The 72,089-nt window shown below is 35.4% G+C and overlaps 1 protein-coding gene across 2 annotated transcripts; it reads left to right on the top strand.

Annotated features, from left to right (window-relative positions):
• The first annotated feature begins 36,769 nt into the window (after positions 1 to 36,769).
• Positions 36,770 to 70,897, top strand: LOC149791574 (angiotensin-converting enzyme-like). Of its 2 annotated transcripts, none has more exons than XM_089970121.1 (12): positions 36,770 to 37,073; positions 40,626 to 40,787; positions 42,330 to 42,417; positions 43,653 to 43,796; positions 48,015 to 48,209; positions 49,271 to 49,538; positions 58,964 to 59,088; positions 60,817 to 60,915; positions 62,056 to 62,206; positions 63,277 to 63,375; positions 67,059 to 67,181; positions 67,969 to 70,897. In XM_089970121.1, the coding sequence occupies exons 1-12, from the start codon at positions 36,879 to 36,881 to the stop codon at positions 68,273 to 68,275; spliced, it is 1,956 nt and encodes a 651-aa protein (XP_089826247.1). In that variant the 5' UTR covers positions 36,770 to 36,878; the 3' UTR covers positions 68,276 to 70,897. The 2 variants fall into 2 exon arrangements, with proteins under 2 accessions (XP_089826247.1, XP_089826248.1); XM_089970122.1 differs by lacking the exon at positions 58,964 to 59,088 and adding an exon at positions 54,866 to 54,990.
• Positions 70,898 to 72,089: the final 1,192 nt, after the last annotated feature.

Raw genomic sequence — 72,089 nt, 5'->3', positions numbered from 1 at the left:
CTTTCCTTATGCATAAAAATATATGAAATTTTACAGATTTCTTTTGCGTGAAGCTGCAGAAAGACAAGTTCCAAATCTGAGCGAACTGCAAGCAGTAGTTACTGAGACGTATTAGCCTAAGGTTACTGTATTTTTCCTCCAATTTGTTGCAACATTTAGAACCGCCAACCCAGTCACCACCCTTAGTGACTTTATACATTTTTGTAACAGAGTTGTATACTTCTAGTGACCATCTCCAATTATATCCCAATGTTTGGAGTCTTTAAATCGAATGCTATGAAAGGAATTGTGTGATATTTTCCACGCACGCATGCAGGGACGCACATACAGACGGCATGGTAACATACTCTTCTTTACTTCAACTGCTCCGGTTAGAGCTTCCGCCTCGGATACGGGAGGTCGAAGATTCTAACTCCAGCCGAGTCATACTAAAGACTTATAAAAATGGTACTAGCAGCTGCCTCGCTTTGGCGCTCAGCATTAAGAAGTTAGTGTTAGGACTGGTCGACCTGATGTCAGGATAATATGACAGGTTGGAACATCATGATGCGCCAGTACTAGACATCACTATAAACTATCACAATGCAGACATCGTAGCGATATGACTGATTTTTTTTTATAAAGCTACGTTAAAAATCCAAATCACACACACACACACACACACACACACACTCTCCTTTACTTGTTAAGTATATGATAAAATAATACAGATTTAGTAATAGCACTATGCTGATTTGTTTCACCAGTGAATCCTACCAGTGCATTCTTACTATCGATAACGATGGTCCTGTTTATGGAAACCACGACGATATTTTTGGACGACTCATGAAGAAAAGAAAATGAATTGCAAAAAATGGAAATTTGTTTATGATTTAATTCGTTATATGGACCAAACAAAACTTTCGTGGACAACCATATTAGTTCTTTTCTGTATCATAATTGTTATCATATCTATTACGATATCGGTGCCTTCTCATGTGTATTTGTTTTCATTGCTGCCTTAAATATTGTTAGTGTGTTTGAAAGAAGTTGTCAACATGCATTAATTGCTTAAGTATTTTGAGCGCAATAAAGTTTTACCTTCATAGTTGGCGTTTCAGAAGTTGAACAAAATTAATGTAAATATCACTGAATGCCATGACCGAGACAACCACGTATGTATGTTAGCATAACATTTCCTATACAAATTAAAAGTTTTCTTTTTTATTTAATTATCCTGAATATTCAACGCTTATTGAGAGAGCAGTTTTAACAATATAGTGAATATTTCCCAGAAATCAGATTAAAAAGGATATAGTTACGTTATAGAGCGACCATCAGTAAAACATGTTTCCGCAGAGTAAGAAGAACATAGCAACCGAGATGTTATTACGAAATGTTTCACACGTAGCCAAGCTTAAGAATGGACAGCGATTTATTAGAATTTCTTATAAACAACAAATACCTGACAATTGTTTGGAGATGGGAGGAGATTGCATTATATATGTCAGCGAATTATGTGTGTATATATGTACTTTCATGTGTGTGTGTGTGAGAGAGAGAGAGAAAGAGAGAGAGATTCCCAAATTACACACAGTACTTAACATTTTACAACACTACTTATAAAGTTCCAGTAACTACCTTTAAACGATGACAATGAGGCTATAAATTTATGACCGTAGAAATATGCCAGGTCATATGGTCCTATCTCACCGTACCAAACCACGTGCAAAGACCGTGATATTTTTTTTTTTTTTATTAAATTAAGTTGAAAGTATTTTGAAAAGGAAATTATCTCAGATATATTAAAGTTTTAAATGCAAGGAAATATTGCCACAAACAAGAACAGAAAATTCAAAAATAACTGAACAAAAGTAGAATTTAGAAAATAAAATAAAACAAAACAGAAATAAAGTGTTTTAGTCCAAATAGGCTAATAGTAATAAAACAATATTCACAAAATTGCTGCCCGAGAAAAAGTCGATGCCATGAACTTTCAATACTTGGATCTTTGTCTTTGTCTGACAAAATTTTCAGGGTGAAAAAAATTCGATTGAATGAGCTCTGAACGGGTCCAAGAAGTCTAATGTTCCAACATACATAGTCTTAGCAAATAATCAACTGATTCAGCTGCTGCCAACAGAGATAGAGAGGGGGAGGGAAGGAGGGAGAAAGATAGAGAATTCGTGGGAATGATGGTATAGCCATATAACAGTGTAAGTGATTTTATTGGTTTTATGTCCCCTCTTTACCTAAAAAGAAGCATTCAAAATTCCAGTTTTGAACCTAGCGAACGATTTATAGCCATAAATTTGCCAGTCTTAGCTATAGCGTCAGACGTTTATGTAATTACAATCAATCTTGACCTCATCCCAATAAATTGTATTTATTATTGAAGAGATTTATGATGTAATATATCATCGATATTGAAATTAAACAAAACTAATAAAAACAACTTTCAGTATATATAGATAGATAGAGAGAGAGAGACACACACACACACACACAGAGACAGAGAGACAGACAGACATACATTGTAAAATTAAAACAGCTGTAGTCGTTAATGTCTGATTTACAAAAAAGGCTAGAAAATCTTCATAATGCCGACGACGAAGAAGATGACAATGATAATATGATTGATGATGACGGCTACAAAATAGTCATAAACTAATTACTAGAGACACTTGATGTACATAAGTGAAGACACTGTTTCAGAAAGACTGTACAATGTTTATTGACAAAACATCTGCAATCCAATTGCCGCATTGTTAATTTCATCGAAGAATAATCATTAATCAGCAATTACAGTAGGAAATAGTTTTAATTTCCTCTTGTCAACGTCTTGTTAGCATGTATTAATTATTTATCAATAAAATTGCTATTGCTAGCAAGTGAGTCTGTGTAACGTGGGGAGTCTGGCAGGTGCTTGGTGGGGATAATCTAATTGATATGGGACCTTGTTTTCAATGGCTGATAATACAATACTGGCACGAAATGTAGAGACCATGAACACAAGGAAAACTTGGAATAGATTTTCCACCGCTTTACACGACATCTGGTTAAAATCCATATCTTCTTGGATGGTAACTTCACAGATTGTGTGAAATAGGATTAAAAACAAGTACATTTTTATTTAACATCAACTCTTTATCTAGCTCAAAAAAAAGCAATGGAAACAGTACGGCTTAAGCTATAACGTCCAAGAGGTTGATGTGGTTTCCTTCATGTGGAAAAAAATCGGAAAATTCGAAGAAAAGCACCGATTTTCGATGCGGGACAGCTGATTGTTGCACATAATGGAACCAGGATTGAACCCTAGATTTCCACAGCGCTAACGTGTACTGTGCTATAGCTAATGAAAGTACTCTTATGGAGTTATGTATCTGTATCGATGGACCAACCATAGTGACTTAACCTGACCATGCACTTTACATTATAAGGCTACAAACCAGTGTTCTATCTAAACCACTTCCCCACTTAAATAAACCTGTGATAGTTAAATTATTCGGAAAATGAAATACACAACTGGTATATATTTTGGTCATAAACGAAGCGCGAACAAGGGCCTAAGAATGATTAAAATAATAGTATATATAAATAGCCAGAGATATGTCCATATGACACGGATCTCACTGTTAACTGAAGAATGATTGTTTCAGTGTGTGTGTTGAAGTTCGAAGTCAAAAAGGGTCTTTTCACCGTCAAATGCACTCCGAATGATTTGGAAATCGAATTGACCATACTCTTTAAATCTTGAAAACAACTTTTGTCTCCAAAATACTTCAAAAGTAATTAAACTGATATAGTGTACCGTACTTAAGTGTTGATTTGCATTTAGAATGATAACACGAGTTAAATAACATTTTATGGTACGAACAGCTTACAGCAAGTGACATTTTATTATTTTCAGTGAGATTCATATAGTTTCTGTCTTATGAATGCGAGTTTAATATTCTACGTATCACATAACGTTAGGAACTTTTTATTACACCATGGCGTTGCTTCTTCACGTTGATAAATGTTACGCCACGGTGTGGCGTAAGAGTTTTATGACATGACGTCATTACGCATATAAAGGTAAGCACAACAGGATTATCTAATATTTTCTAGGTGTACACATTACCTTACCATTTGGACATTATTTACTTTGCGAGTGATAAGGTCGAATTGACATTTCGTTAAATATCCAACCATGATCATAATTCCGATTGTCTCCTTTGTGTTGTCCAATCAGAGGATTCCATGAGTGGTATCTTTTGGTGCAGGAAGTACCTACAATTACAGCGTTTGATATTTTAATAGGATATTTTGTCCTGGGTTACACAATGTGATCTCAGGTTACGAGGGTCGGGTGGAGTGGGGTGTTTCTTGCTAATGTGATGTTGTAAGGTGGCTAAGCTTGATTGAAAGGCACTAGAAAAATTTGGAAACCGAAATCAGTCCCCATAATTGACTGATGTTTAAAATATTCCAGATCAGCATCACGCGATGTTTACAGCCAATTACGTGCCAGCTAACTCAGTCGTTTCGTAACATCTGAAATCATAATTTGACAAACTAAATTGTGCAGTGGACGAGACTGGACGCGACTTGATGGGACTGACATACCTGATGAATGATGTTATATATTTCCTCTTAGAATTGCCACATAGTCTTTAGTACTGGCTCGATCTGTTATCAAATGAAACAATACATACCAATCTCAATATGCGGAAGAATAGCAACGCAGTGACATATATTCACGTAACACAAGAATAATAAATATAAGACAGGGGTTCTGATATTGCAAAATGTAATTATACGATATGCGGGTAAAACTATTATACCGAAATTATACTGTTTCTGACTGATGTACCAAGTATTATTTTAAATAAAGAAATATGTGTATTCTAGAGAAAATATAAAGACAACGCCATAAGTGAAATCGACATCTGATGTATGATTAAATAAGATATTTGAAATAATTTTTAAAAAATCTTCTGCTGCAGATTTTTTTTTCTCCATTAGTTTCAGCAGAACCATTGGTGTCTTATGAATGCAATGTAAAGGCTGGTTACAGATCTTATGAATGCAAGGGAAAGACTGGTTCCAGTTCCTTCATCTTTTTCATGCACAAATGAGGGATAACAGTTTCAAGAGTTACGTGAACGTTACAGGTTTTGTGGGTACTGCAAAGGAAGGTGGGGTAGCCGTAAATGACGTCGGTACCAAACAAGGTCCGCAGAAACTGGAATATGATATCGGGATTGGCAGAGCTCCTGGTACTCCACAGCAACTCATCACTCTAAAAATAAAATAATATATATATATATATATATATATATATATATATATATATATATATATATATATATATATATATATATATATATATATATATATATATATATATTTGAGAGAGAGAGAGAGGTATCTTAAGTTGGGAACAACTCGGTGAGTAATAATATTCGGTCTCGGCGTCAGGTTTAGTTTGTTTTTAATTTAATCCTTCATATATTAATGGAAGGTATACTCACCCCAATAGTTCAATATATTTGTACGAATCGAAAATTATGATTTCTGCACATTTGCCCTTTAAATGTGGCTTGCTATGTCAGGTCGAACAGCTCCGTCTGAGTTTCCTTTCGTCACACAATTGAAATTGAGTAATAAATTGTCTATTGCGCATTTTGTTTCTTAAAAGTGAAACATTTACAACTAAATTACAGGAAGGTACTGACACATTTACAAGGCTTAACTGAGTCAAGAGTCGATAAATCCCTTACTGTGAGATAAATATATAGTGTCAGGGTTAGGGCCAAACATATTGGTCAGGTTACACCCTGTATTATCATTTTGTTTTTAAAAAAGTTGGAACGACTGAAGAAATAGTTTTCAAAATAAATTTTTAAAAACTGTATTTTTTTAACGCAGATAAAGACATGGTTTTTTTTGCGATTCGATGAAATACTAGCGACGGTCCAGATCTAGACATCAGATGGTCCAAACAATAATTTTGATGAATCTGAGAACCCCTGGGAAACCACTAGTTTTGGACAAATAGCATCAACCACAGCATGTATAGGGTTCGGGATCGAACGTATAGCGGCAGAAATGCAAAGTAAGTGTATCACAACGGTAGCACATAGGCCCTTTCTCTGGCTAATGGTAATAATTGACGAATCCCAAACTACACATATCTATCACCAGATTTCTCTCAATTTTTGTTTATCCAAAATTCCAAGCGGCCGTTAGCCGAGCTTGCTGTGCCATGCTTGTCTAAGACGACGCGTACCACCCTAATGGTTAGACATCTAGACAGTTTCCACCATACGATATATACATTAAGCTGGTATTACTTAGTAGTTTTTCATCGAAATCAAGCAAAAAATACTTTTACCATCAATTGAAAATGTCTGATAAAGTGTCACAATTTTCAAAAGAAATAAACCGTTTTTCAGTAAATGAACACTAATCAGTCGGTATGGTTATCTCGGTGCTTCGAATCGTCCATTGGTTGAAATGGTTGTTTTGTACTGGTGCTAGCACCACTGACAATTGGTCTATAGCTGTGGCTTTCAGATAAAATACTGTCAGATGTGTTCTGTTTTGTGGTGATTGTCACTACAGAGCTAACTGACTATTTATTTTACAACACCATTTTTTTAAATTACAGGCCAAAATTTAGGAAGGAGATATTAAGCTGAGAGGTTTATGAAAGGTAGTACTGTAAAGTCAAGTCATAATTCACACCGGGAAAGGGAGGAGAAACTATTTACTTAGCATCCGATTTATAATCTTCTTTTCGGCAGAAAATGATTTTTCTGCATCCTAATTATATGGTCCTTTCTTAGTATTTTATACCATATCACTATCTTAACTTTTTAGCAGACTGCTATTCATAAAACAAAAAAGAAAATCCCACAGAATAGAAAAATATTGCAAAGCTGTTTTAGGCGTGCATTTATGAATAAAGTTAGAAGATGGTACTTTATGGATAAACACCAAGTGCGGCATTATCTGTCTGCAAATGATAAATATTACAATGTTAAACTTTCACTTTATTTTGTTTTGTGTCAATACATACAAGTACCATGAGCATGTTTAAAAATAATCGAGGTAGGAAACAATGCTTACGTAACTTTTCTTGGCGACATTTTGCCGAAATGCCTTTGGTAAGAAAGATCAATGGAGGATCTTACAATACCCACTGCATCAAACTTCCTGTGCTCGTGAGACCGTGAATAACTATCAATCGTCACCTGTGACGAAGTACACAAATTTCGTTCTCTTTTTACTCATTATGCAGCACGCTGATGAGAAACAACCAATCAATTGGGGATTTTCCTAAACTAATCGTTATGGGAATAACGTCGCTGTTGTGTGAATTACGTTTGTGACTAACCTTTCTCGAGAAAGAGTTACTAGTCACCAGCCTATGCATGTATGTATGTATGTATGTGCATTTAACGACACATCAATACCAATCCTATTTATATGGTAGCAATTGAAATTAAAGTAGTAAATATGTAAAAACGTAAAGAATTGCAACAAATAAACAAACTTAAGCAAACAAAAATCCAAATGAATGTAAACATGAACGAGTGTAAAATAAAATATAAAAGATAAATATGTTAAAATCTGTTAACTCTATATAAAGTAATGATTGTAGGCAAAATGTAAAATCCTTAAAATATAGGGGGTCTGTGATTATGGTTTGCCAATTTGGATGTATATCTATGCATCAATCATGCATTTTATTCACCAGAAATTTCGCTGCAAAGAAAGAATCGTCCTTATTGGGCTATTCCCATGACTGGATTGCTTATATGATTGAGGGAGATGTGCTGAACTACAGAAAATTGTTCGACGCTTCGCAAATGTTTGGTTCATTATAGTTTCAAAAATAACAGAGGTAGTCCGAATGGCCCGGTCCACTCGGCATACATTAGAGTAATCGGAACATCCATCTTTTCCGCCAACCAAGGAAAGATTCCTTGGATATAATTCGCTGCCATTGAGAGAACTATATTCTGAACCAATTGTGTTCATGTGGTACAATATAGCGGTGTAGGAGACAAAATCACAATCCGAACATTCTCGGCATTTTCTGTCGAATGCCAGATCAGCATTGTAAAATTAAAACGGGCATGTAAAAAATATCGCATTGAAAATGCAGGGTACTGATGTAGAGTACTTATAATTACCGTAGTTGCTGGTCCATTTGCGCCTTTTCAATTCGTTTATCCTTGGCTCTTCTGTTCTGGAACCATATTTTGATCTGATTTTCGGAGAGATCGAGTAATTCGGCCAATTCAAACCTCCGCGGTCTAGGGATGTATTCTGCCCTGTTATATTCCATCTCCAGCTTCATCGTCTGCTCGCTAGTGAAAGTAGTCCGCTGTCGTCTGGGGCGTGTCTCTCGCCTCTTCCGCCTCTGAACTGAAACAGGGAGAAAGACAGATTATAATAATTAACTAAATAACTAAGGAACGAGAAATAAATAAATAAAAAAAATAAATAAAATGCCGCATGGATCTGCGACAGTATACCGTCCCGGCATTATATATTTTTCTTTCATCATTTAATAATTTTAACCTTATTGTCGCGGGTGGGGGGGTTGGGGGGTTGGTTAGTTCTAACGCTGTTATCCATCTTTTTTTTGGATGTGGTAATTTTGACGTATACTGCTATCTGCAACAGGTGATTGGTTTTTAAACAAAAATGATAGCCGCGCCTGAAGGGTTAAATAGACCTTATACCCTCTTACAGCAGTTCCCGAGTTTTGAACTACGTGCGCCTTACAGCTTTGGGATTTCTTGCTCTCATGTAGTAAATAATTTGTATAAATTGATGTGCTATGAATTAAAAGAACTCTTTTATCAGACAGGCCAAGCACATGTTGAAATGCATCTGGTACGAGTGTAAGAGTTAGTGAAAACGAACTATAAGCAAATACGTATATACAAGAGATATGTACCAGACTAAATCGTGTGAAATATGGCAATATGTTCCAGCCTGCATTGAGACCGCTCCGGTGGCCTAGTGGTTAGAGCGTCCGCCTCGGATGGGGGAGGTCGTGGGTTCGATCCCAGGCCGAGTCATACCAAAGACTTACAAAAATAGTACTAACAGCTACCTCGCTTGGCGCTCAGCATTAAGAGGTTAGTGTTAGGACTGGTCGGCCTGGTGTCAGGATAATGTGACTGGGTGGGACATCGTGCTACATGTCTGCGGCATGATGCCTCAGTGCTGGACATCACTATAAACTGCCACGCTGCAGACATCGTAGAAATATGACTGAAAAATTGTTAAAGCTACGTTAAAAATCCAAATCACACACACACACACACACACACACACACACTCCAGCTTGCATCGTTTGAAATAAGAAAAAAATATTTTAAAGCTTGCATCGTATGAAGATTAAAGAAAATATGTACCAGCTTGCATCAACTATGATACGAAAAAATATGTATTATGCGTCGTGTGAAATGTGACCAATACGTACCATCTTGCATCGTATGAAAAATGAAGAAAAAAATATTCCGTAACTCAGTGAACATACAACATTTCATTGAATACTGTTTATGTGTTTAGATTTTTTTTCGAAATTACATCAAAACTAAAACCATTCAAGATATTGGTGCGCTAATAAATATGCTACAACCAAGAGTTTATCATCCATGTAAGCGCTATATAAGAAAATATTAAAATGCAAATAATGGTCTTTTCATGGTAAAGTTTTGTACGAATAGTTTCCATAATCAGATACTATTAATAACTTTAAGTAAATACGAATAATTCTTTTTAATTAAGTGTCCTTTTTAAGTATTTACCCAATGTATCCGCTGTACCTTGATTATTGCAGGCAAGCTGGACTCTTTGTTTCATATTATTTCATGCCTTCCGGTCCTGTTTTATTGAAAAGAGATGATTCATGACAAACAAGAAAAACCCCAAGAAGCAAAAATAAATATAAAAACAACAACAAAGCAAATTATACAAACAACAAACAAAAACAAAACAAGCAAAAACAAAAATAAATCAAACGAAACAAATCAACAAAAACAATAATGCAATGGTTAAACTATCATAATGTGATATTCTACTTTCGAAAGACATTTACCTGTTCCCCTTTTCCTCCTCCTATTGGCAATATTGATACTACTTCCACTACTATCTTGGCTGATGTTAGTGTTGCAATTGGTGTTGCTTTTGATGTGCATACTACTACCTATTTCAAAAATTGCAACGAAAAAATATTAAAAAATATTAAAAATATAAACATCTATGTTTTAAACGGTCTATTGCCAAGTTTATGTTTACTACTTACATATCTGCGCAAAAGCAGGTGGGATTGGAAACGTTGGCGGAAAATCGGGTCGAGCGCCGAATCTAAGTTCTGGAATTTCACCAGTGCTACTACGTGCCAAAAATGGCACATCATTCGGGACAAAATTTCTTGAAGCTTCCTTTGAAATTCCGAATTTTAAATCCAGATTTCCGAATTGTGAAAATGCAGAGAAAGGACCACCAATTGACAGTCTTGAAGAAAAATCAAAAGGAACTTCATCTAGCTTTCTTCCAAGGAATACACTTTCCGGTGCAATGCTTGATGTTTTAAAAACATTTTCTTCTGACTTTTTCAAGGTCATTGTCGAATCTTCGGAACCAAAGTTTTTGTACAATCTTTCATTCTTGGATTCACTAACAACATAAATATCATTTGTATCTTCCATTGATTCACTGCTCATTTTTGCAACAAATTAAAGAAACACATGTTTGTTTTAAAAATTGCGGTAGTGAAGTTTTTATAACATTTGCGATCAGAAAAACAACACCTGACTATCTTTCAAAGCGACTTCACACACTGCAACACAAACATGTTATCGGACTGTATCAATTTTACGAGGTTAATTGGTTAAAACTGTATCTTCGTCTCCAATAAATATGCATATGTCTAATAGAAGCAACTACAAAAAATTAAATTCTTACTGTTGATAGAGACGCATAGTTTATAAATAAAGTGCTACACTTTCTTCCTTGGACAATAATTTAAAAGAGGAGGAGCTAAACCATCTGCAGCTTTCGTCACTCAAACCACGTTTGTCTAAACGATTAAACTCCAGCGATTCTTTTATTATAAAGATAGCATGGGAATTCAGCAAGTGTTTTTCTTTGAGGGTTTTCCCAGGAAAGGAAAGATGTAATGGCAGTGTCAATTAACTGTTTCCGGTCTGTCAGCGGCATTATTGGACAATTTCCTACTTAATCTTTATCGCAGAAAAAAAAAATCCTTTTCGCTCTCGCATCATCTCATGTAATATTAATTTCATTTCAATCAGCATTGGCAACGAACAATGCACGAGGATGTCATATTGCTAACTATAGTAAACGAGGGTTGCCGACCTTTTATTGTGATTAGATCAATTAAAACTAAACCGTCTTTTAATGACTATCCGCAAAAATCACACGTGCAGTTATAAAAAAAATCGAGGCACCCGAGGGAAAATTGTCAATTTAATTTGTATTGATTAAATACATAATTGCAACGATTCTCAAAAAGCAGTATGTCAAAAATGAGGCATCCACGGGAGAACTATCAACAGATTTATTCAAAGGAAAGTAATACCCCAGTAAATCAATATATTTTGTGAATTAGATAATTTCATCAGAATTAAGTAACAGCATACACCAGCAACCAATCAAAACAAATATAAAACGTTCTGATTAAGCAAACGTTAAGGTAGCACATTTTTCGTTCAAGTATTGCCGTTGCTATGAGCAAATTAATTTTGTGTACTGTCAGAAGTGATATCATGCCTTTTTCATCCTCAAATTCTTCTCTGTGTATGATGCTTAAAGTATGATAAAAACACTACCATTATTTGATTTTGTGATTTCAGTATGTTCATTGATATTTAAAAAGAAAGCTTGACGGACGATACAAGTATCTATAGAATTTTAAACAAATACATTGTCAAGGAAAATACCAGCTTGAAGTTTTGTCCTTCTTGTTGTGCATGTAAAACTGCATCTTATTAAGTAAGACTGAAAGAAATTCAAGATAAAATATAAAAGAAGTTCCATTAGACGACCAATTCTTTCTCGTCCTCAGGTTACGATGTTTTGCGCAAAAAAAAATAATGTCGTCAAATTTAAGAAGAAACGCAGACCCTTGGGTCTATCTTTCACCTCTTTCGTGTAGGTTTTTTTTTTTTACGGTATTACTTTTTCCGTGCAAATGACTTGAACCCATTTTTGGTATCGTGGACATATAAAATTACTCAACAATGGGATCGATAAAGTAACCAGCTGTACCGATGTAGAATGATAAATTCAATTTTGCATGGATTTGTCATGGACACAATATTTTCTTTAATTTTGATTAATGTCGGTCATAAAAGGCACACGAAAGTGTCTAAATAGGGGAATGCAAGAACGATAGCAGTAATATCCGCATCTAATTTCAGTCTTTAGAAGTAATTGTAAGCTCTAAATGTTGATACTAATGAAAACAATAATTATAGTCGAGATTATTATTATTATTATTACCGGTAAATTATTTTTCTCGTCGGCTTCCTCAGTGTGACCGTGGGAAAGGCACTATCCTCCCATTTTCTCGGCACGATGAAGATTTATATGTTGAAACTACCGTTATAAACCAACCAAACCAATTTTTTTCTTCTTCACATTGCTGCTGCTGCTGCTGCTGAAGATGATGATGATTATGATTATTATTATTATTATTATTATTGCTGTTGTTATTATTATTATTATTATTATTATTATTATTATTATTATTTAGCAGCAGCAGTAGCAGTAGTAGTAGAGACAGTCATGCGCAAACATACATTTCCTGTCCATTTACCAATATCTTTTTCTTTTCTTTCCTTTTCTACATTACTCTTCATATCTCTTGCCTATTTCCTTTGAAATCTCATTTTCTAAACCTTTTTCTCTAATTTCTTGTCTTCATAGCTGTACAAAATTTATAACATTTGTTCCTTCTAGGCAAGCAGGGCCGGCGCCAGACCCGGCCAGACTATCTGGCGCCCTAGGTTAGATTCTGGCGCCCCACCCCCCGGAAAATATCAATTTCAAAATTTATAAACAATAAAAAAAAATTAAAATGCGCCCCCTGAAATCAGCGCCCTAGGCGGCTGCCTAGTTTGCCTATATGGTAGCGCCGGTCCTGTAGGCAAGGGATGTATTCTATTATATGTACTGAAATTGTATAGTATCCATGACGCACTGATTGATAGTTCATGAGCTCCGGAAGGGTTTGGTTTTGATAATCAATCGTCGATACTAATACAAAATAGGAGCTGTTAAGACTTCAACTACTTTAATTCCTTCAACTGCAAATAAATCAGATTGAAAAGGTTTCTAGGATTGCAGAGGTAAAATTCGGGTTGTGTGTTAAATTTTGTAATGAAATATCAAGAGATTATATAAAATGTATGGGATTGTTTATCCTAGCAAATGTTGGGTTGGCATCTAAGTTAAATATTAAATTGTAGTTTAGCCTTCTTTATCGTATTTTTAATTTGATTTCTTAACATTTTAATTTTTTTCAATCGTTTAAGTTGCGAATGCTAGTCCGAATAGACTTACCACCCGATCTATTCCGTTTTCTACTCGTCGTCCTCGAGCCATACCAAATTTTATCATCTTGTCCTAACACACGCCTTTTTGGTCCTGTCACAATCCTTTTGGAAAAAAACAATCTTTGAGGACTTTTACCAATGAAGTTTTCAAACTATTATCATAATAATTAATATCCGAGAGGTGATATAATAACTGATCCCAATTAAAGCCATCGATTTAACATTACGTTTATTAAAGTCCGCATCATTATAATTGTTGGGGTATGGCAGGAGTGCATCTTGGAGAATTTGTATTGTATGTAAAATATTACAGAAGGAAGATGCAATAAGGGAAATAAGCAGGGAAGTATCAACCCAATTAGGTAAAACCAGCAACTTGAACTTAGGAGAATTAGTTCTAAATCTGAAAACTATTGTGCAGGTGTCAGAGGAAGGAATAACGACAACACTACAGGCATATAAGCCATTGATAAATGACATAATTTTGTTACGCTTCGAGGAAAGAAGAGACAAATGGCAACTTTCAGAAGAAGAAAAAAGAACGCGACAAAAACTTCTACACGGAAATGAAGAAGAGTGCCGGAATAGACGAGCGGAAATGGTTCGACGAAAAATGCACTGAAAACGAGAACTACATCTGGTAGACAAAAAGGAAAGAAGCACGCTAGACCATCACGAAACTGGACTGTAAATTTTAAATCAATAATAAGAATGATAATTAACAAAAGAAGCAAAACAATAATGCATAACAGGCAGATAAAAGGATGATGGACGGAATGCATAACGCATCTTTTCACAGACAAGAACGAGTATGGACGATGCGTTCTGAAGAAAACCAGTGATTAAAAGAGTAGGTAAGTGGAAAATGATGGAATCATGTTAGAAGAAGTGAAAAGGTGATCAGAAAGCTTTGAGAAAAAAAGAGCACTGGACTGGTTTACATTCATGTGAAGATGATTAAAGCAGGAGACCAGGGTTAAATCCATAGAATATACAGTAAAATATGGAAACAGGCATACGGCCCCGATATTGGTGTAAATCTATCCAGATGATGTTTTTGAAGAAGGTACCCTAAAGGATAAGACCAAATGGGTGGCAGTGGGAAGAACGGAACAAGTGGAAATCCAGATAAGCAACGAAGGGTTAAAATGTGTGGAACAGCTTATATATTTCCGAAGTATAATAAATGAAGTAAAAAGAAGATATGGAATAACACGACGGGTGTTAGGTACACAGAATGAGATCTGGAAAAAAAGGCAAGCTATCGATAACAACAAAAATGAGAACTGAGAATTCTGACGCATGGGTGTTCTAAACCCTAATTTATTATTATAAGACACGAACCTTAAAGAAAAGAGAAAGGCTGGCAAAAACTATACTATAAGAAAAGACCTAAACAGACTCGAGTGAAGGACATAGTCAGAGATAGGAGGATCCGACACTTTAGGCTTATATGCAGAATAGCACCGCTTGGATTAACGGGGAAAAAGCGCTAACGGTGAAAGCAGGCAAGTAGATTAGTTGGTGACATAAAAGAGAGTTGCAAAACGAACATTCACGAAGCAGAATGGATGGCACAAGAGAGAAGAAGATTTTGAAATCTGTGAAGAGAGAGTTAGAAAACCTCAACATTTGCCTCGACGGAACCTTGAAAGACTGTTGTGGGCGATTAAATGATTGATGCAAAATACATCGATTCCACACAGAGAGAATGTTTATTAAGCTACGCAGGAATTAATACACTGTATATAACATCTTTCACCTCATACAAATACACATACACCAATACATATACTTAAACACACACACACACACATATACATACATGCACACACACACACACACACACACACACACATATATATATATATATATATATATATATATATATATATATATATATATATATATATATATATATATATATATATATATATATATATATATATATATATGTATGTATGTATGTATGTATCATACTAGTTTTGGAATTTTTAATTCTTACTCGATGGAGATTCGAACCAAGGTCCGAGGGGAAACGGCACCCGTCGCCCTTAAAAGATATTAAACTTTTTAATATAGTCTGATCATAACTAATTTACTTTTCCAAAAGAAAAATAAAAATATAGATACTTTAAATAGTTTGATTCAGTGATGTACTCCATGTTTTTTGTCATTGTTTTAGCACCTTTGTCACCATAGTTGTGTCCAACATTGTCTTCAATAATGTCGTTCGTCGATGTCGTCTTCCTTATTTGCAACCAAGGAAACTGCAGCTTTGAATACAATATATTCAACGTTTTCGTTGTCTTTCGGGTATTCTTGCCATCGACCGTCCAAAAGGCTTCAGTAGGCTTTTTGAAGTTCATTTGTTGTACCAAGCCTTGTTATGGTCTGGATTGGTCCTTGATGGTCTTGCCATCAACCGTCCAGGGAGCTTCAGTAGGCTTCGAAGTTCATTTGTTTTACCAAGTCTTGTTATGGTCTGGTTTGGTTCTCAATCATTACACTGTCAAAACCATTACTTGTCATACTCTTCTTTTGGGAAAACAGATTTGCTTTAGTTTTGTAGAATTAAAATTTCACAACTATTTCCCTTTTTGTTGATATTTTCACGTGGAATGCACCGTTCATTATCATTTCCACAGACATTTACCATACTGCTAAAACTATCCACCTCACAACTCTGATCACACAATTACGACGGATAGAGGGTCTACGACCATGTTGTTAAAGAAAATCAAAACTATAGTCAAGTTTTCCCACTTTTAATTTAAGATTGTTTATTATTATTTTTATTATTGTTATTATTATTATTATTATTATTATTATTATTATTATTATCGTACCCTTTGCTTCAGGCACAATGCGCTGTTTGGCATTTGCTTTTTCTATTGGTCTCGAAACCGTATCATGAGTTTGCTAAATGGCCAAATTCATCTCGGTTTTACAGCTTCTTTGGTTGGTTTCTGAATCAGTGGGTACAATGCATTTGTTAAGACTGGAGTAATATCTGGTTCTCTCAAGGATTTTGGGACAGGTTCTGGCAGGATGGCTGTACGTTTATCCAGTTTAGCACTTTCGATCGTTGGTGAAGGCGGAGAGTGGTGGATATTCAATGCAAAAGTAGTTAGTTCAAGTAGAAAGCCTCAATTTCTCAAGTCAACCGTAATCGCCTCCTCTGCATTTCGTTTCTTACCTTTATTAACCACTGTAATAACACAGCGATTGAAATTATCAAATGATTGTTTCAAGTTTCAAATGTTTTGCTTGGAAAATAAAGTACATTAACAGTGACTTATATTGAAAAGCCAAAAGTCCAAACAAATCAACACATGCGTATTGGTGCGTAGAAACAGTACTCACATGATCCAGTTCTTCAAAATAATTAAAACAGTCCATAGAAACAACATTTTCCTCACAAAAATCTCGCATCTAGAGCGAATAATAAAACCATTATATATCTAATTATTTTATTGTGAAATAACCCTGACAATTGCCTGTTGTCACAGCATGTGATGCACGTTTGCCCACATCATTAAACATTGGTGGAGCCGCAGTGGTTCAGTGGTTGGCACGCTAAACTTATATCCTAAAGGGTGCGGGTTCGAATCCTATCATTGGACCATGCTTGGAGAAGTAGTCTTGTCGTTTATTTTTCGAGATTCGTTATTATTTATATAACTTTTGTAATTATATTAGATGAACATAATATTTTACTGGATTCATTAAGTAAAACAACTTGAAAAGATTCTCATTCCAACTTCGGACTCTGACATGATGCATAATGGCCACTGTAATTGAAATTAGCACAGCGTAAATTAAACATCGCAATTAATTCTAACTGTTTATAATGCTTGGATTACATTATGGTAATCCTTAATAAATAAAAATATTTTATAAACTGACACTAGAATATACAATTTATTTGTGCTTGTTTCTAAAACTTCATTATAAATGAAAAAATTCCAGTCACTGATAGGTGTCGCTCATTTGTTTTTCTTATTTTCTTCATTCTCCAGAACGCACCTTACATAAGTAAAAGTCATTAGTACTATTTGAGCATAATCGATATGTGTAGCCATATTTCTGACATACAAATATGTACATTTATCTAAGTTTTTTTTATGAAGACAAAGCTGATATTCAGTCTGTATTTTTAACAGATTTTTTGACAAGGATCGTTTTGAGTGATAGATCGTTTGTACATATCAGGGTCTTGTATGGGAAGATCTCACGAAAACACGCGAGAGGTCTTGTTGAACGAGACTTCGCACCATATTGGTCATGTATTCAAACTGTAGTAGTCGCTATCGAATATTTTGTATTTGGTAAAGGTTTAGAGTAATTTAAAGAAGCTAACGAATTTTATATCATTTATTATAGTGACAGCTGAATACATATTTTATAAATTGGTAATTACTTTAATGCAATCTATAGATACGGCTAGGAGTTATCGCTATTGACAACTACTGTTTTCTTGTGCTCATTTGAAGCAATTTGACCAAGTAATGGTGTCAGGACCAAAGTGAAAACACAAATCAATAACTTTCATTGGACATCATTACTTTCATCGTACATACGAGTAAATAAGATCTCTTCAGGTCCATTATTATTATTATTATTAGTGGTCTAAAGCGCTCACCGTTACGGATCACTACCATCTCACCTCTGTCTGCTTGGGTTCGAGTCTCGGATTCGGCCAATGTGGGTATGTGAGAAATCTTGCCAGTAGCTTCTCGTGGGTCTCTAGTTCTTTCCGGAGTTCTTCCTCCACAATTTATATTGGCCGCCTTGCATAGCCTTCTTGTGCTGAAAAATGGCGTTAAACCCTACAACAATTATTATTATTATTATTATTATTATTATTCCAGCGTACGAAAAAAGTATTGACTCTTTGCCGAGACAAAGGGAGTAAAGTACCGTACCCAGAGTGACACTACTACAGTCATAACAGGATAATCAGGGTAGGATTCTAAACAGAAACCCACATATTATGAATCCTGCAACAATACTTGAATCTTGAAGATTATGATTATATACTAAAACAAAACGTGAATTTTGAAGATTACATTACATCGCTACCGAAAACGGTATGCATTCCTGACATAGGCTGCGTTAGGAGTACGAGGGGCCTAGGGCCGACCATGACCGCACGGGGCCAGAGTATCGGTGTCTCGATTGGTATGCTACTGCTTGACAAACTCGTAAGGACAACCTTAGGCCTGAAGCGAGAGCCCCCCTCAAGAGCGGGGCCTGGGGCCCTCACTTGCCACCCCCAAACGTCGTTTATGATTCCTGTTTTGAAATTTAGGATTTGTAATGAAGAATTACATACTGAGAAAACAAAATTATACAACAGAAAGACAAAATACATAGCGTGTGTTGAAGGACAGAAGTGGGACATAAATGTTAATAACTGTGTCCCATTTTACACTGGATGAAGTCACCAACTAGGACGACTATTTTTATGTTTGCAAAGCTTCTAGATAAACTCTGCAGGTTAAATAAATCAAATCATAAAAATATATGAGTGTCTTTGTATAACAAATGTATCATGAATGTATTTATATGTCTGATCTAGACAAAAACTTCATGAATGTATTTATATGTCTGATCTAGACAAAAACTTCATGAATGCATTTATATGTCTGATTTAGACAAAAACTTCATGAATTTATTTATATGTCTGATTTAGACAAAAACTTCATGAATGTATTTATATGTCTGATTTAGACAAAAACTTCATGAATGCATTTATATGTCTGATTTAGACAAAAACTTCATGAATGTATTTATATGTCTGATTTAGACAAAAACTTCATGAATGCATTTATGTGTCTGATTTAGACAAAAACTTTATGAATGCATTTATATGTCTGATTTAGACAAAAACTTTATGAATGCATTTATATGTCTGATTTAGACAAAAACTTCATGAATGTATTTATATGTCTGATTTAGACAAAAACTTCATGAATGTATTTATATGTCTGATTTAAAAAAATAACTTTATGAATGCATTTATATGTCTGATTTAGACAAAAACTTCATGAATGCATTTATATGTCTGATTTAGACAAAAACTTCATGAATGTATTTATATGTCTGATTTAGACAAAAACTTCATGAATGCATTTATATGTCTGATTTAGACAAAAACTTTATGAATGTATTTATATGTCTGATTTAGACAAAAACTTTATGAATGCATTTATATGTCTGATTTAGACAAAAACTTCATGAATGTATTTATATGTCTGATTTAGACAAAAACTTCATGAATGTATTTATATGTCTGATTTAAAAAAATAACTTTATGAATGCATTTATATGTCTGATTTAGACAAAAACTTCATGAATGCATTTATATGTCTGATTTAGACAAAAACTTTATGAATGCATTTATATGTCTGATTTAGACAAAAACTTTATGAATGTATTTATATGTCTGATTTAGACAAAAACTTCATGAATGTATTTTTATGTCTGATTTAGACAAAAACTTTATGAATGTATTTATATGTCTGATTTAGACAAAAACTTTATGAATGCATTTATATGTCTGATTTAGACAAAAACTTCATGAATGTATTTATATGTCTGATTTAGACAAAAACTTCATGAATGTATTTATATGTCTGATTTAAAAAAATAACTTTATGAATGCATTTATATGTCTGATTTAGACAAAAACTTCATGAATACATTTATATGTCTGATTTAGACAAAAACTTTATGAATGCATTTATATGTCTGATTTAGACAAAAACTTTATGAATGTATTTATATGTCTGATTTAGACAAAAACTTCATGAATGTATTTTTATGTCTGATTTAGACAAAAACTTTATGAATGTATTTATATGTCTGATTTAGACAAAAACTTTATGAATGTATTTATATGTCTGATTTAGACAAAAACTTCATGAATGCATTTATATGTCTGATCTAGACAAAAACTTCATGAATGTATTTACATGATTTTATTTGCTGGGAAAATGTAGACAGAAACATTACGAGTGTGTTTGCATGACAACAGTGGATACAACTTTTCCTTAAAAAACAGTTTGAGGTTTTTTATCTTTGTAATACTATTTATCAATTTATATGAGTATCTAATTTGTTTGTTTTGAATGACAGTCCCTTTCTTAATTTAAATATATTAACTCTAGAGTTGGTTCATTTCTTTCATTTCTTTATGTTGCTTTCTATGTGGCTTGCTTATTGGATATATGAAATTGAGATATATTTACCATATACATGAGTACGAGTTTTCTTTATCTCAACTTTTCCTTAATAACGGTGGAATTTTCTTTACATGGTACAATTTCTTTCTGATAATTTAACAAAGAAGTTGTAGCTTTAAAACGGTTTCTCTTTATATTGAATTGAGTCTATGAATGTCTAGTATACTTCTTATCTGAATCATGTACACGCCATAATCTCTCTCTCTCTCTCTCTCTCTCTCTCTCGCCTGAAATATGTTGTGAGTAAAGTTGTTTTGTATTCTATTTCCTCCTGCTAGCCACTGAGACATCATCAAGATATGCTGTGTTATGTTGCCATCCGCTAATGGGGCACCTCGGATCCTAATGATGCATGAATGTTTCTACGGAGGGTGATGTTGTTTCTCTCTCGACAGGGTATTCCACTGTCATTGAATTTACAATAAGACAGAAGAAAGAATATCTATCATGTCTTGCCCCGTGTAAACATAAAGACGAATTGTCCCGTGTAAGCATATGATACGGTTGAATTGTCCCGTGTAAGCATATGATACGGTTGAATTGTCCCGTATAAGTATATGATACGGTTGAATTGTCCCGTGTAAGCATATGATACGGTTGAATTGTCCCGTATAAGCATATCATACGGTTTATTTGTCCCACGTAAGCATATAATATGGTCGAAGTCATATTATACCTTGATGATATGGTATTAAGTTAGTGAAGTGCAGAAAATATTTGTGACGATAAATGAGATTACAGTAATTATGACGGAGGTGTTATTATCTTTCATAAAGTATTATTATGCAAATCTCTTAATGCTTCAAGTGATATAACAAAGTAATTCATGAAGATCCTGACACTGTCTTCACCTAAAGTTCAACCTGACCAGTGACGTTTATTTTGTTAACAACATAATACATAGCTAAATATTTCTATATCATATTGATTAAATATTCAGATCATTATAATAAGTAAACATGTTTACTTCAATCGGAGTTAAAGATAGTCTTTATTTGGACTTAGACTATTCTAGAATGGAAATTTCTTATTAGCTGACAGAGTATTTCCAGAAAATGGTAATTGCGACCTAGGTCAAGTAGAGGTGTATATAGTCTTGCTTACATTGAGATTATTCATTCTTGCTTTTACATCTAAAGTAGAATCAGCTTTATTGTTGTATTCATTAATTTTTTAATTCGGTTGGATTAATTTATTCAAATTATTATTCACTGGAATTACAAAGTGCTCAATAATATTATTGGACTAAAAGTTTAATTTGGAATTATTGTGAAGTCAGACAAGAACATTTTGGATTATATTATTGTGATACATGAAGAAAAAACCCTGTTAACGTATAACCTAATACCAGGAAATTGGCACATTAGCACGTTCCATAATACAGACACATAGACACATTCTATATCGAATTATTATATGAAATACCACTGGAATTCAACGAGAACTCCATACATTTGGACATGTCATATAACTTTATGGACTATTTGGGATTTATTTCACAATACTGTAAGTTCCTTTTAAATTTTCACTTTTGTATTTTAGGGAAATAAATTATTTGTTGAATTTGACAAAACTTGCTGGTTCTCGCTCTTTTCTGTTTCTTAATTTACAACCAGAGATTTGTAACAATATGTATTATATTATTTGTCTTCTCATCCAAGTCAAATTACATGTTTAACAGCCGACACATATGCAGCGGATGCTATTTTGGATGGCACTAGTCCAACACTCACACACAAGTGTTGTTGTTGCTCTGTTTTGTTGATGCTGTCTTTTTTCCTCAGTGCAGGATACATTTCTCTATGTGCTTCATAGGTACTAGATTTTGAGGTAAATAAATTGAATGTTTAGTCGTCTTGTTTCCCAGCATTATCTTTTGTCTTATGGTCATAGGATGTCTGATCACTGAAAATGTGATTATTGAAATGATTTCATTAGGAATGCAGAACTTGCCTATGAATGTCTTGTGAGTATCTACCGAGCAGATCTTAATTTCTCACAAGATAAAATGACAAGAATTGTCTCTACCAAAATGTTGCCTCTTGCGGATTCTTGTGAAGTTTTTGATTATCGTATAACCGATAATTTTGCGATATTTAAATTTTCACTTATATCTGTTTAGATCTAAATGAGTGGAACAGATTTAGAAATCAAAGCCGCAACATTACTTGTCATATAGTACTAAATAAATATTGTTTCAAGTACCTGCTTTTTATGGGCTGTATAAGAATTAGCAGCACTGCATCCTGGGTTTTGATTAAATCTAGTAGAACCCCCCTCTCTCTCTCTCTTGTAAAAAGAAGTCGAAATTCAAAATATTGTTAATTCTGTAAATGTAACCTCGCTTATTATGCAAGTGAAGAATCTATCAGCCTTGTTTTAATAGCAAGAGAAGGCAAAACGAACTTCCGATCCCAAACGCTACCAGAGGCCCCGAGTGTCCGAGTGGTCTAAAGCGCTCTCCGTCACGGATCACTGCCATCTCACCTCTGGCTGCGTGGGTTCCAAACTCGGGCTCGGCCAATGTGGATATGCGAGAGCTTGCCGGTAGCTTCTCGTGGGTCGGTGGTTCTTTCCGGGGTTTTTCCGGGTTCTTCCCCCACCATTAATAAATGCCGCCATGTATAGCCTTTCTTGTGCTGAAAAATGGCGTTAAACCCTATAACAGCAACAGTAACAGCAACCAAACGCTACCATGAGCTGTTCCGCACCCATGAACGCGACCACGTGTTGTTCGAAAATTGAAATACTTATCTAGTGTCAGCCTCATCCTTACTTGATAATACTCAGATAAAATCACTTCCTGCTAATAAATCAATACAGCCAACTAGAGCAAGAAAAGGAGCCTTCAAAGTCAGTTTTAGTAACCAAATGGGCTTCCCGTGGCTTTAGTACCAAATATTTTAGTAGAATGAACTGCTAAAGAGGTGATAATAGCCATAAAGTGTCGGTTAACTGAGACAATCGCTTAAGTAGGATCAAAACAGAGCCACATGAATGCTGAATTATTTGGAAAAATTCAGTAAAGAAGGTTTTATGGAGAATTGATGCTAGATGTAAGAAACTAAGTTTCAAAAATTGAATTGCCGTTAAAGAATATGTCATATAATTTGAATTGCCGTAATGAAATATGTAATGGTGTGTAATGTGCACATGCCATCACTGGGTAACCATTGTACATATATATTTATATAATTACATTTTTAAACAAAACCTTTGATTGATTTAAATCCTATTATGTGACTTACAAAACTGGAAGTTATTAGAAATCGGAACTTTCTGTCACACGCTGGATCAAACCTCGGATGTAAATAATGACCACTTTGAATCGCCCTCAACACCGGTTCGCTTTGAGAACAGTCGAAATCATCCTCACTGAAGCACAGGTGGACATAGTACACAATTAATTTTACTATATGTTCTCTACATTTGTTTCTCAGTACTGACCTTTCCACTGTGTGACAATCAATGCAAATCATATGTTAATCTAAAATACCTTCAAAGATGACTTCACGGTGAAGTTCTTGTCAAAGGTTGACCTGCTCTTTTTTTAGATCATTGACTCTCAACATAACAGCATGTAACCAGAACACGTATTTCACTTCCGGATCATCACCAAGGCCTTATTACTCACTGTGCACTGTCGCCAAAATACATACAGACAACAACACCCTGAGCTCATATTATCAAGAATAAACAGTTACCTTTAAATCCCTACCAAAACTGCATAAATAAAACTCTTCTATCACCATCAAAATGAGAGAGGAAAAAATGTTCTAAAAATAGACTAGAACTACATTCGTGGGTACTGAACTGGAAGTATTAATTGTGATGTAATTCCAGGTGCTCGACGCGAGCTTGATGTTAAAAAAAAAAAAATCTAAAGGAAAAAATCATACAGAGTGACAAAAATACCTTAGATTACCCCCATGACTCGTTCTGACATAGGACCCTCTCTATCATAATATATAAGAGAGAAGGTACGGAACTTCCAAATACGGGCTCCGAAACGTGCGATTTTCGCGAAGTTTTTCATTGTGGACACTTCCTTGCTCCTATGATAATAAGTATAACCTTTTGAGCCAATCATATTTCGACGTTGACGCGTGTGCCGCATAGTTTACCTAATTTGAAAATAGAGTTCCGTGTATACAATGTATGTGCCCTGAAGAAGACAATGTCTAATTCTTGCATGGAACAGGATTCCTAAAGTTGAATCGAGTTAATGGTAAGTAAAAAGCTTACTTCTGCATCTACCGCTGTTCTATAATTCAAGAAGGGATGCACCATAGAGTTGAAAACATTGTCCATATCGCTCTTGTCACCGGTTTTCACATGAGCATGGAAGTGTCCACAATGAAAATCGCACGTTTCGGAGCCCGTAACATCAGTTTGGTACGACGAAGAAAAGTCAATGATGGCTTGATGGATAGAAACATATCTCAGAAGTAAAACAAGCCATATAGTATGGTCGTGTGCCTTTAAAGACGGAAATAGCAGAAGGAAATCGAGGGTCATGGGTCTAACGAAGTATTTGGAAGTTCCGTACCTTCTCTCTTATATATTATGATAGAGAGGGTCCTATGTCAGAACGAGTCATGGGGGTAATCTAAGGTATTTTTGTCACTCTGTATGATTTTTTCCTTTAGATGATTGTTTTTTATCTTCTTAACATCAAGCTCGCGTCGAGCACCTGTACACTGAAGTTAATAGTTCATAACACCAGAAAGGAACTAAATATGCATTGTGTGCTTTGATAATAGCTGCAAACAACGGCTACAATATAATTATGTTACTTATCACCTGAGATTTGTTATTGTGTTATAACACTTTGCTTCGACAGTTCGTGCAGAGTGCCATCTATTTTCACACTGCCTGACTTCACGACACCTATGAAATATGAATTTCAATTCTTAAATGCAATGACAGCTACAGTAGAATTTCTGAAGAGTATTTTTTTAAAAAAATTCTCCCGATCATTATCAGAAAGCTTCGTGCATGTGCCGATTTTGCCATGACAGGAAAAATAAGCCAAATCTACTGTGTAGCCAGAGGCATCAGTGAGGTGTTTCCTGTTCCCATTTAATTAAGTCACGAAAGTAAAGCATACATCACATTGGTCAGTGTCTGCTTTTTCTGCCAAAATATATATGGACGGCTAAAAGATACTGGTCAACAATAACATAGACTCTTGTTAAAGAAGTCCCTCTTTCCATTACTCTATTGCAAAGATAAGTGCTTATCGTTTGATCCAGGTCATATGCTCTTTACCTTCGCTAATACCATTTTTGTAATTATTATGTAGATTGAAGTGTCGTTTCTTCATATGGTGAGACATACATTCCATTTCAGACAAACAATGCTGCCTTTATCAACACGTTACAGGCTTCCTACTATATTGGAGTTAATGTGATCCTATGCTGTAGTAGCATTCCAAGCAGAAGGTGTGTGTGTGTGTAGCTAGGCCCAGTACATAAGTTGTTTTTATAGGATGGAGCCCCATAATTATGTTTTGCGTGAGGGTGATTGTTTGTTGCTACGTCACAGAAGTGATCTCTCGTGTGTGTGTGTGTAACGTAAATTTCATATTGGGCTGCAACGATCATCCGGGTTAACTTTTGACGGTACGAGTAGCAGTAACTGGTAAACAAAGATTGGTTATCAGTAAAAAATACTCCCCCTCACCAAACTTCACAAAATATACAAGCACATGCTGAGAGGCACCTTGCCTTGCAATACCAAACGTGTTTAGAAAGCTAAATAAATTTATGTGTAAATTGACATTGTGAATACAATATCTCACTTTTCTTGAAGAAAAAAGCTTTGAACATGAATTGAAATATTGTAATACTTCTGCCCCGAATGTAGAAAGATACCAGATGTATACCTTGATCTGCTATCCTATGATCTGATACAGAATAATAATAATAATAATAATAATAATAATAATAATTTACCGACATGCATACCCAGTTCTGCTCGTATGACAGTTCAGGGGTCTTCCGGTTTTACAGCAAAATCACTGTAACGCTAGCTAGGCACAAGGGTTTGAATGATCCTGACAATCGGACTGACTGGTACTGATTACTGCATGAAGTTGCAGAGAATATGACAAAATAATTAAAGATATGATGTATGTCCAGTGCTGATACATAAAGAAGCAATTATATCGTTTTGGTCAGCAAGTGTAATAACGTGTAAGTTTCAAAACAGTTTAGAAAATGGAAGCTTTCATTAACGGCTATTGGTAATGCCCAATTCGGGACAGGTGTGTGGGGGATAGTACTCTGATTGTAAAGAAATAGCTACAACTTACGGCAATAATGATGTCACGTTTCTTTTATTTAGGTATCACGCACCATTTAGCAACGAGAGTGTGAAAGAACAACTTATAATAAAAACAATTCAATACCTTTTTGTCCGCAGACTTTGATGCGGTGTACACAAATATGGAGACTACGTGCTGAAAATGAAATGCCACTTACATTTATGAATAATCCATTTAGTGGCAAGGAGATGTGAATTTCGAATAAAACTTGGAGAAACTTGAACGTGAGCTCTTTTTGTGCACCAACAGTTTGCAAATAAAATGGATTCTAGTCAGTCCTGAACAACGCTGACGATAGTTCCTAAAACGAGGTACGAAGGCCTGTAGTGACCATAAGCAGCATTTTATGATGAAGACAATGGCATAATACTCCATTTATTTTGGTAATAATAATAATAATAAAATGTCACAATTTTAGGCCAAAACATTATGTTTTCTCACAATCTGGAATACTCATATTATCTGCTCATTATCGTTAGACGTGTACTAAGGACGAATTACTGATGATACCCAAAGATATAAACTTTGGCGGATTAATACTTACAGAGTTACATGCCGTGAAAGTTGTGATGGACAAAAGTCAAATGTAAACAATCAAATAAGTCATTTAAAGTATGTATTTCAGGAAGGTTTTGCAATACTCTTTACTATTGTCGGTACCGATCACAACTGTACTTTTTATATGAAAAGTTTGATAGCTGTCTGGCTACAGGTTTGCGTGCAACATGACTGTCATTCAAGGAACCGGGTTGACTGGTAGAAGTCCAATATGGCAAACACCCTCAACCTTCTCCATATCTTGGCGTCATGGTATTTGACACGTGCATTGTACACTCGGTTCATCTTGCTTAGTCATCATTCAGCAAGACAGATACAATGCATTAGCTCAGTACTATCTCAATACCGTGATAAATTGCGTTTAAAATACAATGTCATACAATTTCCGCAAAACAGATTGTACCTAAACATTTTTTAAAAAGTTAATAATACATAACTTCAAACTCAGTATATACTATACGTAGCATTTGACTATACCACACCCACATCCACGTTAAGCCAATTCGTATTACCAGTATCCCTTACCTCATTCAGCCCCAACCCAGCCCGTAGGCGTGATGAGGTTGTACCCTACTTCCGAGCTCTGCAGCATCAAGGTCATTTAAGATAAACCAAAGTGGGTGGTATTACAAAAAAGCAGACAGATATAGCTCTACAATGATACAAAATAATCTGGACGTTCTTGTTGCACTACAAAATACAGAGGGAAAAACCTAATATTTTGGACCCGTTTTTTTCACCCAAAATTAGCCCGTGGTCGGAATCCGATTGTGTCCGGATTTTAGACCTTTAGGCCTTAGATCTAAGATAGACCGTTCTGAACTGCACACAGACAGGAGAACCTTTGCAAAAACTAGAATAAGGTGGGCATTTGGAATAAAGAGTGGTCTCCATACGAAAATGATGGGTCCATTAAGCAAAAATTTTTTTAAAAAATCTAACTTTTACCCTTCTGCTCATGCGCGAGCAAAATAACCAATGGAACACGATGTTTCTAATACAACTAGGCATTAGGCTAATGGAAAATGTGTTTCCTACTCGCATTTCAGGCGAAAACGATATAAACCTCTAGGGCTGAATGAGTTAAGCTGTAATTCTTGCCAGTCCATACTCTTTTCACGAGCTGGTTTCGACTACGATTAGCTGTTATGGTTCGGTTTGTAATTTGAAATTTTTAACGTAGCTTTAACAATTTTTTCAGTCATATCGTTACGATGTCCGCAGTGTGGCACTTCATAGTGAAGTCTAGCACTGGGACATCATGCCACAGACATGTAGCATGATGTCCCACCCAGTCACATTATCCCGACACCAGGCTGACCAGTCCTAACACTAACCTCTTAATGCTAGCGCCAAGCGAGGCAGCTGTTAGTACCATTTTATAAGTCGTTGATATGACTCAGCCGGGATTCGAACCTGCAACCTCCCGCATCCGAGGCCGATGCTGTTATGGTTCGGTAAATATATCACGGGTGACCGGTAAAGGAACTGTCTTACCGTTTCAGCTCTAATTTCATCCTGCTTTGTAAAAGACTTTATCATTTTGCAAATCTAGGATTAATTGTATCAGTTGTATATGCATACATTACATGCATTCCAAAGTAATCAGCTTGCCATTTTCTAGTTTTCTCATGAGAAACTACATCACCTCTGCAAACTAATTGGAATACAAAATCGAGAACCTTTGCTTTTCCTCGAGCGGTTACATTCAACACACACACACACATGCATACACACACACACACACACACACACACACACACACACAATGCCTCCATTCTAGTGTAATATATTAATTAGAACATGATGGGAAAACCTTGGAATTACAAACGTAAAACTCTTGATCTGATGTAAAAATTTATCTACATCGGCCTTACCTCGTGCAACCCTAGACTGGACCCTGACGCTTGATTCGGAATAACCGAATATCTCTTTCTCGGGCTGGATATTAAACCATCCTGACTGAAAAGTTGACGAAATAAGGATATCTAGCACTGTCAATTCTGATCGAACCAAATAAGACATGTGACAACTCCGTTGACACAGTTTATTTACCTGAGGCCTGGTCAGTAAACATAATGATGGACGTGACAAATAATGACAGAAGTTTCGAATAATGAAATAATTGTATAAATGTAAAGTAACTGTCACGGAATTGTATAAATCTATCGTTTTATTTATATTAAATACATGTAATCGGGTTTCGTTTTTTTTGTGTACAGCGTTACGCGAGGGTTATTTGTGTATATCACATATTATTCCGGAACAGCGAGTTCGGTTCATGCTAAGCTGCACGAGCAATGTGCTTACGATGGGAAAACCGATATTCCTCAAGTGCACATATGATTTAGGCCTACATAATCGGTGTATAAATTACCTCACCGCAGAGCAAAATGGTACAATACGGGAAGTTTTGTCAGTGAGCAGTCTGCTTTAACAACTCGCGATCTCCAGCTGTAGTGGTATGTGAATTTTTTAGTTTCGTATTTGTGTTGTAAGATATAATTATTGTACTACCACGTTTATGTTGTTGTTGTAGTTTTGAAAACTTGTTTCGTATACTGCAATGTTATAGTCTATTCCTAATTAAATTGTATGTTATTTAACAGAACGATTTATATTTGCAAAAACGTTACATTTATTAAATGACGTTATGTACTATAAGATTCTTATCGGACACAGGTTTACTTATGAACCTGCTTATCGCTTTGTACTATTGTCCCAATAATATAATGAGTATAAAAGAATTAACTTAAGTTTACAGTCCATAACGTCATTACATGTTATTATACATGCTCGTTTCATTTGACTGGTAGCCAAGTCTTTTTCTGGGAGAGTGACGGAGTGATAAGCTGTATCTCCATATATGTACCGGATTGTACACGTCTTTTAGCCGTGGGTTAATATGGTTTCTGTTATATCAAGTGTGCTGCTGGAATCAGGTCACAATTAGTATTTCCAGTTCAATACGAATGTAGTTCTAGTCTATTTTTAGAACATTTTATCCTCTCTCATTTTGGTGGTGATACGTGTACGTGAATCATTTGATTTCATTGTGTGAAATCACTTTGAATCGTAAATCTCTGTACTATTTAAAGTTCGTTTCTTACGTGTCAATTCACATTTCATTTACATTGCATTAAATTATCGGGTTCGTGCAACTTAGGTTAATTGTCCAACATTTGGATCTTGTGTGCGCACGAATTGAATATAATCTTTTCCATTGAATCATTCACAAATAAACATCGTATTTTTGTTACCATCATTAGTGTTCTTCGTTATAATCCGACCCCAACCCGGTTATCATGTGATGGTAATGATTGAAGTATTAGATAATGATAGAAGTGTTGACTGATGATAGAAGTGTTGAAGTGTTGAATGATGATAGATTATTAAATAATGACTGTGTTGAATGATAATAGAAGTGCAAGTGTTGAGTAAATGATGGAAGTATTAGATAATGATAGAAGTGTTGAATGATGATAGAAGTGTTGAATGATAATAGAAGTGTTGAATGATAATAGAAGTGTGTGTGTTCAGTAAATGATGGAAGTATTAAATAAGGATACAAGTATTAAAGATCTTCATGCAGGGAAACCAACCTGCCTCAGTCTAAGTTCACTGAAAGTTAAAGCAGCAAAGAACTCTTCATTTAATGTCAAGAACAAATGAACACCACTTCCAATAACCATCTGTCTCGTCTACCTGATCTTTGTACACCACTTCAAACAACCTTCTGTCCCGCTCTATCTTACAAATGTACACAATTTCAAAAAACCTTCTGTCCCGTCTATCTTACAAATGTGCACCACTTCAAACAACCTTCTGTCCTATCTACCTTATAAATGTACACCACTTCAAACAACCTTCTGTCCCGTCTACCTCAAAAATGTACACTTCCAACAACCTTCTGTCCCGCCTACCTTACAAACGTACACCACTTCCAACGACCTTCTCTCCGGTCTATTATTCAAATCTACACCACTTCCAACAACCTTCTGTCCCGTCGACCTTTCGGACCGGTTTACAAATATATTCCGTGACAACATATAAATCATAACATATTGATTTGACTGAATAATTTCACTCAAATCATCTTCACCACACAGTTTAATACAGTTTCCAAGGCAACATTTAACCCGTCTCTGTGCATTTCTAACGTATGATTCTGATAAAAAGCATCACAAAGTCATGTGAACTTGATTTCGACATCACTGCTGCTTGAGTACTTAGATTTAATATTGCCGTAACTAATCGAAGTTATTAATACTTTTCTCTCTCATCCAGGTAATTACCATAATGTTTAAATACTACATTTGTATAACCTCTGATGGAAAGATCAAGGCTTGACCCTAGCCAATTATAAACTACAGCCCTGTTTCTAACGTCATATTCATGTCAAAAAAAGCTGTTATGTCCAATCTTTTCATATTTGAATTTTAAATTTTTTTTTTTTTGTATAGTAATTTACGTTGTGCATATCGCTCTCGCACAGTATCAATACGGACTTTCTGAAAGTAGTTAACGATCCTCTCTCTGGTTTGGATAGTGGAAAGATTAGTCATCACCCTACTTGACTTTTTTTTGCAGCATTTGACAGAATAGACCATGATATATTACTTCATCGTCTCCAGCATGTGTATTTAACATTCGCGATATAGCCTTACTGTGGTTCATAATCAGATGACAGGACACTTACTGTGTCCGTAAATAGAAAATAATCCAACCTAGTTGATCTATGTTTCGGTGTTCCACGGGGTTCTATTCTTTCTCTTCAATATATACGCTCAGCCCTTCCCAAGTGTCACAGATCGTCATCAGGTGTCTCACCAACTGAACGCTGAAAACACCCATCTGCCTAAATTAAGTTGATGTTGCCATCCAAAGTGTTGAGAGGTGCATTCCGATGTGAAAGTGATAATTGTTTTGGGACAAAATGCAGATGAATGGGGATACAACTGAAGCCATCTGATCACCATACAAAGACTATCTCATTTTCAACTTTCATCTCAAACAATACATATCAGCAACACATACAATCAGTACGAAACCTAGGTGTCACTCTCGACAATACCATGTCATTACAACAATACGTCATGAATGTATGCATGGCTGCATATCTGAGCTGAGACGCATAAGTTCAATTGCAGTTTTCTTTCAGTTGATGCCACTAAAACACCTGTGTATTTCCTTAGTAATTTTAAGACTTGACTACTGCAATTCTGTTCTATCTGGTTTGTCTCGGTATCTACCACCCAAAAACTTCAAGAAGTTCAAAACCCAGCTGGTCGGATCATCCTTAGAGTACCAATAACCGAGCGCTCATTCCACGAGCTCTGTACCCTCCACTGACTACCCGTCCATGCCCGAATTGAACTTTAACTGTTTGTAGGAATTTATTGAAATTGTATGGGCTTCTCTTCCGACAACCGTAGTTTCATTATCCCCACTATAAAACCAAATCCTATGGACGATGTTCTTTCGCGTTCCAGGGCCTAAATACCTTGGTACAAAATGCCTCTCGAACTTAGACACAACGACAATGAGATATTAATCAAGAGTGCACTTAAAACTCACCTTTACTGGCGGCGAGAACGGACTTAGACATAATAATGTTTCCTTATCTTAATTTTGCCCAGCATGGTTTTGTTTGTATATCCTGATGTGTTGACTAATATTGTAAAGTGCTTAGAACTTCTAAAAACTACGCACTGTACTAAGTCGTCATCGTCCTCCTCCTCCTCCTCCTCGTCATCATCGTCATCATCATTGTCCATCATCCATCATCCATCATCCATCACCATCCATCATCATCATCATCATCATCATCATCATTATTAATTTACAGAACTGTTAAATAACAATAGCATTATAACATAACGACAGAATCATCAATTATCATCATCAATCATCACCATCATCATCATTAATTTACAGAACTGTTAAATAACGATAGCATTATAACATAACGACAGAACCATAGTTTTTCTAGTATATCGAAAAGGTCAATTTTTAGTATGTTGACAGGGACATGTTTCTTGTTTACTAGAATGTCAAAAGGGTCAGATTTTCTTTTACTAGTATGTACTAGTATGTCGAAATGGTAGTAGTTTCTTTACCAGTATGTCGAAAGGGTAAATATGTTCTTTACCAGTATGTCGAAAAGGTTATAATTTCTTTTTCTAGGACGTCAAAATGAAAATAGTTTTTTTTTAAAAAGCTGTTATGTCGAAAGAATCAGTATGTCGAAAGGGTCATCATTTCTTTACTAGTATGTCGAAAGTGTCGTAGTTTATTTTTCTTGTATGTCGAAAGGGTCATATGTTCTTTTTCTACTCTGTCAAAAGGGCCAGAAGTTATTTTTATAGTCTGTCGAAAGGGTCATAAGTTCTTTTTCTAGTATGTCGAAAGGGACATAGGTTTTGTTCGCCCATACGAGAGAATCACCTGCTCAATATTACTTTCTGTATTAAAGTGTACATAGAAAATGTTTTCCTCCTAGGAATTAGGTATTTGGAGTTTTATTTCTCATAACGTTTTCTGCATAGTAAGCACGTTCTCTGCACAGTAAGCCAACACCAGTTGTATCCAATCTTTTCCCTCTGCTAAAATGTGTAAATTTATATCCTGGTGAACGATCTCTCTTCTTTACACCGTCATCATTGCCTAATCAGGTTTCTGTAAATCCCGTAAAATCATGTTTTAGATAATTCTGTACTCATCTTGATTTTGTACTGAACCAGGGAATTTGGTTCGAAGACCTTCTGTACTCTGGAATAAATACTTTGCATTGTATGAATGTTGCAACAATATTATAATAATTTATACTGTATGAACGTAAAAATAACAGTATAATACTTTATACTCTATGAACGTTACAATAACATTATGGATATCGATATGATTTCCGGACTCGTTTGCATCACATATAGTGCCAATTAAAGGTTCAGTTCTAAAAATGTAACGGTAGAACTTTTGCAAGAAAGCTTCTAAAGGTAAACTTTTGTTGATATAATTAAACATGTACTAATACGAGATAAAAGAGGACAGGTTAAAGGTTAAAATGCTTTTAAAGGTATATACTATAAAATATTCAGATAAAAAGGACACAAAAGAAAATGTTTAAATATATATGGTCACATTTTGTAATATCAACGCATTCTTATTAAAAGTCAAAAATATTTTTCAAGTTGTACATTATCATAAAGCTTCGTAACAGACTTCACACCAAGAAAGGTTAGGGTGGTTGACGATACATTAGATAAAACGTTAAGGTGGATGTTGACACACTAAAAATAAACGTCAGGGTGGACGTCGATACAATCAAAGAAAAAAAAATGTTCTGCTGTCAATATATACTGGAAAGGGAACCAGTCTGTTCGAGGTTTACTCTTCAGTATGTATGCAGGCATCATGCGTGTCCAATACGCAAGAAACACAATACCACCTCATCTCGATTTGGACATAGAGGTTGACACTCTAATTATGGGTTTGATGTTCCGACGCTTGGTAGAGTTTTCTTAACGCGTTCAATATATTTTGCTATTTATATTGAACTCGTCCATTTATATAACTACTGAAGTATCTTTTATTTAAAAACAGATGACTACAGGAAAGCTTTGGCTGCTCTATCTGTTGTTTCATTCCCCCCAATACAAAAGCGATATCACAATTAGCAGTACAAGATGCTCCTCCAACCCAGCTTCAACAAGGAAATTATGTTTCTCTAAGATTGTGGATATTCTCGGGTGGTGAAAGCTTACAAGGCTTTCAGTGTCGAAACGGACAGTGAAATGATGATAACATTTACTTGTTTTTGTTTTTCTTGTTTCTTTGGTGGTACTTTTATATAGAGATTTTCCTGTAGTTTATTTTCAAAGCTATGCGTATGGTTGTAGTTTCTGCGGTACAGATGAGAGGTTTATCCGGCAATCTGCTAGAGATGGTGACCTTAAGAGTTGAAGCAGCAATTCCAACCTTTAATAGTATAAGATAACTACACACTAGCCTATACATTTTAAAGTGATTTTGATTAGTTGAGTCTTTAGCTATACCAGTACATTTTAAATTGATTTCAAGTGCTTGAAAACTGTACACCAACCTATAATTTTTTTAAATTGATTTTGGTTCTTTAGCTATACCAATACATTTTTTATTGGTTGGTTCTTTAGCTATACCAATAGGTTTTAAATTGATTTTAAGTGATTGGTTACTTAGCTATTTACCCGCACAAAATTTTCAAAACGCTCAGTACCCGAACGTTTCACGAACGATGATCCTTAGCAATATTTTCAAAAGACTCGTGATCCCATTTCATGTTTAGTACACTCGCAACATTTGTAATGCATGGTCTATAAAAAAAAAATATTGACTAAATGGTGGCCCGGTTATTCATTACATATTTAATCTTTAACTGCTTTTTTTTTCTAAACCCAATGGTGGGACTAGTCATTTTGAATTTAAGATAATTCATTCTGCGACATGCTTGCTGGACCCCTGAACCAAAGCGTCAAGGTCACAAATTTTACGGTATTGTTTTCTCGTCATGTGGGCCATGATCTTCATCTTGTGAATGCCTGGTGATGTCCGCTATTGGTCCAGTAATAGTTAAATACAATAGAAAGCAAATACCGAGAAAGAGAAAACATGGCCTTGATACGTAGGTATATAATAATAGATATAAAGATGTATAGACAGATCGGTGGTTAAAGGAATTGGAAGGTAGGTTTGTTTAGTAAGGATGGATGGATATATGGATAGATGTATATAATTGATGATGGTAAGCAAGATGATGTGTAAAATCATATCCCTTGACAATCCTTCTTCTCCGAGTTGTTTTCAAAAATAGTTTCACCTACCGGAAACACGGATATATATATATATATATATAGCTTGTATGTTAACATAATGGATTGATGGCACGCAAAGAAGCTGAATAACTACACATACAGTTTCAATACACGGTTGTATACGGTACTAAGAAGTGACATCGAAAAGTTTTAAAGGCTCTTATGTATTTAAGGTTGATAACAGCCTCATAAGTCACTAAACTGACATTTACATCGCCTGTGGTTAGCAGCTACAGTCCCAATGTCTGTTGGCCCCAAAGCTCAGCTGTAAAAGACTTAATTTCAAGTCGGTTCCTGCGCTCACCTTGTTCTTTCAGCTCTGATGGCGATGTGGATTCACTTGGTGTTGGTGATGCTGATCCTGGGTAGAGCATCGCTGAGCCAGACTGTTAACTTGGAGGATGTCAACGCGTATCTTGAGGAATATGATAAACTGGCTGCAGATATTTACTACCACAGCTCTGAAGCGTCATGGAATTACTATACAAACATAACAGAGGTGAACTTAAAAAATATGGTAAGTATTACTTGGTAGTATTAAGCGTTTAATCGCGATAAAGAATGGCAAGATGAAATTCATATCAGTCCAAAATGTGAAAAGTAGTCTTAGAGCTTAGGAGAGTGGTCAACTTGAATTATTTTGCAAATAAAAGTAAATGTACTCAGAAATAAAGCAAAACATACCGATTCAATGCTATTATTTGAATAAGAAAAGGATGATATTTTATTAAGCTACCAATTATGGTTTCTCGAAACATTTTCGAATTAAATGCCTTGTGTAATGGCTACCACTTTGCTGTACCCTGTCTACCATATGCTGAGTGCAGACTAGTATATTGGTCCTTTACCTCATTTGTTTTCATACCAAAACTCAAGTTTTTATTTCACTTAGAATTTTGCTTATTATTGATTCTTGACAATGGCAATGGAACGTCTTCAAGCTAAAAAGTTGAGGTTTAAGCACCTTCTGTGAACCACTCAATGTAAGTTAGTTGACCAGTTTCTGGTGACCGACCCCGTCCGTTAAATTTAAGGTTAATGTGTAATTTCAAGAAGATTTCCTATTCGCATAGAAGTAGTCGTTTTCATTAGCGCTCTGCTTCACCCAGCACATGATTTTCCGAACAGTAATAAAAGAATAATTATTGTTCATCCAAGTAAGCGAAATACATGTAAGTGCATATTATCTGTCTCTACGCTGTGAGAGTTGTAGAGCAAAGTAAAAGACGCTATACTCTTAATGTGTAAGGCATCGTTATACCTGACCATAAACTACTGACATTAGATGGGCGACCACGGAGTCATGCACGCGTGCCAAACTGGGGAGCAAACCCTGGTAAACTAACATGAAAAAGCGTTATTTATCCAACATTATAAGCGAGACCCAAGAAAGTTTTACTGGTAAAATAGTATTGATTTGTGATATACATTGAAACATTTCAAAATACTAAGAACAATAATTGAAACAGCTATGTTTGGTTAACATGTAGGTACTTACAATCGGAGACTAGTTCCATTCTTTGTTTAGAGTGGAGTCTATATTTGAAAAAGTGTAAATCTTATTTTGAATAGGTACCCATCATATTCCAAACTAATTCTAATATTTGACATTACGGTAAATACACTGTACTGTCACGTATAAAAGCAGAAAACTCGAACATATAGATATAACGTGTATATAAACCTCTACCTTGTATTAAAACAGTCTTGGCTTGAAGCAATAAGTTTTTTTTTCGTACAATTATCTAGTGCGCTGTCTCGTAAATAACCTCTACCTTGTTGCATTAAAACGATTTTGGTTTGACGCAATAAGCCTTGTTCATTTTCGTACATATATTATAGTGATAATAACTGATAAATAACCTCTAAATTGGTGTATTAAAACAAACAGTCTTGGGTTGAAGCAATAAGACTTGTTTAGTTTTGAACAATGGTTCTAGTGCTAATGTGTGGTAAAGTAATCTCTACCTTGTTTGACTAAAACGGTCTTGGCTTGAAGCAGTAAGCCTTGTTTATTTTCGTACAATTGCTCTATTTCTAATGTCTGGTAAAAAACCTCTACCTTGTTTGAATAAAACGGTCTTGGCTTAAAGCAGTAAGCCTTGTTTATTTTCGTACAATTGCTCTATTGCTAATGTCTGGTAAATACTGATCTTTTTCATTATTTAAATCTGTCTATATTTGAAAGATTCAATTACCCATTCCCAATTAGGTCAAACTATATCAATTACGTACCTTTAGCAATATAAATAAATTGTATTGTCATTTGTTCACAAAAATAAATAATCTTAATTATTGATTTTAAATATCAACATTCGATCTTTAAAACAAAATAAAGCCAATGTTCTGTGGGATGCTTTAGTAACACGTTGAAAAAATATCTGTTTCCAATATAAGTAATGATATGGTTTGTGTTTCCCATTATGATGTTATTTTATTCATCATTTGCATAGAATTTCCACGTACATAGACATATGTCCACTTGCAAAGAACACGAATTTTCACCATTACTCAACACTTGCAAAGTACATGAATTTTCAACAGTATTCAACACTTGTAATACATGAATTTTCACCATTACTCAACACTTGCAAAGTACATGAATTTTCACCAATACTCAACACTTGCAAAGTACATGAATTTTCACCATTAATCAACACTTGCGAAGTATACGAATTTTCACCATTACTCAACACTTGTAAAGTACATGAATTTTCACCATTACTCAACACTTGTAAAGTACATGAATTTTCAACATTGCCCAACACTTGCAAAGTACATGATTTTTCAACAATGCTCAAAACTTGCAAAGTTCATGAATTTTCAACATTACTCAACGCTTGCAAAGTACATGATTTTTCACCATTACTCAACACTTGCAAAGTACATGATTTTTCTACAATGCTCAACACTTGCAAAGTTCATGAATTTTCAACATTACTCAACACTTGCAAAGTACATGAATTTTCAACATTATTCAACACTTGGAAAGTATATGAATTTTCATCATTATTCAACACTCGCAAAGTACAGGAATTTTCACCATTACTCAGAACTTGCATTCATGAGACTATTGAAATAAATGTTTAATTATTTTAATGTTCTTTTAACACAATTGTGGGAAATATTATTATTTTCCCCAGAAATAAATGACAAAACTAATTCTTGAATATTTTTTGTCTAGCTTTTTTGCCAATTTGTCATTACTTTTCTCACCTTCCAATATTTGACCTGTTACATTAGTTAGCATTTTTTTAAAATTATTCCTCAATATCCTTTCGCCAAATAAAACATATTTTCGATGTACATATAAACGTATTGATCTAAAATATCTTTAGTAAAATTGATCTAATTTCCTTAAACATAAATTAATAAGAGAATAAGGAAAAAAGCTACGAGTTTGCGCTCTCTATTTTGAAGTCGTATCAGTCTGTCTGCACAACCACCCGTAACGGCACCACAACCCATATCAGCTTCAGTATTTTCTTGAAAATTTGCAGGCTATAAATCTAATTAGTGTAGAAGCTCAGTAGCATATTGCTGTTTTCTTCGGGTTTAATTAAGAAAATAAATTCTGGAAACTATTTTCAAAGAAAGAAAGCATTGTTTGGAATTCAATTCGTTATCGCTCTTCCTACCACACTGTATGGAGGATTTTATTGAAACTTTCTGAGCTAAATATGTGGTTTGTGTAATATAGGCAATACATCGTCACTATTCCTCTGATTCAATTTAAAATTATCTATAAGGTAAGATTTTCTAGATACAATATTGTTACTTGTTTCCTTTTTTCTTCTTGTTTTCCTCTTTTCAATTTATATCAGATCTGGAGAGAGATTTGTGAAATGACTATGCCATTATTTAGACACCTGAAAAGGTAGCAGCTTTATATATATATATATATATATATATATATATATATATATATATATATATATATATATATATATATATATATATATATATATATATATATTCCTCTTTTGACTATCACATGTGTTATTAGAGATCGATTGATTCCTACATATGTGCACGGTTTGTCGCATTCATTTTTACTTTTTACGAACAGACTGACTGGAGCTTGAAGGAGTCGGAATTCGCTAACAGAGAAGCAAAAAATGCATCGCGATTCAACCTGACTCAGATACAAGATCATAACATTACCAGACTGCTGAAAAAGGTTATGGACATCGGGACTTCGGCTTTCCCTGACACGGCCAAATTAAGAAAGGTAAAGAAACATAACCCTACCTAATTTATAATTGTATGTTGTTGTTGCTGTTATTGTTGTTGTTGTTGTTGGTGGTGGTGGTGTCGTTGTTTTCAGCCTTAATGAAAGCATTGCTAAACTTTTGCTATGCAAAGTAAATTTCTACAGTAAACGTTATATTCGTCAGTTGCCTTACGAAACTAATTACCGTACAACTGTTAACTTATTTTGATCCAAAGGTTTTGTTGTTAAAAGTGCAGAAGAAAGCGTTGAACTGTAAATGTAGGGTATATTTGTCTCTGCAAGTAACATATATATTACACAGATTGAAGAATAGATACCACAAATTTAGATTTCACCTTACCTTTTAGTACATCTTTCCTCCATTTTTGTCTTTCAAGCTTTTGTCTTTCTAGTACTTTCTTCACTGTCTGTTCAATGTTAGCGTGATAGAGCGCCTGGATGAGTAAGTTATGGGTACGAGTCGAATTTGATTGACAACTGTACGGGCAGAAATTTCAATGTTCAATATTCAAGCAGCAGCTGGTTCATTTTTCTCTTAAATTTTGGAAATCAGTTTTCTTATGTGATGCATCGAATTTTTGTGGCGGTTCGGCAATTCCTAATTCTCATGTCACTATAATGTAGATACAGTTTACATTGAATCGGTTAGATAACTTAACATTTCGTTAAATTAACTGAATACTGCATCAGGAACATTAAGTATTAATTCCCATTAAAAAGTTAAAGAGATCACGTCTATTTATTGACTTTATCAAAATATTATATTACTTGAGCAGAAACAACAAAGCCTTAGGGTTATATTTCATTGCTGTAAAAGAAAGAAAATCACGCTTTTCCATAATAGGTATTTCTCTATTTTTTTAAAGTTGTGATTTTAAATATCCATCTATTGATGTACATCAATATCGAAAGAAAGTATGAGTAACTGCACGGTCTACTTCATTATTTGCATCCAGGTCAAACAATTTTCCCGAATTATTCTTGGCTATGAAGTGACCCATTCTAAGTACGAGGTTTAGCGTTCAGATCAAAATATACGTTTTCTTGAAAATAATTATTGGATAAAACCATTTGTTCTATCTCATCTACACCTTTTTCTGGCTTCCAGCCCAACGGAGACGAACTAGGCGATATAATCATCTCATTTTACTACGCTGAATACATTTGGCATCCGGACCAAATTAAACTATTTTTCTATAGCGAATTTCGGGATGCGTCCATTTGTTTTACGTTGAATACGAAATTTAGTGTCAGGATCATATGATGACACTTTCTACTATTAATTACGGGACTAGCAAGCATAAATGCTTCTTTCCTTCAACATCCACTTTGAAATGCTGTACGCTGAATAGTGCGGATCTTCAAAAGCGTCCTGCGATTTTTCTTACGTACGCTGAATAGAGCGAATCTTCATAAACGTCCTGCTATTTTTCTTACGTATGCCGAATAGTGCGGATCTTCATAGGCGTCCTGCTATTTTTCTTACGTACTCCGAATAGGGCGGATCGTCATAAGCGTCCTCCTATTTTTTTTTTACAGATCAGCGAAATACAAGCGGAAATGACTAGTATCTACAGCACAGCAAAAGGATGTTTAAATGCAACCGCGTGTTTGCCTTTAGAGCCAGGTACGTACATTTTGGATCCAATGTAATGTAGATATAAATATAAATATTACAATTATACGACGCCTTCATATAAACTAGTATGACATTATAACATTTGTTCGCAGCACACTAAATGCGAGTTGGGAATGTAAAATAGACGCGATGCACAATCTCGCATATCGTTCGAGGTGACTAATACAAGCAGGAATCACGTTGATTATAGTTAGCGTAGATCATCCCGTGTTATCTTATGTGGCTTTTTCTTGGGGAACACACGTTAACACTTAAAAAGCCTACCGGTACTTGTTTATTATCGTGCCGTAAAACAACACCGCAAAACAGCAACCAAAGAATGTTTTTAAGTCTGTATGTAGATACATGTCTGTAATATAATGCAACACATGCACAGTGCAATTATATCTTTCTCCAAGATCATCCGGCAACCTCCTCATTGATTTAAAACACCCAGCAATACAATATTTATGTTATCTGTGACAAAGATCAGCCTGACTTAAGCTGAAAGTATATGCAGCTATCAACGTGTGAATATTTGTAATGTGTGGATTCTAGTATAATTTTGTAACTTCTCTTTTCTATTATTTCATACAAAATCTATTCTTTTTCTTTTCCTAGTATAGTATGTTATATACAGGGGAGAAATATGAACTGACAAAATTAGGATATTTCTTTTCTTACATCATCTCTTGATCATGGCTGAGGTGTCGGATGTCGGTATGCTTGGTAGTAGACAAACAAAAGAACGTATAGGAAATAGAACATCAGATTTTGCTTGAATAAAATCCACGTGATTCAATGAGAAAGTTGTACATTTAAAGGTATATCTGGCATAGATTTATTATATAACAATGTGTTGACATTATCAATATCTGAAACACAAATCCAATACAAGCATTGAAAACAATAATCAATGGAGAAATATGTATGTATGTATGTGAATGTATGTAGGTAGGTAGGTATGAAGGCAGGTATGCATATCTATGTGATATTATAATAGCTTCTGAGCCATTCTTTGCTTCAGTACAATATATTTCCCTCTTTTTGTATCACACTGCAAGGAGCACGTGTGACATTTCTTTCCAGTAATCATAACGCATACGTCTAAGGAAGCGCTCTCAATGTTTTGGACTGATTAAATTGTTTTCTTCAACTTACAAGTTTGAAGCTGAATTCATTATTTATTATAGCTTCATTTTTATCAGTTTATACTAGAAATATAATTCTTGTTTTCATGCTAGATTTGACCGATATTATCACCAACAGTCGGAATTATGACGAGTTGAAGGCTGCATGGAAAGGCTGGAGAGACGCAAGTGGAAAGAAAATGAAACACCTCTACCCACAGTTTGTGGAGTTACTCAATGAAGCAATTACATTTGAAAGTAAATTATAATTCATTAATGAATCAATTTATTTCATGTAGTCAGTGCGTCTATAAGAAGGCAAAGTTGTTTGTTTTTCTGCTACTTCTTGTGGCTCTTGGAACGTTATTATCTTTTTCTAAGAATGCCAAACTCAGCAATACGTAAAAAGATATTGGGATTTGCGATAAAGTCAATTACGCTGTTTCATTTTTTATATACTTTACTTTAAGACTTGTATACTAGCTTTGTTCAGATTGTCCAAATTAAGAGAAACCGATCTTTCTAAAACATTGTATCACCTGAAAATGCGAGTGTCCTACAGGACTCCAAAGGCTCTCCCGAGTCAGTCCGAGTTTCTGCGGACACTGATGCAAAGAAGTTATTAACAGGGCAATAGATGAGACTCGTACAGCTGTCAACGAAGCAGTTTGTTTAACATATACAAAAGCTCGAGTATGCATTGGGAAATAGAGATAAAACAAAACATAAATACTGACTGTTCAACTTCATTTTTTTATTTTATATTATTCTAAACATCTCCAATCGTGTATATTTATATTAGCATTAGATATAATGAAACAAAAACCTCCTTTTCCTACAATATTTACAATGCAGTTTTATGTGGTATACACTCCACGTGTTTTCTTCATACTATTCAAGGGGACAAACCTGCACAGATGATTAAAAACGATGTAATAAGTCATTAAGTCGATGCAGGGGATCAGGAAGGACAGAAAAGCCTTTCACCCATAGCCTGACAGGTGACAGGGTGGTAAATTTGTTTTAAAATAAAAAGTTTTCATATCATAATATTTGCACTTTCGGCCCTGCCCACTCTCGGGTCTGACCCTAGCTACTACAGGTAGCCTACATTTTTCCATAGACTCAAACTGTAGAATTGGTAACCGGATAACTCAAACTGTAGATTAGGTAATCGGATAAATGGGGTGAATGATATTTGTTTATTCATTTGTTATGCGCTGGTATTATATATTTCATAATGAGATACTGAAATATATCAGTGGGAGAAAAATGATACCACCATAGAGATGGTAACACTTTTATTGCCAGTGTCAATATCTCTTTTTTATCTACTTTCTTTTCAATTTAAGAAGTATATCTGCCCCATGTATGTTATTCGGACGTGCATTTCCATTTTAAGGCTTATTTTTTTAAATCTTCTTCTCCCCTCCCTTCCACAATTCCATTTGTCTACTCATTAAGATGACTAGATCTTACAAATGTGTCGAAACTATTGACCCTAGTAAACATTGGTGTAATTAGCGAACAAGAATGCAAGAAATGAGTCTCAAGCAACGAAAATCAGGCTTCAAATACTGTTTTATAATTATTTTCTACACGAACCAAGAAACTGTCACTTGACTTGTTGTTCTCAATATTCGGTGTCATTCTTACCGTATCATACCTGTTTTACTCAGCAACAAATGGTACACATTCTTAATTACATATAGTAATAAAATTGTTTGTGCAGTGATTTTAACTGTCATCACACTAATTATCTTGTCTGAAAACGACGGAGAAATCAGGCATTGGTACTAACAGCTGCCTCGCTAGACGCTCAGCATTAAGAGGTTAGTGTTAGGACTGGTCGGCCTGGTGTCAGAATAATGTTATTGGGTGGGACATCATACTACATGTCTGCAGCATGATGCCCCAGTGCTAGACATCACTATAAACTGCCACACTGCAGACATCGTAGCAATATGACTGAAAAATTGTTAAAGCTAACTTAAAAATCATAATCACACACACACCGAATGAACGTGATATTCGCAATGTTAACAACAAACGTGAGAGACGCAGTAATTGAAAATACTGTTCTGATCATTCAGACAGTTATCTGGGAGAATATTCGTTTCGTTCCGCAAATAGAATGGTCCAGGCTATGACCTGTGCTCTTTAGGGTCTATAAAAATATTATATAGAAAAGCATATTGAGGTCAAAGACTATCACATATCTATCAGAGACGTACCACTTCACAAGTCTGTCAAAATACTGGATTCTAGAAAAAAATGCAACTGAAGGTTTTGGTAGGAAACTCAGAGCCTGAGAGCCAATAAACCAAGAGACAAAAAAGTATTATTTCCGCTGGCTAATGAATTGTCATAAAATATCTGCTTTTCAATTTCCCCCGTGTAATTATTTTGATACAATGCTTGTCCAGTGATAGAAGACACACACTGTATAATAGACTATAGCTCGGGTCCCTCCAACAGCAAGATGCAAGTGATGCTTACACTTATGTATCATGAATTTCATCAATATGTACTTTCTATGTTCTGCAAATTCGAATGACATATCCTGCAAAACCCGATACACGCCGAAAATATACTGAATTTCGATTACATTTCCGGCAGAAATACATTCTCCTTACTGCACTGAATTGACCCAATAATGCAGTCCATCATAATCAGAAAAGCAGAATTGAGTTGGATCAACATAAAAGCAAAATCCATCCAATCCAGACAAAATTGAAAAGTTGTTGTAATGCGCATTCATTCACATTATGACTCTAAAGTTTCAATTTTAAGTAGAACAAAACGACAATTCTTTTCGAAACTACTCTCGACCGCGCGTCGAAGTTCAAAAGGTCGCGTAGATGTACTATGTACACATTAATGTCGTTATTTTGTATTGATTAACCTACGGTTGTGTATTCATTTTTTAATACAGCATAAATTCAATTACTTTGTTTCCTGTAGTGTATTGTTTATAATTAATCCATAGGTGGAATAAGAACATGAGTTTATAATAAAAAGGTCACTGCATTTGTATGGGAAAATATGAACTCGTGTTTACAGATAATTACTTCACTCCCAAAGGTCTTGCAGTATTAATCCGAATAAAAACCTCCTTCATATTTTCCCATACAAATGCAATAATCTATAAATACTCTGACAATTATTGTCTGTAATATCTTCATGGCTATGTTCCCGATGGCCTATGAGCAAACGTAAAAAAGTTGATTGAAAACATGCATACGTCTATAACCATAACTTAATAGTAATTCAGCAATGTATCCACCACAGTTGTAAAGAAATATACTTTCATCACAAGTAATGGTAATAAGAAACACTATTAATTTAAGCGCGGAAAACAAATATAATTGCGACGAGAGAGAGAGAGAGAGATTCATACAACACGTATTTGTTCCAATCAGATATTATATATTTATGACCTGTACATGGTATTTTCGTTCTTTGCCGTGATTTCAAACATATAACGTAGTTAAATAACCCTTTCTAAAGAATTAAAATATTTATCGATACAAATGTTTAAATTCATTACAAGCAATACATATGAACTAGATATCAAATCCACACATTTCAGCATATTTGTATTTCTTCAGCGGTCGTAGGCAATATACATTTTTGAGTTCAGAATACAAAGTATATTCCAGATGAAAATTACATTCGTCGTCGAAATATAAAAATCATTTAAGAAGATAAGAGTCTCCTCAAATAATTAAACTCCTTTCATTACAGCGATCACAGGCGAAACAAGTAGGGATTGTATAAGAGCAAAGAGTAATATTTTAAAACACAGTTGTGAAAAATGGACATATTACAACAACTGTGAAAATTATTTCAGTGCTCATATGGACTGAAAAATGATAAATACAAGCCTCGAAATTGTTAATTTTCCTGTCTCATAACTCTCCGGTATTCTATGTAGTGTGCTAGTTCAGCTTTTTATAAAGTCCTACAATAAATCACGTCCATAGAGGCGAGATGTCACTTCATCTCAGCCCCCCACCCACCCCCCGCCGGGAACAGACTAGATGGGTATCACTTTTATGGGATTGAAAATAATTAATCCGGACCTAATATGTTTGGCTAACAGCCTTGATTGTTAAAGCTTTTATGGGATTGATAAGCCCTTGTTTCATGTTCTCAAGCCGCGCAAAAATTAAATAATTGTACAGTGGCAAATGTTAGCTATCGTCAGGAAGACTAAAATACTGACATTTGCTCTTTTCTACACTAAAATTACTTGTTGAAGTCATAAAAAACTAGATTATGTCCTTGATGACAGCTTTATAAAAAATCTGTAGGGGTACATTATCGATGACGTGTAAATGCTGGACAGACGAACTTGGTAGAAATACTAAGTTGGAACTTATAATTGAGATTTATTCCCTATACTGTATCTTTGTTTTTAAAGCAAAACTTATATCATTGCCTAAAACTAGCAACTTTGATTTTTATTTTAAGAAAAATATAAAGACATGGGTGATTACTATCGGTCCTGGTACGAGAGCAATACGTTTGAGAACGACGTCAGAGATTTATTCGTTGAGCTTGCACCGTTGTACAAGAATCTTCATGCTTACGTTAGACGAAAGCTCCGGGAACATTATGGAACGGACAAATTTCCCAGCACTGGTCACATTCCGGCACATATTTTAGGTAGGTCTCATTGTCATTTTCATTTTAAATAAAATACACAGACTATGCGATTCGACAAGAAATATACGAGTTTGCTACCATCACTCTCTTATGGAGTTTTATGGCGGCATAATTTTCTAACAGCGGCCTCTTCCACAATTTTAGTACCTAGGTTAAGGCCCTGTTTTAATTGGCTTTTTCCTTTCAGTTCTGTGTATATTTATTTGACTTTGGAAATGGACGATAATGTTCCGAGTGGGCCCATTTTCCAGCAGATAAAATCAATTCGTGTATTCAAACCGTAGCATAATCTGTAAACATCCCAACTTCAGTAATTTTCGAACTTTTTTATTTCCTCTCATCAGTTTGAATGCAAATTGTCATCACTGTTTTAAAGGAACAAAGTGTTCTAAAACATAGAAAAATACAGTGTTTCATGTTTTTTTATATAAAAAATTTCACTGTATTTGCATAAACTAATGGGATCAGTGCCTAGTAAAATAATTCCCCAGTTAAACAAACATCGATTTCTGATTTTGTGATCAGTTATCGAAGGACGACTTCGAACATAACTTTTCATAACCTCATATATATATATATATATATATATATATATATATATATATATATATATATATGTGTGTGTGTGTGTGTGTGTGTGTGTGTTCCCTTCTGGAATGTAAAAAATGGTATCATATTACAGGAAACTAACAGTGATCATAAAATCCGAATAGTGCGACTTACAAGAACATTGTAACCTGAAGCATGATCGGTTTAAACGGCCAACTTTGGAATCGGTACCTACAGGCACATTCCTATAATTAAAACTTATATTAGGTAAGCTAATCCGTATGTGTGTATACACAATGATACGTAAGTATAAAATATATGTGTGTACAGTTGCATGCATGTATGATACATCATGACGTGTTTAACGAAGTATCGACTTCTTTGTCATATATTATGACTGTATATATATATATATATAAGAAAATAGCTAATATAGACATATAAATCCTTCATAAATGTTACATTTTATGCGGTAAGCCCAATTACGAGTACATGGTTCCTATCTTCACAAGGTAACATGTGGGCCCAACAATGGAACAACATCTACGACCTTGTGGCACCATATCCGGATAAAGAGTCTGCCGACATCACAAAGGCAATGATTGACCAGAACTATAACGTTACCTACATGTACAAAGTTGCTGAGGACTTCTTTACATCTATTGGACTTGACGAAATGCCGCCTCTGTTCTGGGAAAAATCCATGTTGGTAAAACCAAACGATAGGGAGGTCGTCTGCCACGCTTCAGCTTGGGATTTCAGCAATGGAAGAGACTTTCGGTATGGTTCGCTACTTTCAGATGAATTTAGCATCCTATTAGTTTCATAATCACTTATTTCGCTGTTGCTTTATTTCTTTGTTATTTCTTTCCGTTAAGATAGTCATCTTCACTTAAATTTTCTTTTGTCGAATGTGCAACTGTAATTATGCACAAACAATGTGAAAGATTACTTTAGTAGCGAGTTAATGACAAGAATCAAAGCTACTTCACTGCAAAGATGCATGTATTTAAAGATCATACATGCATGCAACTGTACACACATATTTTATACTTACGTATCATTGTGTATACACATATACGGATTAGCTTACCTACCTCTTTTCGAACCAAATGCAAATAAATGAGCGGTAAAGGAAACCACTAACTTAAAAACTTTATAGTTAAATTTACAATTTTAATCTGCTGCATCATTGTCATACATCATGACGTGTTTAACGAAGTATCGACTTCTTTGTCATATATTATGACTGTTTACATCGTATCGACTTATTTGTCATACATATTGACGTGTTTAACGTATTATCGGCTCCTTTGTCATACATCATGACGTGATTAACGCAGTATCGGCTTCTTGGTCATACATCATGACGTGTTTAACGTAGTATCGGCTTCTTGGTCATACATCATGACGTGTTTAACGTAGTATCGGCTTCTTGGTCATTTATCATGACATGTTGAACTGAGTATCAGCTTCATTGTCATACACCTAAACTGAAGTAATAACACAAAAGCAGATCTTTGGATAAACGTGTCAGACTAAATTAATTTTCCAAGTTGAATAGATTGAGGGACATGAACTGCTAACCTACACATGGCGTAACCGGGCATTGCAATGTCTCTTTGGTAACAAAGGTGACCCGTCCACCCAGGTCCCATAGGTAAAACAAGATCTGATATGTTTCTCAACTGATTAGTCGTACCCGCGTAACCAACTGCCGCTTTAATTACTCGTTCTTGAGACCTACACAGGTACAAGACGTAGAGTGAGTCTCTCTCCTGACACAAGCAGATCCGTGTTTCCAAAACATTCATTCCCTCCAAAGGCATACTAGGAAGGGATTTCCGCATGCTTGAGCTACTTGTGTTCCATCACCCATAATCGCCTCCCAGTATCACAACCAGATACTGGCTTCTCGTATTGCATGACCAAATTATTTTAGATACACATATATTTCTATTGTCATGAATATTTAATCAGATTCATAGACTCTGTGTGTGTTTGTATGTGTGTGTGTGTGTGTGTGTGTGTGTGTGATTTGGATTTTTGACGTAGCTTTAACAAGTTTTCAGTCCTATCGCTCATGTGTACAGTATGGCAGTCTAGCACTGTGGCATCATGCCACAAATATGTTACATCATGTTCCACCCAGTCACATTATCCTGACAGCAGGCCGACCAGCCCTAATACTAACATTTTAATGCTAAGCGCATAGCAAGGCAGCTGTCAGTACCATTTTTACATTCGTAGACTGTAAACATGCTCAAAGAATCTTGTTTATAGAAAGAATATGTTGGCACACTCTGCACTAATTCCTGACCAAAGACAAATACTTACTGCTGAATTATGTTATGGGAAGTGGCTGATAGTATAAAAAGCCATTGGCAGAAAACTACCTGGTAGCGGCACAAAATTGTTAATTATGTCGGGTGGGTGATTGCATATACAGGTGAAAGATAAAAATTTCTGGAGATGTTGCAGCGTTATGAACGAAACATATGAAGCGGGTTTGTGTCAGACATGTTAACACACATCACACCAGGCCAGTGTGGAACGATTAAAAAAGTATATTTGCGGAAAGGTTATTTCGGACATCAGTATGCTCAAGAATAATGAATCGTAAAGATTGCTCTCGTGTGGGTAACACATCTTCGATCAGTCATAGTAATACTGAAAGATGAAATTACAAGACAACTGCGTTAAAACCCACTGAGGCGATTCGGTAGAAGACTATAAACGTTACCTACAAATTGATTTCCCAACCATCACCGTTAGACCCACTCAGAAATAATTTGTATTCGATATCTACATGCACTGGTGGATTTAGAGGGCGGGTAACGTCTTGCTACTGACACGGTGTGGTCCATTCATGTGTTTACAGTCTCTGATCGGATTGAGTTTACAAAACATCCAGGACCGTAGAGAGCGATCACGGACCCTGGGGTAATAAACACCCGGGCCTCTCCTAGTTCTTGTTCATACAATATTTTTATTTGATAAAATTAAAAAGTGTTGTTCGGCCCGGGCCCCTCCCTGGTTGCCCCCCCCCCCCCTTGTCGGCCCTGAGAACAGCCAACATGTTACCATTTGGCGCCGTTAGCGAGTGGACGACGTCAACCACGCAGAGCATTTGTGAAAGAAGAATTTTAAAGCGCTAGCGCATCGAACGTAAAGCCCGTCTGAACACTCCAGATCAGTTCTAGAGAAGTACCCTTGATAGCTGTTGCTGTGATACATGTGTACATATTTATGTTGTCTGCGTGGGTTCGAGTCTCGGATTCGGCCAATGTGGTTATATGAGAAAGCTTGCCAGTAGCTTCTCGTGGGTCTGTGGTTCTTTCCGGGGTTTTCCCAGAGTTCTTCCTCCGCCATTAATACTGGCCGCCATGTATAGCTTATATTGTGCTGAAAAATGGCGTTAAACCCGACAACAACAACAACAACAACAACAACATATTTATGAATTATTGCTGGAGTCAAGATAAATGCTGTAACTGTTCGGGACAGCTGGTCGCATGCTTGCACGTTTCGGGCTGTTTGTGCTCACTTTCTGGTGGTTCCCCATAAGTATTTCTCCGCGGATACCACGTTCCACAACAGATGCTGGTCAATATCGGTGAGCAGTTTCATTTCTTCCTTGGTTTTGACAGCAGCTCATCTCAGGTAATTCCCGGAGACGAGTAGTAGTGCGCTACGCAATGTTGTATCATGAAACATAAAGGTAAAGGCAGTAGGTTGTAGCTGGGTTTCTGCCAACTAGTACCAGTCGCTCATGTACTCATTGGTAAAAAATTATTTGCGGGTGAGTAAACTGAATGTTCCATCATCAGCGGCACCACCGTATCGACTAGTGATTTGGAATCGATCATTGCTTTTCGCCGCAAGGTTGCTTATTAGTTTAACCAAGCAGCAAACTGCGGCTCTCCCAGCCGAGATACCCTATGTTTTCAATCGTGTGTGTGATGGCGGTTATTAGTGGATTTGACGCTGCTGCTACTGCTTGCATTATTAAGTGGCCATCATACCCGCGAAGGTTATGACGCACAACACATATTCGTGTTTTGTCTGGATAAATTCGTAACTGTAGATTGCATTCGGTGTGCGCGGTTCACCTGTACGCGCTAGTGCTATGATAGCGGTTGATCGTTATTTTTTTATCGCTGGAGCTGAAAGCGCCATTGTAGCACTGAGTGTCTGAGGAAAACATGAAAATCATCATTGGTCATAATTATGTCTGCGGGCGAGGAGAGTTGTTGCCGTATTAATTTCGCTGTGGCATAGGGCTATTTAAATTTAGATACTTCTACCGTGTCATTGCCGCAATACAGCACTGGTGACTCAGTTACTCCGTCGCATCGGACTATAATACATCAAAATCTGCATGTGACTTGTTCACTGTTTGTAAAATAATAACTTCAGGGACTAAGCTGGGAAACAAAAAGTTCAAGTATTCATAGTCTGGGTGTTACGGGACTTTCATTTTTTGTTGCACCGCAGTAAATTTCAAAATATTCTTGCCATTATCGAGCATGATTTTACGCTGCGGTGTTGCACTGATTTCACCACTGTAAAAGTTATGGCTGTCAAGCACATATTGTGTGCTGAATACATGCAGACAGCGTCGACATGGAAACTTTTCCCCTTATGCTTCTTGTGTTTGTACATAAACCGGGAAATATTCTTTATCCACACGTAAAGATGCTTCGCCTCTGCAACATCCATGTCGCTCAGCGATAACAGATCAGTATCGTACTCGCTCTTGGCATGGTGGATGATTGTTCTCCGCTCTAATTGTTTGAGTAGATGTAAGAAATGAGTGGGAACTAATGACATTATTATTATTTTACATTTTATTAAGATGTCTTTAAGTCAAGGCAAACTGTTTTATACAAGTTTTGTTGATTTAAAAAAAAGCATCTGATGGTGTTTACAGATATCATTTGTGTTTGTAAGTTTTTAATAATGTTGCAAATTGCCAAATGTTAAATATTCTTCGTTTCATGTACAGTGTTGTTAAATCATGTGTTTCACAGTGGGGTAATCGTAGTGTCTTTTTAATATGGATTAGGTTTGACATAAGGTGAAATGTTATTACCAAAACTATTTTCATTGTTTATTGAATATCTGGAAATATAATTACAATTTAAGGGAAATATCTGTTCAGGGTCACACGAATTGTCATTATCTTGACGCTGTTTTCTGACGATTTAGTTTTATTTTCAGGAAACACTGATTGTTTGCAAAAGCCCATGGATTATTTGCATGATCCCTGTAATAATGGAATCCAAATATTAATCTTGATACAACAGAACTTGTGATCTGCAGAAAAGATGTTCTATTAAAACAGTGCAAAGTATGGAATATAGCCAGGAATAAACGCTTCATAAACGAATCCTCTAAATAAACTGATGTAACAGCACAAAGCAAATAGTGAGATAAGCTGGCTAGAGCTGAAGAAGAACTTCAAGTTGAATAGATCCAGACAGACGATTTGGTAACCTACACTTAGTGTAACCGGGCATGCCAGGGTCCCTTTGATAACAAAGGTGACAAGTCCGCCCAGGTCACATAGGTCAAATTGTTCACGAGTACTCATAACCCACTTAACCACCTGTCTCCTTATTTACTAATTCTTGACACTTACACAGGTAGACAAAATACCATCTTGTACTAGTAGTGAAGAGTGGTTCTCTAGTGGCATGAGTAGATCCATCGTTCCAAATCACTCCTTTCTACCCAATGTACACTGCGTAGGGAGTTGTGCAGATATGAGCCAATTGAATTCCATGATCCATATCCCCTGATCACATCAATACACTGATTCTATACGTTTTTATCATTTGCCACGTGAGTGGGTCTTTAAGTACTATATTGTTAAATACAAATCATCAATAAGCTGATAATTGTAATTGATGTAGTTCACAATCTGACTGTATTTAACTGACAGGTTGACAATAATTAATTGACATGTTAAATGTATTTCATGACGACGTCGGACTAGATTATGTGTATTTATTTAACTCTTTGAACATATTCCAGGAAAGTTCTTAATTGATCTAATCGAGATAGCAACTCTTTGATTACTTACTTTTTCTTTTGCATTAAAGAATAAAGCAGTGTACAAGCGTGACAGAAGACCAACTTTTGACAGTACATCACGAGATGGGACATATAATTTATTACTTGGCATATAAACATTTACCTGTTCTATACAGGTCAGGTGCAAATCCAGGTAAAAATATTGCGATTGTTTTTTAATTGTTATTTTGCATATTACCATCCCCGCCTTGGCACGATAGAAGGTGCTCGTCAGTATAATCGCATATTAAAATATTTTCATCACAACGGTTCCAATAAAACCAGATATTGCGGCTTCTTGAACGTGCAGAATGCAAATATTAAATATTACGCACCCCCAGCTTGACTAGAGTAATCTGTTAGCATTAGCGTTCATTTCAATACTGATAAAGGCAGAATCCATCTAAAAAAAAGTACGCAAAATCTGATCTTTATTTGTGATCCTGGTCAGGATTCCGAACAATAAATGACTGAACATTACTGTCTCAGGACTATTTTGGGTGGTGGTCTGATAAGGAACTCATTTCATGTTGATTATTCGCTGACTGTTTAAGTAACGTTTTGTTATGTTCGTGTAATCGTGTAAAGTGATTGTTTCGAGCGGTGTAACCATTGTTCATAATCGAAATGATTACAACCTGATTACTGACAAATGGAGCTACATATTTTAGCCTCAACGTGCACAATAAAGCAACATGGCGAACAGGATGTCAGCATCTTTGTTCCTACATAGCCGTTTTCATATGCCGACAAGACCGTGCTTCTACTTTACCAATGCTCAGTCGAAACTGACACTTTTGATGAAATGTAAATTTAGTGTTCTGGCTACAGGTATCTTTATAGATTCCGGGTTAATAAACTGGAGAAATGAACCGAATATTTTACTTGTGAAGAATGATTTTGTCTCATCAAGGAATTATACTAACAATTAGCTGCGTATATAACACATTTATATATTCACGGGTTATGCAAAAATCAGGGTTAGACCCACCATCTTTGATTCACCTTGAATCACGCGGGTGACAAGATTCGTGTGAATTCCGTATCACATGTTTGATTGTCGATAATAAAACGATGAAACAGAAACATAATTCCAGAAGTGAGCCAGGTTTTGATTTTAAAATGCGGTCTAAGTCTTTTTCATAGAGTATACGATATGAGAGTAATAAAGCTGCGTCCTACTGTCTGCCATCTTGCTTCAGCTTTTATTACGGCGGCACACAATGTCGTACTGAGGGTAAACATCTGTTGAACTTTGGTTGGAACAATTTCTCTCAACCACATCCAATGTCGATAAGACGACATATCTTTGATTACTGTTAAACTTGTTGCTGGTCTGATAGCCCAAAACATGACCAAGAGACACAACCCAGATCAAATTGCCAGGTGACTGGTAACACTATAAACATGTAAGTAGTCGCAATATCTGGTGTATGATGATATACTGTGCATTCCATCGGAAGGTGTTCGCCGAAAAATGTTGATAACTGCTCGAGTGTGGGTCATTTTGGGATCGTAAATAATTAAAAATCAGAATTTGTTCTGGCGTCTGTCCAGGCTCCTAGAATAACGGATCACATCTCTCTGGACACTTCTTATGCTATTCGTAATTCAAAACAACATTTGTTCTGACGCATCAAACGATTTGGTCAGTTCCACCTCTTGCATTTGTACTTGGCTACTATTCCTTGACGAATCAGAAAGGAATATTTTTCTGTAGAAAGAAGAACGTAGCTCTAATACGATCGTGGAACAAATTTCATGACAATTTTCGTGGTTGATAAAATCTCCAAATTTGAAGACCTAACGAACAATGATACTTTGTGGAACCAGTAGGACACTTTCCAATTCACAAATGATATTTTTATTTTTACTGATATTTTTAGAAAAACTTTATTTTATGTAACACGAATTCACAATGTTTGACTGTTATCAGGTGTCAAACAGTGTCTGCATATACTGTGTAGTGACTACTCGTAGGTTCCATAACGATTGAGATGTTTGATTGTCTTATTCGCTAAATGCTATCATTATTTTTTGAACGGACACCTTCCAAAGGAGTGATAATTGTACATTACGATCATACTCTGTCCACATAAATTTCAGACAATATTTTGGTAACACTCTTTTACACGTTATCGGATAATATATACTGACAAGGCTTGTTGCAACATATGACGTCAACCTCTTGAAAAAAAATTCCTAACGAAAGATAAAATAACATCATCCTTTAAAAGTCATTGCCACGTACGAATAAAAATGTCACAGAGTGCCAACGCGTTCACTCATTCACTTGCATTGTCTCTTATTGATAAATCCATTTCTGGTGGCTTTGATTAAACATGCCAGAAAACAAACGTTCTAATGAGTAACCAAAACAAGTTAACAAACCGTTCTCATATTGTCAGCGTAATCAAATAATTATATACGCCAACGTTTAAATACAGATTTTCATGTAAGGAAAATATCGCACATAAACAAAGTTCGCATGAAACTAACTTATTTTCTTCGTCACTTTTAATACGTTAACATCCCTTATCCAAAGTATGTATTTACCTGTATATATGTTTCAAATTCATGGAGTTGAGCATCATCGAATCTTTCCGGATTATCGAGAAGATATTACATTTTAATATCCTCTTTTCTGCCTATTATATTCGGGTATACCTGTAAATCACCATATAGTTACTTTATCAGCCGTTGGGGGAAGTGTAATCTTATGTTACAATAGACCATTTTTAAATTTGCCAGTTTCCAGGTTTCGTATCTTCCGTTGCTACGCGATCTTCTATACGAAGTCTTCGTGTGGCGGAGCACGGAATACAATTTTCCCAAACAAAGATGTATCCTGAGTGTGAACATAGAAATAATAATTCAGTCTGGATCTCTTTACCCTTTAGTTGCCGCGGCTTTCCTGGAATGGCGCGCACGTGTGTGTGCGTATTCGCGCGCGCGTGTGTGTGTGAAAGAATAATATGTAATTGATGCACCTTGAGATTTAACATATAAGAACAGAGATCATGCACGTCTAGCACTTTGCAAGTTGTTGTCGGTTGCACTTTGGAAAGGCTGTAAGCTCTTGCAAGCAAACTGATGTAATGTTTAAGACGTTATATATGCCGTACATTATTGATTATTAACACATAAAGAAAATTTAAGGAATATAACTGTTCAATGATCAAGATATAAACTCCAGTATTTATGTTAAAAATTTTTCTAGCGGGGTCATAAGTAGATTATGTGATTTACGTGTGGTGTGGAATAAGTCACCTAACAACTTGTAGTACACAACTGTGAAAATCGAAATTGTCATTAACATGCCACGAAAAAGTTATATTGCAAATATCAAGCTTATGGTCCAAACATATTAATATACATTAGATACGAATGTGGGTGTATTACCGATTAAAAGTAACACCCAAAAGAAAGCAAGATTTTTATTTTAAAATAGCTGTTTTTCAGTTCTTGGGCAGAATTGATTTTTCCGGCACAAGGGAGGTAACTGCTATAAAACTCTTGACTTATACAAACTGCAATTAAGATGGGATTTCTGGTAGAAGTTGACGGTCTTTATTAGTTTTAAACGGTTTTATTAGTTCGAATTTTCTGATAACAAAATACCAAAACTGAGTCTGAAACATATTTGGACAGAGTTGAATACTTAGATTTCCGCCCGATACATGTGGTTGCCCAATCAAATATAGTTCCTCTTCAATGGATCGTTTTGACTAAGCATTTTGGGAAATTTACATAAAGCGTGACGAATAAACACGGTTTTTCTGCATCAGACTGATCTATGCGTGACTACTTCCCCATGCAGCCGTGATTCAGAATGGTTCATAGGTTAGGGTAGCTGACTTAGATGCCGTCGTACTTGCCTATAAGACGAGTCAAAATGCAAACTGCACAAACCTATATAGGCCGTGGCATAATGCGTCGGCAGATCAGGTCTATGTATCTTGCTAGGAGTAATCAGACAAACATCATAGATCATGGTCTGCCGGCACACGATGCGGCAGAAGATCAACGTCAGTGTTCTTTGCAGTTGGACTCGACTTATAGGCGAGTAAAACGGCACCTAAACTAAATAGACTGGTCTAAGAGCAAAAGTGTCTTGTTTCTTCAAGAATCAAGCAGTGTACATCCGTCACAGAAGATCAGCTACTAACGGTCCATCATGAAATGGGGCATATTGAATATTTTCTGGCCTATGAAGATCTCCCTGTACTGTACAGAGGAGGAGCTAATCCTGGTAAGATATTATCCTACTGTTGCATTGGGAATGATTATAAGATGAAACCAAATATATTAGTCCTTTGGAGAAGAAGCCATATAGACGTGAATTCTTCATATTTACCAATTTGTGAACTACGAGGAAACCAATCAACAATGAACTTGGCTGCAACCCATTAGTGAACTACGAAGAAAGCAGTCAACACTGAACTTGGCTGCGGTCTATTTGGTGGGTGGGTGAGGGGAACGCTATGATCCATAACTTTGTTATTTTTTAGGTTGAAGTTTTCACGTTATCTGAATTAATCCTCGTATATTGTTTTGTTAGTCTTAAGTTGGATAATAGGTCTTTACCTAGTTAAAAATGTCACATGAACCTTTAGGGATTTATAAAAATTCGGGCCACACATTCCACAAATACTAGTGACGAGGTGTAACCATTTATAGCAAAATTTTAACAGAATTTTGGAAAGCATTGTTGGATAAATGTTAATAACAACGCTTACATGATATACAATTTCAAATAACAGACGTGTAGATTTTTAAAATTTATGTGTATTATGGATCCACTCGGCGAGGTTAGTAGAGTGTTATAGTAATCATATTATCCGTCCGTCTGTCTATCTGCCCCAACGTCAGCAATTTCTTTTCTGCAAGATAATTTTATTTGAGGTTATTGGATGTGAACCAGATTTAGTATGCAGCTTTCTGTTGATAAGATAGCGAAACATTTCGATTGCCACGCTCATATATCGTCATGTATTGGATCTATGGCCCCTGATTTATCGGCCCTCCTTCCGATTTTCGTAGCTTAACTTTACAAAAGATTGTTGCCTTTCAACCAGATTTTGATATGCATTTATATTGAGGAGACCATCAACAATCTGAGTTTCAAAGATTCACGATGACATTTACAAGAGTTCTATCTGTGATAGGCCAGACTCCTGACTTTGGTTTCCATGGCATTTACAAGAGTTCTATCTGTGATAGTCCAGACTCCTGACTTTGGTTTCCATGGCATTTACAAGAGTTTTGTCTGTGATAGTCCAGACTCATGACCTTGGTTTCCATGGCATTTACAAAAGTTCTATCTGTGATAGGGCAGACTCCTGACTTTGGTTTCAATGGCATGACGTTAAAAAGAACTGCTGGATTAAAAACAAAACGTGGCACGTGGTTTTATATTTACGAGACCATAAATTAGTTCGAATTCAATCATATTTACAGGAGTTGTGCCTCTGACTACCTATTCTCCTGGCTTGGGGTTTTGTGCCATAACTTTACAAATGAGACTCGGATTTAATAACCCTTAGGTAGATATTCTCCTATCTTTGTTTCCCAGCACGTAGTTATGTAAGGCTTTCCAAGAAAACTGTCGTTCGTGGGGTCTTTTGCGATGTATCAATCGCCAAAAGTTGTAGTTCAAAGTAATATTACCTGGAAATGTATTATGAAGATTGGAGATCTTTTATGTATGTTTTAAGTTAATTAATTAATTAATTAATTAATTAATTAATTAATTAATTAATTAATTAATTTATTTATTTATTATTTGAGAGAGAGATAGAGAAAAGAGCGTAAATTATCAGGGGATAGATGGATAGACAAACATATAAAAGTAAATGTAAGTGTGGTATCAAGAAGAGATGTATGTATGTATGTATGTATGTATGGATGGATGGATGGATTGATTAATGGAGAGATTGATGGACGGAGGCAGTAACAAAATCAAATGTTGCCGTTGCAGGATTCCATGAAGGAGTAGCAGATATCGTCACACTGTCCTTCCAAACACCTGAACACCTTAATAAAATCGGACTCTTAGATGGAGTACCGGGCCAGAACGGTAGGCATCAAAGTTAAATTCAATAAAAGAATGTTTTGAGCTTCGTGCATATTTTTGGGGCCGTGAAAACTCGCTGTTCATATGCAATATTTTAAATGTTTCTTTACTAACACAGACAGAGAAAAAGAAATACAAAGGAATCCGATAAGTGCATTGGCTCGTTAGTGCTAGCCTTTCGTTGTATATTAAACCATTCCACCAGGCGTTTTCTGTAAGCGTCTTTATTTCAGAATATTTACCCGGCTGATTTCATTCAGCATCTTTCTCTGACAAATAAATTGTTTTTCCGGGTGTATTCTGTGGGTTTCTTTCCTCCAAAATACTTTTAAAAAGATACTATGCTGTCATACAATTACGACATGTCTACGTTCATTTGTTAGGAAATTTATCAACCAATAATATGATCTTTGCTGTTATCTGGCCTAAATTGGTTTGGCAGTATCAGAAGCCACTATCAAGATAAATTTTCGTCTCCCGATTGTTTAGCCAGTTATGTCACAAGCACAAAAGTGATGCAATTCCTATTATGATTAATTTGGAAAATCCTCCTAAACTGCAGAGTAAATGGTTCAAGAAGTTTCTTCAACGATGATGGCTGGTAGATATTTGAAGTCTTGCGTCCACTGGAAGTGTTACGCGAATAACATTATTTTTATAAGCACTTCATAACCAATATCAGCGTTTTAAGTCCTTCATTTTCAAACAAGACGTATAAAGTTGTAACATAAATTGTTAATGTAAATGTTCGTAAGTGCATATGGGGTTCAAAATGATGACATAAAAAGCAGATCTGTACAGCCATACACACGTCAACATGCATATAATTTTTGTTTAATATATTTCTTTTTATTCTTCTTGTTCTTCTCTCTCTCTCTCTCTCTCTCTCTCTCTCTCTCTCTCTCTCTCTGTATGATAAATTCCCCAATAGTCGTTGGAATTGTTAAAATCCTGAATCGGGTTTGTTTTATCTGCGATATTTAATGCATACTTGTGAAATCTTTAATTATTTGTCATTAGTACTTTGTAATTGGTGACCCAGAAGACACAAAAGCATCGTTTTCTGCAGAAATAAAATTATTGATCCAGAACTACCCTAACCCTAGCATCCTTATCTTTAGAAATACATTGTCTCGTCTGCAGACACTGAAGGAGATATCAACTTTTTATTCCGGATGGCCTTGGAGAAAGTAGCATTTCTACCTTTTGGATACCTTATTGACCAGTGGAGATGGAGTGTGTTCCGAGGTGATACAACACCGGAAAGATACAACGAAAAATGGTGGGATCTGAGGTGGGTTATTAACAAATAACGTTTTCTCTCAATTATGAAGTGAAAATTTAAGTGGAATTTACAGTACTGTGAATCTAATCCGAAATAATCCTAACTGTTGTGCAAACTTCCAATATTGAATTTGCTGATTTACCAATAGTCTTGAATGTGCTGATTTACCAATAGTCTTGACATATCACAATGATATGATGCAGAATGTCTTGAAAGAATTCACAATAATTACAGGAGCCCCGAGTGGCCGAGTGATCTAAAGCGATCTCCGTTACGGATCACTGCCATCTCACCTCTGCCTAGGTTCGAGTCTAGGATTCGGCCAATGTGGGTATGTGAGAAAGCTGGCCAGTAGCTTCTCGTGGGTCGGTGGTTCTTCCCAGGGTTTTCCCGGGTTCTTCCTCCACCATTAATACTGCCCGCCATGCATAGCCTATCGTGTGCTGAAAAATGGCGTTAAACCCCACAACAACAACAACTTCAACAATAATTTACAAAGCAGTGTTTTAGTCCAAAGAGTCGACGAACTCTTTGTAATTCCAAAACAGGAATCAAAAAGTGCTTACTGTATCCTATATACGCTAATTTCACTTGACCTAAGACACAATAGAATGTAAGAGTGTGGGTTAGTTTAAATGGTAAATTCTATCAAAGTGTCAACAAGTTAGTTTCCAGAATAATCTAAGTTCGTAAAAAAAAGGTTAGGCCTTCAACGAAAATTGAAGTAAACATCTATAAAAAATTAAACAGTTAGGTAGGCCAAACCTCTACCATCAATCACGAACAAAGGTAAAGATACAAAATAAATTCAATATTCATCACAGTATATTTCTTTTTCTTTCTATCGCTTCCCTTGCTTTTTACTATTTCATTATCTGCCCTACACAGTAGAAGTAAATATAAATTTTATTCAAGATCTTAAACATGAAAAGGAAACACCAAACTATCTTGCAATGTAAACCTTGTGAATAATAATTATCATTATATGTACATGCATATTATTTGCAGCTGTATGAAGCAGTAGACATGCCATATTTACCTCTGCATACTTAGCGATGATCATTAATTGCATATTGCAGGTGTGATTTTCAAGGAATCTACCCTCCGGTTGAAAGAACGAAAGACGATTTCGATCCTGGGGCAAAGTACCATATCCCAGGAGGCGTACCTTACATCAGGTATATATTTGTATTCCCGATATAAATTCGTATAAAAGAAGATTACACATCGAAAGAGCATTAGGGCCAAATGTGTCGATTTTTATTCTCGAAATTTGGAGTTAGTATTTAGAATTTTATACTTGTTATCTCGAACCTTTAACAAGCTTTCTCGAACTTCGGACTAGATTTCTCAAACTTCTGAGGTAATATCTTCATATTTCAAGTCATTGTCTCGAACGTTCGAAATAATCAAAATTTCGTCATACTTCAACTCCTTGTCTCGAATGTTCGAAATACTCAGATTTTCAAAAAGCAAGTCGAAATATCGAATAAGTTATCGTAAAGATAAAGTCACTTGACCTTAATGTTCTTACGCATTACATTTATTATATCATGGGAGGTCGCAAACTCGCACAATAATTGGACGTACATACTATCAAGAACCATTTTTGTTTTAACAAAAATATGAAGAGGTATATTCGTCATGTGAAGATCTACCATTCTTTATAAAATTATTTAGGGTCGCATATTGGCGGCTATCTCATCAGGAACACGTTTCAGTTTGGTCATTAGTTTTGCCCTATCATCGGCATTAGTTATGGTTGTGTGATATTATGATTCCAACCAAAGTGATAGAAGCAGCATGGCTGACATAGGGGAGGGCGACATAATTTAATCATAGTTTATGTACTGAAGCAAAACGACAGATGACAAATGGGCGCCATCACCATTTCTGCTCTACATTTTCCCTCTTACACAAGATCATACTCTTGGTATACCAACTCTGGGTCAGAACTAGGGGTGAAACGATACACTTGTGCCACGTATCAATACGATTCACGATCCACAGCCTGCGATACGATACATATCGATACACTTGATGATCTTTCTATCTTTGAAAGGTAGTTGGTGCTCCTTTATGTATGTTGATATAATGGTTGTATGTCCAGTATGCAAATTACAGATAGAAATATAGTTATCATATATTTATATCCAATTCTCATCGATGACAAGAAAACAAAACTACTTTCAAGCAGACTACCTGTTGGTTGTCTTTGAATTTTATTCATCGTTTTAGGCTGCATTTAACTCACTTTAGCCACAAGACCCTTTGCTTTGCACTGTATGAATGCTTTGAAAAGATCTTATTACCATTTTCATGTCTTACTTAAACTTGGAAGACACATCGATGTTACCTTCAAAAAAAGAACAAATAAAGCAGTTTCCTCGTTCAAAGAAAATCTCATCCAGAACAAATCTGGGTATGGGAATGAGGATATATATCAACAAAATCTATCAGTTCCTGCAGATGCAAAAGACAGCTGTGACCACAGGTACTTGTATTTGTTAGCGAAGAAGGAAAACTATTGATAACACCCAATCTTATTCTATAATTTTCTTTTTAATTTTGCACAAGGTGATAAACTTCAGCTGTTTGAAATCTGCCCCTTGCTGATTCCGTGGTAATTTTATTTATTCCATCACCACCTTCAATCACCGGTCAAATATTTCTGCATAAAAAGAGAAATTACAAATTTGTTCCCAATGTACAATTTAATGAGAGACGCTGCAAGAATTTTATCTTAAGTGGGACTTCACTCTTTGTCACCGAAAGAAGGAGAGAGTAGAAAATAAGGGGGGGGGGGGAACAACCAAAGTTCAATGTTTACCTAACGCTTCTATAATCAACTTTTTTCAGAGCTCTACTGAAATCAAAATCTGTACAAGATGTCACCTCTAGTTGTATGGGTATTAATCTGTTAATTATTTCTGAGCATACTCTGTTCCTCATCTGTGTATGAATATTTTTTCTGTGATTCCTTCTGATGGGGCATATGCATAGCTAGCTTTTTCAGCTTGAAGATGATGGGAAACTGATCTCTGTGTCTGTTATTTAGAATTTTCCAGAGCTCACATATATTACCTTTTGGATACATGTGCTCCTAAATAGGATTTTTCACTAATACAAACTTACTTCTTGAATCACTAGTTTATTCACTGCCATGCCAGATTTCTTATCTATGATGCTGTATTAGGATTTGTAGTCAATCAATGCCATAGTCTGCTTGTGCAGATAGAGGTATTACAATAAATATCTTTATTTCTTAATGTCTTAATTTCATTTTTTTTCATCCTTACTTATTCAATTTATCTTAACCCTGATATGGATATTTGGTTTTGTAGCATATTATTTGCAGGGATAAAATGATTGATAAAAAATTAAACTTGCATTCTACTTTTAAATTGTCTGTATTTTAATTAGGCTCAGTATTCTGCCCTTTCTACATTTAATTTCGAAATACCGCTGAAAGGGAGACTGACCGTCATGCCCTCTATTTTTGTCCATCCAACATGTACATCTGACTCGTATTTAACATCATTTTCGGGCTCAAAATCACTCACTTGTATCTCCATTAACAATTTCCCAGATCCAACAATCCAATATACTTCATAACTGTAAAAAGTATTGTCATAGTCACAAACACCAGCCAGTATTTGGCGAACGAAAACGTAATTAACCACGCCGGGAATCAAACATTTTGGGTTCTCTAGTTGGCTAGTATTTTATACACGCATTTGTAAAACTTCCTTCATGGAGGGTTCAAACTACAATTATTCCAGGGCACAATGTGCTAATCGAATTTAGTTTAACAACCATTTTTTTCATGCTTGAAGTCACCAGGTGTGTAAACTGTTGCCTACCCGAAAAACATGTCGCGACAAAAAAGGTTAAATAAAAATTGTATACTTCGCCAAGTACGTTTTCATACGCGTGACTTTCAGCTAATTGAGTTTTCGCTTATCACTGTTCTCCAAGTGTGCGAATTCGTACATATTTTGCGTGATTCACGCAATCGCACACCCCGACAGCATCTTTGTTTAAGTACTTTATATATCAATGATTTTAGAGCGAACTTTCTTTGTTTCTTTACTAGTACTTCCTCTCTGTCTCGCATGGAATAAGCTACAATGATTCCTAATTGGTAGTTATTATTTAACCTCGACCGGAACAAGCAGTAACCACTAATATGATTTGAATGTAACATATTTCATAGTGTTATACACCGTTAGTGTGGCTTTCAAATCGACCAAAGTAGACAAAATAAAATTTAATGTAGAAACGTCGCGTAACATTGGTTATTAAATGATGCGTAAAGTACTTCATTATATTCATTATGCACGTGTAACATGTTTGGAATGTATCCTTTATGCTGAACATGATGCTGGGATGAGATGATTAGCATGGAATTGGGGTGGGGGTCAGATTACAAACGGTGACACACTGAAATTGCAGACGCCGAGTGAATACTCTCAATAGCCTTTTATCGTTTTTTACTAATAAAAATGAGGTCCATTGGACTGAAAATACGGTTTCAGATGAATTCTATATTGAAAGAATAAGAATGCGAACTAATAATAATTATTCATAACTGCTGAAGACTAAAATAAGTTATATTCGGTAAGTATCGTTTTGTATTGATTCTTCTTTTGTATCAATATGTGTATCGTTCCAGCAAAAGTATCGATGCATCGATATATCGATGAATCGTTTCACCCCTACAAGAAAGACACGCGAGAATTTTAATGCGAGTTTTTTTTTTTTTTTTCTCATTCTGGCCATGGGCAACAAAGAATAGAATCTTGTTACATAAATTACTTAAACGTAAGCACCAATGTAGGACCCTATTCATTCCTTTCAGGTATTTTGTGAGTTTTGTTGCCCAGTTCCAGTGGCACAAAGCCTTGTGTAAGGTGGGAAATATTCCTGGGCCACTCCACCGATGTGACATTTATGAAAATACCGTAGCCGGAGATAGACTGAAGTGAGTACAGTTATATAATTTAAACATTCCATCATACATTATTTATTTCCATCTTTTTTTTTTTGGCACAATTTTTGTATTTTGTTTTGTTAGTTGTCAACATGTATAAACGTAACTGTGTAACTGACTCTGCTGGTTGGAATAAAAGGGTGAATTACTACAACAACAACAACAACAACTTCTACTACTACTTATTATAAATTCATTTATTTATTTATTTATTTATTATTTATTCATTTATTATTATTATTATTATTATTATTATTATTATTATTATTATTATTAGCAGTAGTAGTAGTAGTAGTAGTAGAACTCTCAGACCTTGCGTTATTTAGATCAACATGTGTGCTTAAAGATAAGTAGCAGCAAATAATTATATTTGTGTTGGAATATGGCAGAGTGTAAAAATCATCGTCTTTCGAAATGAATGAATGAGTGTGCTTAAAGATAAGCAGCAGCAAATGAATGAATGAATGAATAGGTCATCATATGTAGAATGGTCTCCATTTAGAACCGTTTTTGGGGATCACATGTCAAAACACTCATGCTTTTAGATACAGTTTTGCATATATTTGTAAACTTTTGGTTACTGTGAAAAGAAACCGAAATCTTGAAAATGTTGTACATTTACACCTTTTCTGATCTATCAGCATAAACAGTCCAATAAAGGGACTTTTTTTTACCCCAAATGACCTTTGATAGATTGCAAAGGGACATAACTCGTATGTCTCTCTGGGAAGACTATAGATTCGATTATTAATTAACCATAAACTTCTTTTTTATTCAGAGAGATGCTTAAAATGGGAGCGTCACGACCTTGGGGTGAGGCTATGTTGAAAATAACAGATGGAACCGACGGTCAGACTGACAAGCTTAGCGCCCGTCCACTTTTGGAATATTTCGATCCACTGATTCAATGGCTCAAGAAGAACAACGAAGAAAATAACGAGACATTGGGATGGGATGAGAATAAATGTCCAAACGTTTTATCTTCAAATGTCCTTTCAGGAAGCTCCATCATAAAAAGTATGGGTTTTACCATTGGAGCGATGTTGGTCTTCTGTAGCATTGTTATTAGTAATGTAAACAATTAGGAAATTAATCTGAGATTTGTAGGGAGTTCCATGAAAATTATGTTTTGAGAATAGGCTATTGTTCTTCTCTGTTCTTTTTTCTTTGCAATTGTGATGGCTTTAGAAACCTAGTATTTGATGACAGTTCTTCATGAAAATATTTTCTCCTTGTGCATATTGTTAATTTTCTTCAGGAAAATAATTGGTGTTATGATAAACGTTAGGGACTTTTTAATCAAACACATTTCGCTTTGCCGTGTTGCAAGGTTTTGGATGCTTTCTGTTTTGAAATGATAGAAAAATGAATCACTTTGATGACATTACATCAATTCTTTGAACTCTGGCAAAAGAACAAAAAAGTAAACATTCTGTTAGTCGAGTCGATCGGATAATAAACTATCCCAAATCAGGTAAGAAGACAACCCACAACTAGCGCCTAAATGCAATTCATTCGGAAATTAGGGAAAACTAAATGATCAAATGGGGGTTGTCCCTTCATATGTAATGGTCAAATAAAGATTATCTTAACTTACGTTAGATTTAACAAAACGTCATTGTAAATTGTTTGTATAGCTACGTGACGTTCAGTTTCTCTCAGTATACAGCCGCTAGTAGAAGCATGTAAGGCACACATTTTAACTGAGAGCACATTTTAATAGATAGTTAGTTTAGTAGTTTTACTTCATTATTAAAGCTTACATTATACATAAATGGACATTTTGAATACATGCAATGTTTTACTTATTAAAATTAGTTCATCGTTTGATGCAGTCAATTTATGTTTCTACACGGTGTGATGCAAAAGTTTACTTTTAGATAATGCCTTTCTAATGCTTTGTTTCTCAACTCTAAGATTAATTCCTCGCAAGTCATATATAACTTGCTGATGCTTGTCTCATATACTGATAAGACGTTGCTTTCGATTGGGAGTTTGCATGGCTTTGTCAGCTTCCTTACGGAGGCAAACAGCCCGCACGTTAAAGCCTGCTTGAAGTACTAAAAAAATAAAGACACTATTTGTACAGTCGCCATCTTGATACCAATGACGGTTTGTGTAATGTTCATGGTCACTATAGTCAAGATCACATTATCACATTATTTAGTAGACATTAGGCCCTCGCGTACTGCAAGTATTATTTTTTTTTTTACAGCAAAGAGTATATATATATATATATATATATATATATATATATATATATATATATATATATATATATATATATATGTAACCAACGTTGTAATCTAGCGTGGGCATTGAGGATTCAACAATCTCACAAACACGCTATAGTAGTACAGTCGATGATATCATCAGCCGGCGTTATCGGCACGGGACTAAAGTACTACGTTGTGTCCTTATTTAGTTGTTCCCTTGAAGTCAGTGTGTGTATGTGTGTGTGTGTGTGATTTGAATTTTTAACGTAGCTTTAACAATTTTTCAGTCATATCGCTACGATGTCTGCAGTGTGACAGTTTATAGCGATGTCTAGCACTGGGGCATCAGGCCGCAGACATGTAGCTTGATGTCCCACCCAGTCACATTATCCTGACACCAGGCATGCCAGTCCTAACACTAACCTCTTAATGCTGAGCGCCAAGCGAGGCAGCTGTTAGTACTATGTTTGTAAGTCTTTGATATGACTCGATCGGGGGGCAGACGCTCTAACCACTAGGCCACCGGAGTGGTTCCTTGAAGTCTAAATCGTTGCATCTTTTGGGCCGGTAATGGCTCAAACATAGTTTGTTGTACAAAATGGTGTGACATTCTAATGTCTTTCCTTGAAGAAAAATTCGAAGATATTTTTTTTTTGAAAATAATGATTTAAAGATTAACCATTATCTTCTTTTTCCATGCATAGAATTCTAACTTTGTACAGGTGTTTTTTGTTCCATGCTTCTGTGAAAGTTAGATAAATCGGTAAATACTTCGAAATAAATGTTTAACCTAAAAAAGACAAAATAAATAAAATTCTTTCAAAAGTGTGGTTAATAAAAAAAAACTCTGTTCCTTAGCTTCTGCAAAATTGTCTATATAACACAGGAAATGACAAACATGTCTTTTAATAGGATACCTTTTCAAAGAAAAAGTGAGATTGACAGTAGCAAATGTATTTGGACCTCATCAACACACGACATCTCTTAAAATTAAATCCGTTCAGGTTGACAAGAGCTGATAGCAAATTCCATTTTTTAAAGCTTAAGCGGAGGAGGATGTCTGCTTGTGATCACTATAAATGAGCAGTCGTTTCTTAAACAAAAATGACCCAGTTTATGTTTGTTTATGCTGCCTCTCCCCCAAATAACTATCGATAAATGCGAAATGAAAGGATTGCTTACAATTTGGACCTATGGATTAATTGATTGACAGCATATATGAACATGTGCATTTGTGTGTATACAACATAATGTGTGTGTGTGTGTATGTGTGTGTGCGAGAGAGAGAGAGAGAGAGAGAGAGAGAAAAGCTACTCTCTCGACAATTACATGACTTGACCTACTTTTTCTTAAAAGTAATATCTGGTCTAGAACTAATCAATTCCAGTGATCCAGTTTATATTTTACGTATCTGCTGTATCGGGGTCTGTCCATATCAAAATACTTAGAGGAACACGCTTACTATCTCAATAAATTCCAACTTTAGCGTTAGTTTCAACTGAGTTGTTTTTATTTCCCAAGTTTTCTATGTCTTTAAATGATAACTCCACTAATTTCATGGAGCATTGTGCTAAAGTCCTAACTGTTAAAATCTACAACAAAATTGTCTATTTAAATTGGAATCACAACTGAAAGGAACGTTAACTACTTTCAGTTTTTAATTCAGGCTCCAACTTAAATAAAAACATGAAAATACAAATTTAGTGCTAGATGCAGAGCTTGTTTAATCGCGAAGCGAAATCAACTTTTCAGTCCCGTCCGAATAATCGACTCGCCAGTAGCTTCTCGTGGGTCGTTGTTTTTTTCCGGGGTTTTCCCGGGTTCTTCCTCCACCATTAATACTGGCCGCCATGTATAGCCTATCGTGTGCTGAAAAATGGCCTTAAACCCCACAACAACAACAACAACAATAATCGACTCGACTTGAACATGCTGTATGTCGCAGTGTAACAAAGTACACGTCTGAATGTAACTTGGATGAACATTTGGAATGTCAGAGCCGCTGGTTAACGTGCACTTACATAATAAAATATGTTTCTTTTGTCGCTTTAAAACTTGCACATGTACATTAGCGAGGTAGTATATTCGAAACCTCTTAGCACCATGACAATTGCATATTCCATTGAATGCTTTATATAAATTTATATGTGCTTAAGGAGGACCAAGAAATAATTGAGTCAGTGCTTAAAAAGGATCAAAGACGTGTGAAACGTTCAAAATAAAACCCTTACCTGAAATTACTTTTAACTTATCTGAAGAATACTAACAGAAAACGATTTGAGATACACAAATATGATGATTGTTTAACCTTTATACCGACAAAAAGTAGAGAAAGAAGGTATCCCCCCCACACATTGAACAGTCACAAACATGTTGCGTTTTAAAACTGATGTACATTTCCTTTGTACCTGTAATTTGTTTTCATTCATGAATGAGCTTTACTTAATTGTTAGTTGATGGAACCTTAAATAATCCCTAAGAGGGTATACATGTAATATGGACCCCTTAGTTATTTGTTTCAGACGTTATTCTATAAAAAATAACGTTGGCAACAGAAAATCTGAAACAAATAGAATACTAACACACATTATCTAACAGCATACACAAAATGGATGGCGTTAAGTTGTCGCTTATCGCAAATAGCTGTAATGTCTGCATAAATAACGACTCGTATTTAAACAAA

The sequence above is a fragment of the Sinohyriopsis cumingii genome, chromosome 9, assembly GCF_028554795.1.
Source record: "Sinohyriopsis cumingii isolate HCF-2022 chromosome 9, ASM2855479v2, whole genome shotgun sequence".
NCBI lineage: Eukaryota > Metazoa > Mollusca > Bivalvia > Unionida > Unionidae > Sinohyriopsis > Sinohyriopsis cumingii.
This window is presented reverse-complemented; position numbering and strand designations above follow the sequence as displayed.

Coding starts and splice junctions, on each gene's coding strand:
- LOC149791574 (XM_089970121.1), top strand. CDS start 36,879: ATGGCGATGTGGATTCACTTGGTGTTGGTGATGCTGATCCTGGGTAGA. Junction 60,916..62,055: donor TGGAGTACCGGGCCAGAACG/GTAGGCATCAAA, acceptor TCTCGTCTGCAG/ACACTGAAGGAGATATCAAC. Junction 62,207..63,276: donor GAAAAATGGTGGGATCTGAG/GTGGGTTATTAA, acceptor TGCATATTGCAG/GTGTGATTTTCAAGGAATCT.